Source organism: Periophthalmus magnuspinnatus, chromosome 8 (assembly GCF_009829125.3).
Source record: "Periophthalmus magnuspinnatus isolate fPerMag1 chromosome 8, fPerMag1.2.pri, whole genome shotgun sequence".
Lineage (NCBI taxonomy): Eukaryota > Metazoa > Chordata > Actinopteri > Gobiiformes > Gobiidae > Periophthalmus > Periophthalmus magnuspinnatus.
Window position 1 is genome coordinate 11,111,286 of NC_047133.1, and position 72,089 is coordinate 11,183,374.

Genomic DNA, 72,089 nt, shown 5'->3' on the forward strand with positions numbered 1-72,089 from the left:
ATGATGTCAAAGCCTCTCACAGTGGGCTGTGATTGGCTGAGAGGAGGGGTCAGGCAGCTCCGTTTCTTTTACATTAGAGCAGATTAACAGGCCGAGGTCATATGCAGGGGATTATACATTATGTTATAATGTATAGATGAAACCAGACCTTTACATAAACTAAATAAAAAGACACATATGCTTTTTTTTTTCTCATGGTCTGACAGGAAATCAGACTAAACTTTTCCCGTTTTAGGTCAGTTAGGATTACCAGAATTATTTCTATTTGCTAAAAGCCAGAATAATGGAGAATAATGGAGTAAAGGATTTAAAAATCTATATATATTTTCATTTCTTTCTTGGCATTTCTTGGCAGGAATTTTGGCCCATTTGTCCTGACAGAACTAGTAACTGAGCCAAGTTTGTAGGCCGCCTTGCTCACACATGCCTTTTCAAATCTGCCCATACATTTTCAATAGGACTGAGATCAGGGGTTTATGATGGTCACTCCAAAACACTGACTTTGTTATCCTTAAGCCACTTTGTAACCATTTTAGCAGTATGCTTTGGATTATTGTCCATTTGGAAGACCCATCTGCACCCAAGCTTTAACTTCCTGGCTGATGTTGCTTCAGTATTTCCACATAATATTCTACTCTCATGATGCCATCTATTTTGTGAAGTGCACCAGTCCCTCCTGCAGCAGAACAACCCCTCAACATAATGCTGCCACCCCCGTATTTCACAGTTGGGATGGTGTTCTGAGGCTTTCAAGCTTCCCACTTTTTCTTCCAAATGTAACAATGGTCATTATGGCCAAACAGATCAATTTTAGTTTCGTCCACAGGACATGTCTGCAAAAATTAAGGTCTTTGGCTCTGTGTGCATTTGCAAACTGTAATCTGACTTTTTTTATGTTTCTTTTGGAGTAATGGCTTCCTCCCGGCAGAGAGGCCTTTCAGCCTGTGTCAGTACAGTGCTCGTTCACTGTGGATAATGACACACTCTTACCAGCTTCAGCCAGCATTTTTACATGGTCTTTTGCTTTTGTTCTTATGCACATTTTGAACCAAAGCTCATTCATCTCTGGGACACAGAACCCATCTCCTTCCTGAGCGATATGATGGATGGACATTCCCATGGTGTTTATACTTGTGTATAATTGTTTTAACAGATGAACATGGCACCTTCAGGCATCTGGAAATTGAACCCAAGCATGAACCAGACTTGTGCAAGTTCATAAATCTCTTCCTTATCATCAGAAGACATGACATCATCTTCTGGGTTTTCACACATTTTTTCAATGTATATTAATCTTACTGTATGTAAACTTCAGACTGAAGAAATTAATACAAAATTGTAAAAAAAATCCTTCTCTCAATAACTTTGGTAATTGATCTAAAACAGAACAAATACATTTTGTCTGGTTTTATGTCAGACAATAAGAAAAAACAAAGTGTATGTGTCTTTTCATAAAGTCGATGTAAACTTCTGGTTTCAGCTGTATAGGAAATAAAACCTCAGTAAGTGAGGAGGTTGTAGGTTAGACTCCTGATCTGAGTGGAGTGTGCATGTCCTCCTGTGTTACTGTCTTACTGAGTGGTTGTCCTGTCTCCTCCTCTCAGTAAGGAGGTTGTGAATTCTCCTTGTGTTGCTAAATGCTGCCCTCTGCTGGTTATAAGAGTAAACAATCTTATTCAAAAGTCCTGTCACAACACATTATTCAAAAATTAATTTATTAAATAACAGGTGTTTGGTCCAATTTGATTAACAGCTACTGTTTATAGCCTCTTTTGAAACGCTTCAGTCTCTATTTTGCAGGAGTGGAACAACTACTTGAGTTTGTTAACTGGTGGAATCAGGTCTGAATTAACATTTTCCTACAGACATATAAGTCAAAAGGAGCACTGTGTAACATTTCTGGTTGATTTCTGCTAATTTAACAATCTCCATGGAGACTGGGAAAGCAGGTCCAAGTTACAGGTCAGATCTGTGGGGAGATGCAAATCAACTCTGACACACCGTTTTTGTTTAGTTTTTTTTTTTTTTTTTTTTTTTTTTAATTTTATGGTATTTGCATTTGTAATAAAACACCTGTAATTGTTTAAATGCAAGATAGGTCAGTTTAATACCATACTGTGGGACATTACAGGGAGTACATAGCATCATAATACTGAGTTAAGATACTAAATTACATATTGCATCTTACATTCATCAATCCAGATAGTAGTATTTAGTATTTGTAATTCAAAACCAAAACAAAATACAATAATGTACTTTTAAAGGGACACTGCAGCAGATAGTTGTTAGCTCTTGATCCGTGCTTGGTGCAGACAGATGGCTAGCTCGCCCAATAATCCCACTCACAATCAAGATTAGGACTCTCTCATCTCCCCGATTACACGCTACCCTGTCCCTCTCTCTCTCTCCACTGCTGCGATATTCTGTCCTGGATCATATAATCTGACCACAAATCTGTAGGCGATGCTCCACAGGCTGGATTATGTCAGGTTAGTATAGGGGGGAACATAGATCACAGTGGGACACGTTAGGAAAGAGGGGACAATAGAAGGAGAGAGGTGGAGAAAGATAGAGAGATAGAGGATTAGAGTATTTTTACCGCAGAGTCTCACAGGAGCAGACTGGACTGAGGAGATTGAAGAGGACGGTGGTGAAGGAGCCGAGCCAACGGTATAAGGTTAGGCTTCAGTTTATTATTTGTATTTATTGTTTAATTCTTGTTTACTTCATTTACTTTTGATCACTGCACACTGAGTACTTCACACTAAAGGGATAAGAGCCAGTATTCATGTACAGTAGGTTGTGTCTGATCATTATTAGGTTGGTTATTTCTTATATCCTTAAGATAAATTCACAACTGCTGAAATATTTTTATTCTATGGTATGGTATTAATGACTAAATCAAGTTTATTATCCAACTATTTATCCCCACAGAGTATAAATCTGGCCAAAATATAATTCCCTAGAACTGTCTGAGGTCCAAGTCTGTCACAGTAATTACTATATGGCCATATTGTTCAGTATATGCTAAATGAACACTACTTTTCCAGGATCAACGTTTATGGCATGTGACTTTTCTTCACACTAGTGGGGAAATTAGTTTTTAATTTTATGTAGTATTAGGCCTATGCAGTGTTGGGTGAAGTACTGAATTTTGTTGCTTAAGTATAAAGTACAGATAACAGAGTAAAAAAGAAAAAGAAAGTACAAAAGAAGTATTACATGAAAAAAATTAACTTTAAGTAAAAGTATTTAAGCACTCGTTTAAAAATGTATTTTAAGAGTAAAAAGTAACGGTATTTCATACAAATGTTGTTAATTTGTTAAAGTGTTAAATGTAGTGATATATACGGATTTTAGAAAACAGTTGCAATACAAATCAATTTCTTCATTTTCCTGACGAATTTTGTGTATTTATTTTTGTTCGCTCAAAGCCGAAGCTTGAACTCAGTAAACTTTAGTCAGGATGTTTCCACGAACATGGTAAAAATAACCTTCAAATCACATGAAAAGTACTTTTTACTTTTAAGTCCACTTCAAAGATGAAGTGAAGTAGAAAGTACAGATACCTGCTCTCAAATGTAGTGAAGTAAAAAGTATCCACTGTAAAATGTACATCAGTAAAGTACAAATGCCAAAAAATTCTACTAGTTTAATACTTTACTACTTGTACTTCATCACCTATGTGACATTTGAGCTGTAGATGGTCCAATAATGAACTTACATGACACATTGTAGATACTAGAACTAACTACTACCGGTATTTATATATCACTGGCCACACAATGTTTAATATGAATCACGCTTTAAGGTTACAATTAAAGTGGTATAAATTCATTTCAGAATGATTGTTTATCATATTTTCAGAATCAATATGTTGAACTTCAAAATTAGTTTTCATGACAGGCCTAGTTTGACCAAATAAGAATGTTTTGCGTTGGTTTTTGAAGGCATCAGAGTGTAGGTTCTGTTGAACACATTGAAATATTCCTGGTTTAATAAGCTCAAGCCATCTTTTTAACTAATTAAATACAGAATCAAGAGTTAAGATTTCTTTCCGGTTTAGTGAGTGGGAACCAGTTTTTTTCACAAAAGTGGGTCAAACTGATGAGTCTCTGTGGGACAGGGCTCTGGGTCTGAAGTTCTCCTTATGCTTTAGTGGTTTCCTCCATCCTCACCAGCAGCAGGCCTTTAGAACTTTAAAAATGGAAGGGTGGATCAAATGCTGAAATCAGATACTACAAGTAAATCTGCTCTGTAAATGCCTCTTAAAGCTTGAATGCCTGATTTTCAAACCTTGAAAACAGAAGGTTGCTATTTGAGTCTATAGAACTTGTTGGTAGCTTTCACAAACCCTTCAGCACATCACTATTATTCACATCCATTATTTTTTGTCACCAGCGCAGCTTTAGATCAGCTTTGTCAGGCACAAAAGCACAGCCAATCTGAACTCAACCCCTAGCCTCATATAGTAACTCACTGGCTCGTTCTTTTAAGTTTACAATAAATGAGATGTTGTATGATTAGAAACACAGTGTAGGACAATTGGAAACACACAAAATGGACTCTTGTGAGCTTTTAGTCCTATTAAAATGCTGTTATCTCCTCAAAAACATACCAAGATTTGTGTTTTGTTTCATTCACACATGTTTATCACACAAACCCTACATATTTCAGATGGGTTATTCTCTCAAATGGAAAACACGCTGTTCCACCTTGTGATGTCATGTGGCAATACAGGTCATGTGGTAATGTTTTCAAACTCCATACACCTTCAATAGAATCATTTGGATGATTTCAGCCCTGAAAAGTATCACTTAATGACATCACAAGGTGGAACAGAGCATTTTGAGCTTTGGAGATGTAGACAGACTTATAATAGGGGGTTATTCAAACATGTGTGAATGAACCAAAACACAACTCCAGGTATGTTTTTGATGAAGTAACAACTTTACCATGGCTTAAAGCTCACAATAACCCATTTTGTGACCATATCGTGACCTTTCCCTTCTTCTCTCCCTCCCAGTGTTTGGCCCTCGCGGCGCTGGTCTCGGGGCGGCCGCGTTGCCTCCCTGCAGCATGGGCTTTCTGGAGAACTACCAGGAGATCGACCCAGTCACTCTGAACCTGTGCATCCTCATCGCCAGCTACGTCATCCTCCTCCTCGTCTTCCTCATCTCCTGCATCATGTACGACTGCAGAGGGAAGGACCCGACCAAAGAGTACGCCCCCGAACCCGCCCCCACGCAGTCCCCCATACGCCTGGTTGTCATGCAGAGCTCGCCAGCGCCCGTCGCCCGCTGGGACGCCGCCAACATGATCACCACCTACCACGACCACACGGACTTTAGGGAGAAGAAGTCGACCATGGTCTGAACTCTGAACTTTACTGTAAATATGAAGCTATGTTTGATGGGACACTGTGACCAAGATGCACATACAAAACTGGTTATTTGCATGTTTTGCTATTCTGAAAATGTAGGAGAATCACAAGTTTACGACAATCAGATTTCAGGGAGAACAAGTCCACCATGATGTGAACTTTACGGTAAACATGGAGCTAGGTTTTATGGGACACTGCAACCAAGATCCACATACAAAACTGGTTACTTGCATATTCTGGTATTTTGAAAATGATAACAACAATCAGAATTTCTAGAAGATGTCCACCATGGTCTGAACTCTGAACTTTACTGTAAATACAAAGCTATGTTTTATGGGAAGCTGTGACCAAGATCCACATACGAAACTGGTTACTTTAATATTGTAAAAATGTAGGAGAATCACAAGTTTAAGACAATCAGAACTTTACGGTAAACATGAAGCCAGGTTTTATGGGACACTGCGACCAAGATAAACAGACAAATCTGGTTACTTGCATGTTTTGATATTCTGAAAATGTAGGAGAATCACAAGTTTACGACATTCACATTTCAGGGAGAACAAATCCACCATGATGTGAACGTTACAGTAAATACCAAGCTATTTTTTATGGGATGCTGTGACCAAGATAAACAGACAAAACTGGTTACTTGCATATTCTGATATTTTGAAAATGAGAATGATGAGTTTACAACATTTAGATTTCAGGAAGAACATGTCCACCATGGTCTGAATTCTGAACTTTACTGTAAATCCAAAGATATGTTTTATGGGACACTGCAACCAAGATCCGCATGCAAAACTGGTTACTTTAATATTTTGAAAATGTAGGGGACTCACAAGTTTTTATGCAACCGAGGCACACATACAAAACTGGTTACTTGCATATTCTGATATTTTGAAAAGGTAGGAGAATCTTGAGTTTACGACAATCAGATTTCAGGGAGAACAAGTCCAAAGTGGTCTGAACTTTGACCTTCACTGTGAACATGAAGCCACAAGTTATGCTACAATCACAACTCTGAACCCCAAGAGGTTTACTGTAAATATGAAACAATGCCAACGGGACAGTGCAAACAAGATATTAATAGAAGATATTTTTGTACTTGAAGAATGAATAGGAACTTTACCATTCTTCTTTTCCACAAAAACATAAGGCACAAACCAGAGCAGTTCATCTTGTTTTATCTATTCATTAATTATAAGGTCGACAGTAGCTCAGTTATATGTATGGTTCAGTGTTTGTCCGCTGATTTAAAGGTTGGCAGTTCGATTCCTGCTCTCAACATAAAAAAAATATCATTGATAGAGCTGTCAGAGCCACTGATCCACAGGTTGGAGGTGTGATTTCAGCTCGACACAGATGAATGACCCTTTGGTGTATGAATGTGTGTGAATGGGTGAGTTGTTCCTTGATGTAAAGCACTTTGAAGGTGGGAAAGCACTATATAAAAATGTGACCGGTTGCCATCTTCATAGTTGCACAATTTGACCACGAGGTTTCATAAACATACAGGTCAAGATAAATATGTCCACTGTGGAGTAAACAAAAGCCATTTGAATTTTAATGTTTTCTTTTTCTCCTTTTTGTAAATATAAGACTATTTTTCTACTGTTATGAGTTGAGCTCCATAAAGACTTCCCCATCATTTTGAAACCTGCATAATAGGTGAACATTGAAGTCCATAATCATGTAAACTAAAAATACTTCCTTTTTTTTTTTTTTTGTGTAAATAAAGGACAAATTTTCTACTTTTTCTGGTGTGATTTTTGTGTTTTTTCAATGCCTTTACTGCTCCTGGAATTATGAGACATTTGGATCTGTACAGTACTAGACTGGGACAGTAAGTGGTTTATTATCAAAATGAAGTGATGGAAGCTAACAAAGTAAAAGTTGTAAATTACTGTACTTAAGTATAAATTGACGTCTGACATCTGTTCTTTACTTTTTAAGTGAATACTTTTTACTTTACTACATTTGAGAGAGTATCTGTATTTTCTGCTCCACTACATTTTTTAACTGGACTGAAAACTAAAAGTATTTCTATTATTGTCTGAGTCCTTCTGAAAAGGTTGAGGGATTATTTTTAACAAGTTCATAGTTTGAGCAAACAAAAATACACAAATATTTCAGCACAAATCTTTATCAAAACATTTGAAATCTGCACAAAAATACTTTTACTTTTTACTCTTTAAGTACATTTTGGAACGGGCACTTTAATACTTTTACTTAAGTAGGCCAGATTTGTTAATGATACTTTTTACTTTACTACCTAGTATTTTTTTTTTTTTTTTTTTGCTCCCGTATGTGTACTTTTACCTAAGTAACATAACTGAGTACTTCTTTCACCACTGTCAAAAAGAAATTTATGTGAACTTAGATTGCAGTAAGTATATTTTATTTATACATTGTTACTTTGCAGTGACACCGCGCTGGGGGTGTTCTACATGTATCCCTAATGTGGAATGTTTAGGAGTTACCATGGCGATTCAGTGAACTTATGTGAGCAAACACTGTAAATACTGTCAAAAAAATGTCAAGAAACTCAAGGAACTCAAGAAAAAAAATTAAAAATGGATTTAAACAACACATTTTCAGTAGACTGTGATCGATACGAGCATTCATGGTCCTGCTTAAGAGTCTGATTTTCAACAAAACGGATGAATGTGAGTAACTGAAAAAACTATTGACTGTAATTTTACGTGTGAGAGACTTGTTTAATGGCACAAAGCAGCTCACATGTTGTAGTTCCAGCTAAGCCAGTTCTTTATGGTCAGATTGTGTTCAAATAAAGCACAGATTAAAGTCTAATAAAGCCTCAGACAGAGCAGTGCCTACATTAGCATCACACACCCGGGGGAATGTTGATGACATCAGCTGCAAAGTTACTCTTACCCCCCTGAATCTGAATCAGAAAACCTCTTCAAACACCACGAATCACTTAATCAAACTCATTACATGCATACTTAGGCAAGGTGGGGAAGTGTTTTGCCCAAGAACACAATATCAGTATACTACATCCAGTGTATTTGTTGTCTATTTTTTTTATTTTTATTTTTTACAAATCTCGTTCTCCACTAACGTCACTGTGTTTCATGTTTTGGTGTTGTCAGATTTCTGTTGTCATTTGGTTGATGTCCAGAGATTACTGCTCAACATTTGGACCTGTTATGTAACAACAAAACTACATCATCAGTGAGCTCACACGCGTTCCACTATTTCTGCGGCAGAGTGGTTATCCCGTCTCCTCCCATCAGTACGACGGCTGCGGGTTCGATGTCATTCTCCAGAGATGTTGCAAATCAATCGTTGTACATTCCTAAAACTTCTGCTAACCTTATAAACCAAACACTCTATCAGCGAATGCTCTGTAACAATGAGCGTTAGGTTTAGCTTCAGTGTTAGCCACAATAAGATAAACACACAAAAAACCATAGCTGATATCAGCAGGTTTAGTTTATATCAGTGGTTATTGTTGATTTAAACTGATAACACAGTTTTATCTGAGCGCAGCCATGGTCTTACTGAGTGGGGTTGGTGTATTTACCCTATATATATTTTTTATTTTACTGTTTTTTTTCACAAATTGGTGCAAATAGGGTATATAGTTTTGCACTTTAACGTTCCCAATTGACTCTTGTGAGCTTTTAGCCCTGTTATAATGCTGTTATCTCCTCAAAAAACATACCTGGAGTTGTGTTTTGTTTTGTTTCATTCACACATGTTTGAGTAACCCGGCCGTTTACTGCTCAAGCACCACTCTCGGGTCGAACTAGTGACAGTGTAGAAACGACTTTATGTAAATATTGCAATTTAAAATGGGCAAATTATAACATTGGCTAATGATCCATTGGTGTTGTAGATTGTAACTATATAGCATGCTCAAGCACAATATGTGTTCATTAAAAGTAAAAAATGTAAAAGCCTTTTCGTCTTGTTGGCTCAGAGGCAGGGACAGGTGCAGACAGGTGCAGAATCTAAACAGCGTCAACTCCTCCCGTCTCCTGCCTGTGTGTATATAGTGTAAACTGCATCATACGTAATCCTCCAGTTCTGAGAAATGTACGGTAATTCAAATCCTCTCCATTCATAAAAACAGGACAGTGTAGGACAGGAGGCAGCTATAAAGAGGTCAGAGTGCATTATGTAACAGGTACAACTAACATAGTGGGAACAGTGCCTTCTATCATCTGACCTTTTATTTTATCTACAGAGTGGAGCAGTCTCTGGAGATGAGCTGAAAATCACTCACTGTTGTCCACTTAAATATACATTAAATCATATCTTGGAACTTTTATAAAAGCTCCATGACCTGATTTCTCCACATTTTCAATCTAGGATAAACAAACTAATACAACATTGTGTTCCTTACTTATGCCCCAACCTTTATTACATCCCAAGAAAAACTCTGGACAGTTCAGAAAAAAAAAAAAGTTTTTTTTTTCCCCCCTCTAGCTCTGCTCCTCTGACTCTGCTCCTCTGGCTCTGCTCCTCTGGCTTTGCTCCTCTGGCTCTGCTCCTGTCTACTCCTGTGGCTCTGCTCCTCTGGCTCTGCTCCTCTGACTTTGCTTCTCTGGCTCAGATCCTCCAGCTCTTCTCCACTGACTCTGCTCCTCTAGCTCTTCTCCTCTGGTTCTGCTCCTCTGGCCCTGCTCCTCTGGCTCTACTCCACTGGCTCTGCTCACCTGGCTTTGCTCCTCTTTACTCCTCTCTTGCACTGCTCCTCTGACTCTGCTCCTCTTTACTCCTGTCTGGCACTGCTCCTCTGGCTCTGCTCCTCTAGCTCTGCTCCTGTCTGCACCTCTGGCTCTGCTCCTCTTTACTCCTGTCTGGCACTGCTCCTCTGGCTCTGCTCCTCTAGCTCTGCTCCTGTCTGCACCTCTGGCTCTGCTCCTCTTTACTCCTGTCTGGCACTGCTCCTCTGGCTTTGCTCCTCTTTACTCCTGTCTGGCACTGCTCCTCTGGCTTTGCTCCTCTTTACTCCTCTCTTGCACTGCTCCTCTGGCTTTGCTCCTCTTCCCTCCTGTCTGCTCCTGTCCCAAACCTGGCGGGTGCATCCATGTTCTGTGCTGTAGGACACTGAGAGATTAGACTTTAATCAGGTCGATGAAGAGGTTTAGAAAGGTCAAAGGGCAGTCACAAGGAAGGATCAGATCACACTCGAAAATGTCAGGAAGAAGAGATAGAAGAAGGAACCTATTTACAACCAACAACCAGAAATGAATTTTTAAAAACTGTATGAATACACCAGTAATCATTTTGACAGATGCGAAAAACACGGAGAAGAAGGAGCAGTTATAGGAGGAATAGCAACAAGTAAGGGCATGGTTGAGGTGTGGTGCTGCTCCCAAAATTAATTAAACTTGACTTAATTTGAGTGATTTAGCAATTTTTGTGATGTATGTGAATGGCAAGGATCAAATACGGACTTTTATCGACATTGCATAAACTAACCTAAAAACTATTGTAATATCGATGATGAAAAATAATAAAAAAAAATAAAAATGCCAGTACACATATGTATACAAGGGGAAGTGGTCATAGTGACATTTGAGAAGAGTAAAGGTGCAATATGTAATTTTTCTGGTAGAGGGTCCACTACCTACTTGTCTCTGAATGTGTTTGCTGTGAATATGACATTAAACTTTAAACTTTCTTTATTGTGTTTATTCAATTGCAGGTGTTTTTACTGTTAAAGACAAACAGTAATGCATTCTTACAGCAAGCAGGGTCTCCTCTCCACAGATATGACTCATGACTTGGCCGAGCGGTGTCACATGCTTGTTTCATTTGAATTGAATAAATGAAACAAGCATGTCAATATTGCAGGTAAATCTTGGCAGAGCCGCCAAGTTACATAGTGGACCTTTAAAATTCAGAAAAAGTAATCGACTTATAATATAAAACACCTCATCTGTCAAATTACCTTTGGACCCACTGTCTGACTCCAGTCCTGGGTCTAGTCCTGGGTTAGTCCTAAATCTAGTCCTGGGCTAGTTGTGAGTCTAGTTCCAAGTCTACTCCCTGGCTAGTCCTGAGTCTAGTCCTGGGTTAGTTCTGAGTTTAGTTCTCTGTCTAATCCTTGGTTAGTCCTGGACCTAGTCCTGAGTCTAGTCCTGTGTCTAGTTCTGGTTCTAGTCTTAGGTTAGTCCTAGGTTAGTCCTGGGTCTCGTCCGGGGTTAGTCCTGAGTTAGTCCTGAATCTAGTCCTGCATTAGTCCTGAGTTAGTCCTGAATTTAGGCCTGAGTTAGGCCTGGGTTCAGTCCTGGGTTTAGTCCTGGGTTTAGTCCTGGACCTAGTATAGTTCTGAGTGTAGTCCTTGGTTAGTCCTGGTTCTAGTCCCGAGTTAGTATTGAGTCTAGTTCTGAGTCCTTGTTTAGTCTGCCCTCTGTCTGCCCCCTGCCCCTTTGTCCTGCCATTGCATAAAGAGTTACGTAAAAAGATCTGTTGAGTGAAACTGGAGATTCTCTTTGTGAACTTGGTCCTTAAACACAACACAGACTACACCTGAGATGCCAAAGTGCAAGTTCAGACCTGAGTCCAGACCAAGGTCAGACTGGGATCAGTTTCAGACCAACTCCAGACCAGAATCAGTGACGGGAACTGACTCAAACGGGCAGACTGGAAACATTGTTTGCCTGTTTCCATGATGATTAGAACAAACTGCTTCACTACTCACTGCATCAGCAAAGGGCACTCTGTCCTCTGCAAACAACAGTGCATTTTATGTGCTCAGAAAATAATAATAATAATAATAATAATAATAATAATAATAATAATAATAATAATAATAATAATAATAATAATAATAATAATACTGCATATTATTATTATTATTCTTATTATTATTATTATTATTATTATTATTATTATTATTATTAGTAGTAGTAGTAGTAGTAGTAGTAGTAGTAGTAGTGGTGGTAGTAGTAGTATTTTATTATTAGTATTTTTTTATTTTTTTTATTGTGCATCCAAAAACTACAAAGGAAATCATCTGAATACCTAAAAGAAATAGGACTTAAAAACTTAAAAACTCATAAAACTTATAATATGGTTCAATCTGGTTCTTGCTGAACTGGTAAAAATCTTCAAAAACATGTTAAATTGCTGCACTGGCCATTTAGAGTGGACTTTGCATGTTCTTACTGCAGTATCAAAATAGGATTTCCTCAGTTTTCACAATAAGCCTTTGTGTATTATATAAGGCTACATGTATTATAGGATAATCCTGTGCATGACTCCTGATCTGAACAAGGCCTGATGCAGTCATTTCTAACCTAGGGGTCAGAACCCAAATAGAACCCAAAGGGACCTAGAATTGGACCCTTTTCCTATTAATCTATGTTAGACGGGCCATGTGAAGCTTCTTGCCCAGGGCCCCGAAATTTCTGTTGACGGTCCTGATCATTGCTGTAATATCTTTATTAAACAGAAAATAATATTTTTTCTTACAAAACTGTAGGAAGGGTAGGAAAATAATACTGGGGCTGTTACCACGCACAAAGTAGGGGCCACTAGGGTTCTGATGGACAATAACAAAATCCCATTTCTTTTTAAGCCAATATAACCTACAATTAAACATATCCCTTGTAAACTGACAAAAAGTGCATATATTTACACATATATTTTCGATTATTTTAACATTATGCTGACACAATAGTACTAAACTATGGACTATTAAAATATAATATTATTCAAGTTTGTTTGTGTGATTATAGTAACTAGGTAAAATGGTTGAAAATGTTGGAAAATTAACAAAAATCAAAAATCATACCCTTTAGTATCTTTGATCATGTCACTTTCACGTACTTCTCTAAACCCCGCCTTCCTTGTCTCTGATTGGTCCGTGTGCCGGTTTTCAGGCCGCTGATTGGCCGCTTTCAGTGTCACTCTCCTTAGTGTCACCTCCGGGCAATTGGGCGGAGGAGTCTCTGGAGATGAGCCGAAAATCACTCACTATTGTCGGCTCGGAGGTAGCGGCAGCCTGGGGTCGTAAACACCGCTGCGCTCGCTTCTTTTTTCGGCGTGTCCTGACCGCCTCTGCTTCTTTATGGACATTTTGAATTGAAACGTGTGGGAATGAGCAGTTTTTGTCACATAATGATCCTGAGAAAACGACTAAAAGGGCGAGATTGTGGTGGGAGGCTGCGATGCTAAGTCGAAGCTAACGCTAGCCTTTCTTTTTTTGCTTTTGGGACATTTTGTTGTGCATTCCGCATATTTTTAACCAGATTCTTTTGCTGGTTTGCAGATTTTTTGAGGTTTTGTTTTGAAAAGCTTAAAAATGAAGCGAGTTAACAGCTTCAATAGGTGGGTATCAATGCAATGAATGCCAATACATAATTTATGCTGCTGTTGTAACGTGTAATATCGTGATTGTAATTGAATAAGATAACAGTGGCACGTACTGTATTGATGACAGACGCTTTACCCTGTCTCTCACTGGCTTCCTGTTACAATAGACGTATCAGTTGTCTCTTTTGAAAGCTGCTTTTGGTTTCATCTCTGCAGATAATGACACTAAGAGATGATGCAAACCACAAAATGATGTTTACAAGAAATAGAGCAATCAATAGTGTGGTGATATCACATTTGTGTTAACGGGGAGATTGTTTGTTGCAGATATGTTTTTTGGTGACTTGATAAGACAGGAAGTGTGTAGTAGTTTTTTTCTGTACAGATCCTAAAATGAAAATATGCTGTGGCTTAAATATGCATGAGGCCAATTATTATTATCGCTTATTATATGTCTGGCTTTGTTCTGGTTCTATATGGTCTCATTATTTGGCTTTATTTTATTGTTTTATTTTGGATAGTGATAATAAATAATAATCCCTTTTGTTGATACTTTGCAGCTGATGCCATCAACATTCCTTGAGGATGTGATGCTATCTGTAGGCACTGCTCTGTCTGAAGCTTCTTAGACGTTAACCTCAGTTTTATTTTAACACAATCTAACCAGAAAGGGCTGGTTTAGTTGGAACTACAACTGGTGAGCTGTTTTGTGCTGTTAAACAAGTGTCTTGCACATTAAATTACAGTCACAAGCTAGCTAGCATTAGCAAACCGTTCTTCAGTTAGTCACTCTCACCATTTTTGTTGAAAATCAAACACCTAAATACGACTGTGAACGTTTTTCTTGAGTTTTCAGACAATCATAAAACTTCTATCACTATGTTTGCTAATCTCTGCGGTAACTGGTGAACATTCCACCATAGAGATACAATTTAAAGCGTAATTTGGAGGTGTTCTACATGTATTATTTACCCACACCCATACTTTATAGTGGTGAGCTACTAGTCACAACTGAAACTGCCAGTCTGCGCCATCCGCCTCTCCCACCACGACCAACATGAAGTGTCTTGCAGAAGTTGGTCCAAAGGTTGGTGGAAAAGGGTAGTAATCACTGAGCTGCTGTCTGGTCATAATAAAACTTAATTATCATAGTTGTATTAACAGGTTTTCACATGCAGCATGTTGTTTGCTGAAATTGGTGTGTGTTTTGTGATTTGTCTCTGTACGATCTAAAGTAGAGAACTGGCCAGTGGTGTTCAGTCGTACTATTTGATTTATTAACAACTGTCTTTATACATTTGTTCAAGTATTTGTTGAAATCTAAGTTAACTCTATGATGAAGAGAAGTACACAGTGTTTTACTGAATGGTCTTGGAAATAAACGTATCAAAATAAGATCAAGATGAGACCATAAAAGCTGATAAGGAAATTATGTTCTTGTTTGGCCAATAGCTTTCGCTACGTTTACATTTCATTTTCCATATTGTTCACTAATATTTGATTAAAAGGTGCAGTATGTAACTAATCTGGTAGCGGGTACACCGCCTGGTTGTCTCAGTGGTGACGTTTTGATGGGATGTTTCACAGTATGGGATCCATTTAACATTTATTTCCTTGCCTGTTTTCATTGTTCATAAATACCCTTAAAAACCTTGTAACTTCAGCTGGTGGCACTTTCTGCTTGTCTATATAGACAAAACAATAAGTTCTCCATGGAGAGAAGCTGGTGATGTACCCTCCACCTGAAAAGCAGTACACCTTTAATATGAACTGCAGCTAATTCAAAATCACATGTATTTCAGAACTTGTTTGTGATCATCTAAATCATAGGGTTAGAGCGTTGTATACATAGACCAACATGGACATTTAGTTTACTAGTGAGGAAGTTGTATAGTAGGGCTGTAGTCCGTTAGTCCCTTAATCGATTAATCGGTCGATGCTGTCTTTGTCAACCAAAATTTGTATTAGTCGAGTAATTATTTTATTTAGATGGTAAGGACTCATACGGGACAACAGCAGAAAGGAGAAGTTAGTGAGTGAATTAGCTTTAGATGCTTCTGATGTTAGGCAAATTAAACTCAGGACTCACACATTTAATCTACATTGTTTCCTAGTATTTTTTTTCTGCATGAATAGTTAGTTTTGCATGAACTCTCGTTCAGGTGTAGATTTGTTTAGGTCAGATACATAGAAATGTGTAAAGGTTTTAAGAACTTTTGCCACACCCTCTTTGAATCGACTTAACGGTCAGCAGGACATGTCTCTAGTCGACATAGAACGTCTTACTACAGCCCTAACAAATTGATTAGATAGATAAATATACTTAATTAATCCTGCAGAAAATTCAGTTTAATCTCACATCCCTAAACCCAAACACTAAACCTATCTCTATTGTTATTTTTGGCTTTGATCCAACATAAGCTCAAACAGTAGTAGGCCTGATTCCACTGAGGTATGGCGGCTCTGATGTGATTAAATGCACTTGTACTGACACGTGTTTTTTTTTGTATTGACTTGTGTTCTACTGTTGCAGGTTCATGAACAGAAGAGCGTCTGCCAACTGCCGCTACCAACCCACATGCTACGAGCATGCCGCTAACTGCTATACGCACGCTGTAAGTGGAGACAGGAGTACTGTCATGATCAGATCTGTTTAGCTAACTGTTGATTAAGTGATTACTTGATTATTATTATTTTTTTTTTACTTAAGATGTCAAGTACAAACTAAATATTTAGAGTTGTGGACTTTTGTATTTGTTTTCAGTCTGCAGCAACTCTTTCATATTTTAGATGTGTTTTGGTCTTTTACAGAATAAAATGGTTATTACTCACTATTGACACTCATATAATGTTTCCATTAATAAACTTCTAAAGGTTGTGCTGTCATTTGCATAACCTCTATATGTCCACTGCTCTGTACTTTGTTCTCCAATTAAATTTGCTTAGTTGGTGATACAAATAGGATTCGGCAGAGTTGTGTAGGCAAATAAAAAAGTTTCATTGTACAAAAAAACAAGCCGTTGCTGGCTAGTGTGATCTGCAGGGGCCAACAGCTACACGGTACTTTGTTGTGATGACGTTTTAAAAAACAGTGCATTTTTGTCAGAAGGAGAACCTTGGGGTTAAACATGTGAATGAAACAAAAACACAACTCCAGGTATGTTTGAGATGAGGAAACAATATTATAACATAGAGCATAAAATAATAGGCCCCTTAAAGACTGTGGGGCTACTGTAGTCTGCTCTATTTAATGAAAACTTCATCTCAACTAAATTTTGATGCATAGCTCAGTCCTATATACAAGTCTGTATTTTGTGTGTGCTGTAGTTGCTGATCGTGCCGGCCTTCGTGGGCATGGCTCTGCTCCATCGCCTCTCGGACACGTCCTGGGAGAGGATCACGGCTGTGGTCTATGGTCTGGGCCTCTGCGCGCTCTTCGTTGTCTCCACCGTGTTTCACATCATCACCTGGAAGAAGAGCCACATGAGGTAGGATCATACACCGCTCAACAAGGCACATTTGTTTATAATAATAATAATAATAATAATAATAAATTGGTTTTATATAGCGCTTTTCACAATAACCCGAAGACACTTCACAATAGTTTAGCACAAAACAAGGACAGGACAGACAAAACAAGTTTCAAGGTTTGAGCTGTTTTTTGAAGGTGTTTAGTGAGTCTAAGTTTCTGATGTGGAGGAGGAGAGAGTTCCAGAGCTTTGAAGCAACGATAGCGACTGCTCGGTCCCCCATGGTCTGGTGCTTTGGTTTGACTGTGGGAGTGAGGAGGTTTGAGTCATCTAATTGGACGTAACTTTATAAAGTAAATCAAAAACTTGCATATACTGTAATAGGGCATTTAAACACTTAAATATTTAGACAGCCTGGAACCAGCATGTACCTTTTAAATTGAGTTTTACTAATTATCAAATTATCAAATTATACACTAATTCTTCTCCATCTATTTAGAGCTTAGTCAGACCTGCGGAAAAAATGACTCCTCACGTTTCCCTCACATTGATTTTTGATTAAATTCTGTTTTTGTTTTTTTCAAAAACAAACTCAAGATGGCTCTTAGTATTGATTTAATAAATCTCTGCCCTTTAAAGTAAAAATAATCACATTTCTTCCCCCACAGTCTTCTGCTGCTCCAAACCACATCTGTTTACTGACAGAGTTGGCTGTAGACCTCTCCATTCAAAAAGCTCAACCATATCATTGAGCCTTAGACATGACTGGATCTCGATCTTTCTCTATCTCAATTAATTGCACAGTTCTGCACAAACCCATTGTTTTCTCCAGTCATAGTAATTTGTAAAGTTGTAACAGGAAGGGCATCTGGCATAAAAAGGTGGGCATCTAGATTGTTGGCTTGGCTGTATAACATTTTCTGATACATACGGGAATGGAAACAAGCATAACTTCTATCCAGACTGGTCTTTAATTTCACAGAAGCTAAATGGTTAGCTTTGATGCTAAAGAAGTGAAACTTGGATCCGGTTTGTCACTTGTACTTCTGTCTGTCTTGTGTTTATAGCGAGAGAAAGTGTCTGTCTTTTATCAGCGTCTGTGGAAGTTTATCTTTCTAGAAATGACCGACATTGTATGTAAACTTTTAGCCAAAAAATAGACTGAAGTAAAAGCATGTTTTTATATTTTTGTGTGTTTATTGCACTGAAAAACATAGAAAAAACATTGCATTTCCACAAACCAATGGCAGTATGGAGTTTGGTATTAAACTTATCTCCAAGGATAATGTTCCAAAGAATGGTTTTAACTATTTTTTTCCCATGGAATCACACAGGTAATGTGCCTGCTCCAGAAAGTGACTTTGTTTTGAGCTTTGTTCATGAATAGCAGAACTTAACTTGAGGTTTATCCCACAAGGTTGAGAAAAAATGGAGAACCCAAAACTGAAAGTAGAACATTTAAATTAGAGATCGACTGGTATGTTGTTTTCATAGGCAGCTGTTTAGAATCCAGAGCAACCCATAATCTATAAACCCTATTGATATTTTTGGGTAGATAAATAGAGCCAATTTCGATTATTTTCCCCAAATAATGTATTAAAATGTACTACAAAGTCACCCATGGCTCTTATTTCAGTACAGACTGGGTAGGAGGACAGTGTAGTCAGATTCTAAGCAGTGTATAAAATATCAGTATGAATACGGTTATTTGGTTCTATGTTTATGTGCTGGTGTATGTAAGTGTGTTGTTTGTGTTGCAGGTCGATGGAGCAGTGCTTCCACATGTGTGACAGGGTGGTCATCTACTTCTTCATCGCTGCCTCCTACACGCCCTGGTCAGACCCTGTGTCTAATCTCAGTATTTTTGTAGTATTACTTAGTATTACTTACTTAATCTGCCTTCTTTTACATATAAATACTTTGTTTCCTAGTACTTTTATCTGGACAAATAACTTATTTGTATGAATTTGTATGATCAGATACATAGAGATGCGTAATAGTTTTGAAAGGTTTTGCCACACCTCCTTTTTAGTTGACTAATTGATCAGCAGGGCACATACTATTCTGACTCCTTTGTTTGTGTCCCAGGTTGAACTTGAGGGAGCTCGGGCCTCTGGCAGCTCACATGCGCTGGTTCATTTGGCTCATGGCAGCTGCAGGGACCATCTACGTCTTTAACTACCACGAAAAGTAAGTTTACAGGGCCCATATTATGATGTTTTCTGTTTTTCTTATCAAAAACATACCCAGAGTTGTGTTTTGTTTCATTCAAACATGTTTAACACACAAATCCTGCATATTTACGAGTTCTTCTCTCAAACTGAAAACATTCTGTTCCACCTTGTGATGTCATGTGGTAATACAGGAAGTGCTCCACTGTGTTTTTAAACTCCATAGCCCTTCAGTAGAATCATAGCAAAAATATTGTGCTAGAATTTGCTAAGCTACCAGTGAAATTTGTAAGAATACATGTTTTTACAAGGATTTTTTTAGCAATAAAAACACCTGAATTTGCTTTAATGTTAGATAAGATTAATGCCATACTGTGGAACATCCCAGGCAAAGCAATAACTGTGAAGTCGAGTAGGTGGCAGACCCTCTACTAAGAAAGTTTCATATTTTCCTTTTTAAAGCCAAAAAAAACAACAACAAAAAACAAAAAGCTTGTTATTTCACTTTTTCAAACGCCCAAATTTATGTCATTTTTGTTTATCTTTATTACTTTCTAAATGAACAGACATCTGATCAGTATTTTCATCTCTTCTCTGTTTTTAGGTACAAACTGGTGGAGCTGGCCTTCTATCTCACCATGGGCTTCTTCCCTGCTTCAGTCGTCACCTCAATGGTAACAATTCTAACTATGCTGTTTTTACATTTGAATAGGCTTTGCATCGTCTGCTCTCTTTTCTTTATCCTCTCACTCTCTTTCCTCGTCTCTCTCTTTTTTACTCTCTCTCCTCTCCCTCCCTCCTATATCTATATCTGTCTTTCACTCTTACTCTCGCTCTTTCTCAACACTAAAATGAGGAAGTCAAAAGCAGAACAGGAAACCATTATTTACTGAAAAAAGTGAGAGGAGGGCGAGTGAGACATATGATTATTATAAACTAAACTGCAATGACATCCAGTAACTTATTTTGCTGCTGCAGCCTGTATGCAGTACAATAATGCCAATACTGATTTTAAAATCAAGGGTATGTTACACAAGTGTATGTTAAGTCATAGTTCACAAAATAGCTTTTCACTTTTGTTATAATAAATACTACTACTACTACTACTAAATACTAATACTAATAATTGTAAAATCCCAAATGTATTTATCTGGGATATAGAATAATTTGTTGCATAATTGTGTGAACATACAGCCATGTTTTTTCTATTTTTTACTGATGAGTCTGCTAAAAAACAAAACAACAAATCTAACAAATCTTAGAAAAAAAAAAAAAAATCAGTGCCAGATATTGGTCTCTCACACTTAAAATTACAGTCACGAGCTGGTTAGCATTAGCCAACATTTTTTCAAACATTTTTTCAGTTAGTCACTCTCACCTTTTTTTGTTGAAAATCAAACTCCTGAACAGCACCATGAATGTTTGTGTTGATCACAGGCTCCTGAAAATGTGCTGTTTAAATTTTTTTTTGTATTTTTTTTATTTTTCAGTTTTTAATTTTTCAGACTCTTTTTGGCCGTGTTTACTAATGTGTGCATTGTATCCATGGTAACTGCTGAACATAATCCTAGAGATACATGTAGAACACCCCCAACGTAGTGTCACTGCAAAGTATCTGTAATATGTTTATTATTATGTGTATTATGTGTATTAATATGTTTTACTAATCAGTTAGTTTCACCTCTCAAAACACACACATTTAAGAACAGTGTTTACTTTTAAATATTAGACTTGAATTACATATGTACGTACTGTATTGTGGCTCTGAATCACAACGTGGGTCATTTCTGAGCAGCAGATTTAGTGGAAAATGAATTAAACTAGTATTATTACGCACACATCTGGCTCTAGATTCAAATGCCAGCTAACCCTCTGGTGTTTCTGTAGTTTTGATTCTTGTATGAAGTAATTCCATCTGAATAATCCTGAAACACAGATTGTAAACAGCTGTTATCGGTGTCCTCTGATTGTATTGAACTTTGGATGATAAACACTCGTCATCGCAGCCAAGTTCAAAGTTTAGGAAATAGTTTTATGGCTTATCAAAGTTTAATGTTTACTGTATGCTGTACCACAACAAAATTATTAGGGCTGGGCAATGTAACAATAAAAAAACAAAACTTTTTTTTCCTCATATTGATCAATTGAATTAGATTTTTGTTATTCATGTTAAAAGGCCCATATTACAGTATTTTGTGATCTATTTGATAATATTGTGTTTTGTTTTGTACCCTCTGTTCCACCTTGGGATGTTATGTGGTAATACAGGAAGTGCTCATTGACTGATCGACTACAGCTCCAAACGTCTCAAGTCTAACCACATTTTCCCTCATTGTCTCCTCAGAGTAACACGGACGGTCTACATGAGCTGGCATGTGGAGGTTTGATTTACGTTCTGGGCGTTTTCTTCTTTAAAAGCGACGGTATTATCCCCTTCGCCCACGCCATCTGGCACGTGTTTGTGGCTCTGGCCGCTGCCGTTCACTACTACGCCATTTGGAAATACCTTTATAAGAGTCCCGGGTCAGACTCCCTGCTCGAAACGTGACCCCAACTGTGATGATCTTAAAGGTGCACTGTGCAACTTTTTTGAGCAAGGAGAGTGCCAGCTTGTCTCTGTGGAGATACTATTGCGTTGCTTGGAATGTTACACAGTACGGTATTATACTTCTATCTGTCTGTCTATCTATAAGTGACAGTAGCTCAGTCAGTAGAGTGTTTGTCCACCGATCCGGAGGTTGATGGTTCGACGTAAACATCATTGGTAGAACGTTCAGATCCACTCATCCACAGGTTAGTGATGCGATTGCAGCTCCCATACATGAATACTGCTGTTGTGTCCTTGGGCAAGACACTTAACCCTCCCCCCAGTGTCTGTGTACACTGGTGTATGAGTGTGTGTGAGTGGGTGAATGGTTCCTTGATCTAAAGTGCGTTTAGAGCTTTGAAGCCCTATGTAAAAATGTGACTATTTACCATTTTTAATCAATACATTCAAATACAGGCATTAATTACTGCATCTTCTTACTGTGAGTGGGGTGGCCTCTGCACTGATCTGAGCTGTAACTTGGCCTAGCTCTCCCCTTCTCGTCCCCATGTAAATAGATACATTTAATACCATACTGTGGAACATTCCAGGCAAAGCAATAACCTTGCAATGGTGGACCCTCCTTTACACAGTGCATCTTTAAAGTGCATATAACAGGTTAGACTACTCATTTCAGTAAAACATACTTAAGGTTTCATATTTCAACAGTTTACTCAAAGTACTGCCTAGTTTTATAATTTAGGTAAATTCCATAACTGTTACCTAGCAACTATAATGTTGACAAGGGCTAAAATTGGTTTCAATTACACAATAATTATGATTTCAGTAATAGAAATAAATAACAAAATGACATTTATTTTGTTAAGTGAAGGTTAAACTTTCAGGAGAAATGCCTTCTTTGTGCCTCTGCAATTTCGATGGAATTGATGACAAAGGTTGAGTTTTGGGGTTTTTTTTCCCCCCCCTCTAACGTTTTTTTCCACAAACGGACACTTAACTGATGTAAAACTATAATAAATATTTACCACAGGTACGATTCCACCAAACCCAGGAATAACAGAAACATGAAAACCTGTCATATGCACTTTAAGTATAAAACAAAACAGGAAACAAGCACATGGCTCCTACACAATAAAAGCATTCAGAAAGATAAAATCTAGCTTGCAAAATAAACCATGGCGATAAAAATTACAAACTAAGAAAAAATAAATAGCCATATTGCTTATCCATTTAAGCTAATAACAATATTGGAGAATTTCTCAATATAAAATGATAATAATAAATCCCTCAAAATGTCTAATCATGTAATGTAATATAAATGAGGACTGCCAGCTCTGATTAAGTTAACTCTGAGTAACATTTTGGCATAAATGTTATCAGTAGCCGAGACCATAAAATGATGTGGAAGACAGCGATATTTATTTCATCATTGAACATTTAATTTTATCGTGAGCATTTGTGAAGTTAAATATTAAATAATATTTAAATTTTGTGCCAAATCAGTAAAAAAGCCAAAAGTCTGAAGATTTGAAAATTGTAGGAACTTTAAACTGCCTGAAGCTGCCAATATTCACAACATCAAAGTGTTTACAGTCCAACAGAAGCAAATTTATGTCAGAATTTGAAATGTAAAGTGTCAGTGTGACTAGACTTAAGTAAAAGTATGTTTGTTTTTTTGTTTTGTTTTTTTGTTGTTGTTTTTTTGTTTTTAGTTTTTTTCACTTTTTTGCACTAAGAAAAAAAGCAGCTTATTTCCAGGCAAATGCTGCTTCTTTGGCTCTAATCTTCCACACTATGGCATTGAACTTCTCTATCGCCATGGAGATTGTTCTGAAGTATGATTTTAATTTTCTAGTTCCATGGACGCATGCAGGAGATGTGCCCCTTCTAGAAAATTACATACCTTTACATACCTTTAAGGAAAGTATTCTACTAGTATTTGAGCTGTAAAATAACCATCTCTTAATTTTTACAATTTTGGTGTGCTCCAGTTCAGGGAGAACAAAACGTGAAATTTCAGTATTTGAAAAGGTTCAAATTCAAACTTTGGACATGAATTTGCTTCTGTTTTTTTGTACATTGACAAAGTATGGAGCCCCTAAAATCCCTTAAATATAATAGTACCTTGAACCCTTTGGGGGCTCTGTACCAAAGAGCAGTGTTTTACACAAAAATATTTTCTATAAACAAAATCAGATTGTATTAACCTCAGCATTCTCACATACATTCCACTCAATTTGTAAAACTGTTTTGCCAAATTGCGTATTAGCCTTTATATGATCATCAGATACACTTGGTACTGGGAAACCCATTAAAAGCTAAAACTTGTTTTTGGTTGCTCAAAAAAACAACAACTTGGCATTAGTGTTAAAAGTACTTTCCTGCTCACTACTGTTCACACGGCAAACGCTAAAATCTAGCCAAATTAAAATGACTTGAATTAAAAACGTTTTTTCTTGATTTGTGTAAATTTCACTTAAAATGATCTACCAATGTAGCCAGACTTTTGTACTTAAAGCAAAATCAGCTTTTCAGAACTTTTAACCATGTCTTGGTTGTCTCCTCTCAACATTTACTAACCAATGTCGTATTTGGAGTGATTTCTGCATGTTTGAGCTATCGTGAATCACGTATTTTGCAACTTCTGCTTTCACGTCACCGGTACGCGCTCACTGCTCCGTACTTGCTTTGCTCTCCAGTTTCATTTTCTTATTCCGTAATACATGTAGGATTCAGTAGCACCATACAGCCATTTTGGTACAAATAAAAAAAAATCTGCTGCTCGTTAATGTGATGTACAACTAACCATGAAAGGTGCTTATAACGTTTTCTGTGACGTCTGCTTCCATTGTGTAGTTTTCTAATGCAGAGGTCAGTGTACTTGTTTCTTTAATTATTAAGTTTAGATCAATTATATATTATTTAGATTAATATTGCGATTTAAAATGTCCAAATTTTAACATAATAATTCTCGGGTGCTTGGAGATTCTAAATATATAGCAGACAAAAATACAAAATGGTCTTCTTCCAAATAAGAAAAAAAAAATCCTGTTATACTTTTTCAGATAAGAAAAACAATGAGGCTTTTCACTTAAAAAAAGAAACAAAACTGTAGCTTGAATTAAGAATTAAGAAAAAAACACATTGGTGGATCATTTTACTTTCATGTTGAATCTACTCAGAGTAAACTATTGTTAATTTAAGTCATATTTAACTTGCCTAGATATTAGTGCAGTGTATTCAAGAGAGTAAATAAACTTGAAAATTAGGTAATTAAGTTATTTCAGATTAATACTGTAATTATGTGCGCATTTTGTATCTGTGCAAATTTGATTCTCATTCATTTGATCAGTATGAGGCGTCTTCAGACCTTGTATATTTGTCCATGGTTAGCACTCAAACAGTTCAGAAAAAAGCCACAGATTGTCCTCCAGAAAAATGACGTAATGTACCTTTAATAGAGTACAAAATAATTCAAATAAACACATACATAAAATAAAAAAATATATAAATATACAAAATATTCATTGATAAAACTGCATTAGAGAAAAGGCCAGCATAGCCTTCTGTTCTAATCCAGGTTTAGTTCTGGTTTAGTCCTGGTTTAGTTCTGGGTTCTACTTGAGTGTAGTCCCTATTTTGATGTTGGAGTACAAAATAAGTCAAAAAATTGATAAATAAACGTTTTGATGTATGTAAGTTGATTAAAATCAGTAAATATAAGGCAAAATGGTGATCTGTAAAATGATGTGACAGAAAATTCTAGCCTCTTGTTTCTGTCCTGGTCTAGTCCAGATTTAGTTCTGAGTTTGGTCTTAGTTTAGTCTCACTTTTGATATGAACGCAGCCTTTGTTCTTAATTATAAATAATGTGAAATTTCTCTTTTTGCTGGACTGTAAATACAAGGTCTGGAGATTCCCTGCCTGAAACTGTGTTGATTCTCTGTATTCTTGCGCCCTCTACTGGTGTGAATGCTCATCGTATTCGTCGGAGAAGCCGGAGTCTTGATTTAAACTTGAGCCAAACATTTCTGTGACTGTGGCGTTTTTATGGTATTTTACTGTGAAAAGACGTGAGCGATTCTGCATGACTTTTGTACAATGTGATCAGGGCTTGATATTAACTACAGCCACATTTGGGCAGTTACGAACACATTTATTTTACCAACAGAGACCAGGTACAAATGGATTTATACATAAAGCCTTGACTTACTTGAGAAGCTGTACTTAAAATGAAGAAAAATATTCATTCAATGTGTAAAAACTAGTGTTGATTCAACCCTACCACTGACATATCATATTGCCAAAGCGCTTTGAGTGCCTTGAAGGTGAAAAAGCACTATGTACAAACAAATTTAACCATTTACCATTGTGTCTTTGGGCAAGGCACCTCTCCCTATGAATGTGGCGTTTGTTTTGGTGGTTGAGGAGCTGTGGCTATAGATTGAAACTAGCTTGTATCACCATTAACAAGAGCAAACGAACAATAGAATGTACAGAAAATCTAAATCTTAACTCCGCTCCAAACCTCCATTAAAAAGACCCAACCCGATCATTGACGATTAGAAACGACTGAATTATATCTCGATTAACTCTTGAACTTGCCAAAAATCGGCCACTCGAGTTAATGTCAAGCCTGTGGGATCCTGTGTCCTCTGCTCTTCTCTGTCCAGGATGTGTGGGGAAAAACGACTGAATGAAACTATTTCGCTCTCGTTTTGGTAAAAACATTGACTATGTCCGGAGGCCGCGTTTTTTCAAAATGGTGGCTCCTCCTTCTGAACTCTAGAACCACTGTGTTTTGTAATGTTTGTATATTGTGTATTCTATGACTATGTTCTTAATGTTGTTGATCCTGGCCTTTGCAGGAAACTGAAACTGCTTTTGTCCATTGGCTGTTTATGGTGCTGCTGATTTAAGAATCCTCCAGTGACTTTCTAATGTGACAATAAACGATACTATTCCCAATTATATCTCTTCAATTTTCAGAGTGTGATTATCCTGTCTCCTCCTATCAATAAGGACAATAATATGGTAAAGTTCTCTGCGATCTTGGTAAATATTATTAATGATTTAAATTACAAAAACACCATTAAATGCATTGAAAAATATTAATTCAAAATATATTTAGTCCTGTACTACATGCTCGTAAATTCAGAAATCAACAGGTGTGCTCCAAGATAATTTAAGTACCGTGCAATGGCGCCATCTAGTGCCACCTTTACATTTTACAACAATACACTGTTAACCTTTACTTTGAATGCCCCCAGTGTCTGGAGTGATTATACATTAAATGGTTTAAATGTCACAAATTTCACTCACTCACTTTTCCCACTGTAACTACACAGGTGGCACAGTGGTTGAGTGGCTAAGCACTAAACAAGAAGGTTTCGGGTTTGATCCTTGTCGCCTGGGAGTTTGCATGTTTCTCCTTGTGTCTGTTTGGATTTCAGGTACTGCAGCTTACCCCATCAACCCAAAACACGCACAAATACTCTAGCTAAGGTAGTCCAATACTAGGAAAAGCGCTGCGGTGCTCCTGATGAGGTGCCCCAGCAGCTGAAAGATGGGTCAAATGCAGAGGACAGATTTCCTTAATGTTCATTTATAATCACACCTGCACCTATTTTTAATGTTTTAAATTGACCTATGCAGTTATTTGTTTTGTTTATACTGAAAAAAAGAGTCTAATACTGTCACTAGACTCTAAAGATACAACAATTAAATTTAAAAAGCTGTAAATTGACATTAGTTTCTTGCACCACTCCTTCAGATGAGTTCATTTTTCCATGATTGTTATTTAACATGTTTGCTGCATCCACCACTTAGCAAAAAATGTACACGATTTAACACTTTTTAGAATAAATTAAAACTTTTTAGAATAAATTAAAACGTTGGAACACCAAAACACAGAAAAGATTTTTTATTTTATTTATAGACACTACAAATTACAGAGAAAGAGGGCTTTACAGCACAAAGCAATGCCTGCATCCATCCATGAGATTCTCCATAAGAGCTCAATGTACAAGGTTCTATGCATTTCCAACAGTCCGCTGGTGTTGCCATGAATACAATGGTTACAAGTCTGGTGCAATGTAAGGAATAAGGAATGAGAAGTAGTTACTAGCTTGCAGTTGATCCAAATATACTGATGTTAGAATGAGTTCAGGATACTTGTGTATTTTGAGCAGGTTTAACAAGATTTATTAAGTTGATTGGACTATTTTGTTATTTTTTTTTTTTACTTAGTTTAACTTAATTTTCGTGTTTTTTGTTTTTTTTTTCTAGTTTTCTGGATATTATCTGCCAGTGGAGTTACAACTTGCAAGTCAGCTTAACCTTACTGGCAAAATGTGGGTAAAAAAAGCCTACATGTTGAAACCAGTCTTCAATTAGACCTACAAATAATAATATGTAGACAGAACAACTCAAAATAATCGATTTCGACTCACGCTAGTTCATGCAAAACATGTTAAAATCAGCTAATATCTTCAACTAGACCTACAAACTTATAAAATCAAGTCAAAACAACTCAAAATAATTAAGTAGTTCAAAATTCATTCATGAAATCTTACATTTTTTTGCTGTAACATCTCGTTTTGATGCATTTGAAACCCTGTGTAGCCTATAAGCGTGAATGGGTGAAGACGTTAACATTGCTGAGAGACTGGGGAACAGTCAGTGTATCCAAGGCACTGAACAATATGTATAGGGTTAACCTTTTTCGGTGAGGTAGAAATTACTTGACGGTGGTGAGGTAATTTTGGGATGGTTTAGTCATTGGCTTTTTCCTATGTTCATAATAATCATATATATATATAGCTATAGTCTATAAAGAAACATTTATAGTTCAAAAACCCACACAGTGTTCCATCTTTCTAGACTTTTTTTGTTCACACGACGTTCGCGCAAAGACGACAACAACGCTGGACAAGAAAAAAACAAAAAACAAAACACTACGTACACGCAAACTTTGGATCGGAAAGATTCAAACTATGGCTAGACCAGTTTAAAGTGAACACAAATGTATGGATGTCTAAAAGGGACAAAAATCTTGCACCAATTTAAAGTCGTTAATATATGCCTTTTATTTTTAGATATTGTAATATTGTTTCGCAGTGGTAAAAATAACACCATAGAAGCATCAAGTAATTTAAACAAACTTAATTTCTGACCTTGAGTAACGTGCAGTTTTCCAGGAATTCAGAAACCGTAAGTCAATATTGTGGATTTTTGGTCCACTGGAAAACGCATTTAAATGCTGTAAACATCATCAATTGTCAATAGTTTTAAATATAGATCATAGCTGTTCCTTGTGACTTCCATATATTTGTCCAAAATGCCTAAAAATCTGGCCTCATCCAAGTTCGAATCATTAGCTAAAGCCTTGCCATGACTAGCGTTGCACTACGACACTTAAACAAGGACTTGACACCAGTTAGCCATTCAGAAACTATAACTCAAAAAACTACAATTCAAAATGGCTTCCCAGTGTCCATCACTCAGGTTTAGGGACAAACTACAGCTGCGAACCGCTCACACACAAAATCCCTGTCCTTCATAGTAACGTTAGCCCGAATAAAAACGTGTTAGCAAGCCACGTTAAAGCTGTGTACAAAGAAGCTTGCTGTGATGGTGATTTTTGTACGGAAATCTTAAGTCGCCATTTTCAAAAGATTTTTAGCTGTAATATAGCACGCATAATCGTTGGTACATTTTTTGATGTTATGTGACCACCGTAGATACAAAATGAACAACAATCTCTTAAGTTCTGCTAAAATTAGCTTCGTATGGCAACCTCAAAGGAACAAAACTCAGAATTCATTGTATAAATATCTCAGTGATAAGATAATTAGCATTTATTTTAGCATTAGCAAGTTTCTTTTTTTTTTGGCAGCTTAGGGTTTCCGTACAACAGGTACATTCTTACCCTCTTCCTTTACCCATTTGCCGGATTAAAGTTTACGCTATTGTGCGTGAGGGTGGTCGTATGAGTACATGTTTTAATGCCCCAGAAAGTTTATTTTTGTGTAAAACTAAGCTAAGTATATAGACAGAATACTAAAATACCTCTATATGTACTGCTATAGTATTTTCTATTATATTTTTTCTGTTCTGATCTGTTGTGCCTTTAAAATACATAAATGTGTAGGAAAAATACTGTACAGAAAGACGATTTATATAAACATATTTTTGTAACCAATATAATTCTCTATATTGTGAATTTTGGTCTAGTTGAGATAGGGTTAACCACAGTATCGGACAACACCATCCAACTCTTAACATTTTTGTCACATCTTTTACATTCATACAGCCATCTGAGAGAGACAAGGCGACGAAAACAACGCTAAAAACGCAGAGACTTACAGTTTCTAAAAAATAAAACTGCCGATTCATAGGCTAATAATTAGAGTAATCATAACCATGCTAACTGTGAGCAGAACATAAACAAAAATATTATCAACAACTTTTTGCCAAAGAATAGCATTTATGGAGATTTTAAAGGGACGGTGGCAGTTTTGAGCGGGTTCTTTTGAATAGCTAAAGGCTGCATCTTGTGTTAGCTTAGCCGTGCGAGTTGATGCCGTTTGCATTACAAAATAAACCGTTGTCCAGACAAAAAAAACAATATACTTTAAAACTGTGTATGTGGTAACGTTAGCGATTAGCAGTGTCGCTGATAGCATATTTTGCTAGTCCAATTATTGCGCAAAAAACATTAAATAGAAAAACTGTCACATTATTGTAAAGCTAGAAGAAAAAACAGACAGAAAATACCAAAAATCGGATTTCGGAAACCAATTCAAAACTTTCCAAACCGTCCCTTTAAGTCTGAAACAAGGAAGAAGCTAAACATGGACAGTAGTAATATCAATACTAACAATTATATCAACAGAATATATATTTATATATATAAAAAAACAACAATCTTCCATCTGAGAAATAAAAGGTAGATAAATACGATGCAGAGGAACTATTTTTTTCTTTTTGAGCGTGAAAACATTGCACCGGTTCAGATTGTGAGACACGCATTAGTGCAGAATTAACAAGACGACAGACAGTGGGAGGAACACTGCAACAAAGATCGAAATGAGTTAAAATGACTTGAGTTTTTTAAATAATTCTGACTAGTTTTGAATAATGTGTTTTTTAAGTGTATATTAATTGACTTTAAGTATTTTTGATTTGATGTGACATTCGCAATTGTCCGTATCAAGGCGACGTAATCTGCCGACAAGAACTGAGACTTTTTTCCCACAGTTCCACCACTTAAAATATCTTACACCAGTCAGAAATATCAACTTTTAACTACGCAAAAGTACTTCAGAATTCAGAATTCAAGTCATTTCAACTGTTGCAGTGAGGTTGTAAGTGTGAAATTGTGTGAGTAAAGAAGAATTTTTGGATTATTGCTCAGTGTTGAGGCTGAGTACCCCGAACGCTGGTTTTTCAGATTGCACATGTCAAAATTAAGCTCTTTGTATAAATATTTTTGGGGTTGTTGAAAGAAAGAAGTCGAGTAAAGGAGAAGCAAGTGAGTGAAGGGGGTTATGGTTCAATTTTTACAGTGTACAATGAATGATGTTTTACATAGACATGGTGAATCGTGAAAGAAACAAGCACTTTATATTATCAAAACAGCATCAAAAAGTGCTTCGTAATCAAGATTAATGGTTTAGATAGAAAACACTGACAAAAGCATATATTTACAGCTATTGTAGTCCACGTACTTGCTCCTCCTTTAACGACAGGACCGTGTAGTTTAGAAACATGTTAATACAGAGACAGAGACAGCCAGAGGGAGTAGGTCCAAACATCACGTAGAAAATGGTACACACCGTAAAAACGTATCTCTGAATTTGTTAAAATGACTTGAATTTCAACAATTTGAGTAGTTTTGACTAGTTTTTTTTGGTTCGGTCGGTTTCTTTATTACTAATTCTCAGCGCAACAGCAGAGTTTTTTTTAAATTTCAAAGCAATTTCTGCCAACGAGATAAGATTTTTAAAGTGAATTTCAAGTGGAATTGTGTTAAAACAAGAAATATAGACCAATGAACGCTGTCAAAACTACTAAACTACTCAAGAATTCAAGTGGTTTTAACTCAGTAATAGTTTTTACGGTGCATTTCGTGTATCTGACAGTGCAAAGAGATAGAGAAAGAGGAGGAGGGTTAAGCAGTGATGTGATTGGCTGGTGCATGAGAGGGTTGGCTCATCGGGACTCCTCACAGTACAATAGTGGGAAGTATGCATGTGTAAATATATATATACCATCTATGCATATACTTAGAACAATGTGTACAGAAAAAAACAAGGGTCAAAGCTTATGGTAAAGTCAAAAATGACACTAAAAATACCAGATTTATAACAAGGGAGCGGGTTTTTACACTGCAAAATACGTAATGTCTACATGAGCTTGAATTCGTATTGAGTAGTTTTAATTGTAGTTAGTCTAACATAGTTTTTGGAGTAAAGGCACCTATATATATATATATCTACAGAAGGAAGGGGATTGGATCAACAAACGTGTCAAGTTACTCTTTTCAAATCACGTCTTTGGTGTTGAATAATGGCACCACTTGCTGAAGCTGTTGTGAAAAAATGATTCCACTTTTGTTTATACTGACAGACAAGAAGATGAACTTTGTGTCAGTTTTTGTTTCATGTGGATCGGCCCAATAATTACAGAGATATTAACCATAAACCAGTTCTCCAACTCTGTAATCTGACAGTTAAACGGCAAATTCCACCATAGAGTTCTAACCCGTCCTCCAGCTCAGTATAAACTAAACTAAACTAAAACTACTCAAATCAACTTCTAAATTCAAGTCATATTAACACATGTAGTCATTCTTTTACAGTGTAGGGGTTGATTTATGTCAGGGTTAGGCAGTGCCACCAAAAAGAAGCACATTGTCCTTCAAAAAACATGGGGGAGCAATGGTGGTATTTGGGACTGACAGGGGCGGACAGGGGCGGACAGGTGAGGGTAAGTATGGCTTCACAGGGGGCCGTGCCGAGCTTCGTATTTGGCCACAACGTTTTTGCAGCGGCCGAGCTCTTTGCGCAGATCGGCGACCTCCACGCGCAGGGCGGCGTTCTCCTTCTCGAGGAATGCGGCGCGGATGGCGATCTGGTTTTCTTTGAGGCGGCGAGCGTCTCGGGAGCGTTTGGCGGCCACGTTGTTCTTTCTGCGACGGGCCCAGTACTTATCGTCCTGAGAAGGGTAGTGAGAGAGAGAGGGGCAGGTATTAGTGGTGCTAATAATACTTTTTCTTAAAAGCTTTTCAGTATCCTAACCAATCACTCACTGCTCACTGGGACCAGGCGATATGTTAAAACAATTCATCTCTTTATAATTGCCATTTAAAACAAAAAAAATTATCACGCTTTCTTCTTAAGTGTGAACTCTGATTCAAACCACATGCTTTTATCAACAGAGGACTGGCTCTTTCCATAAAAAAAGACCCATTCTCAAAATATTAACTGTAACAAAAAAAATTAATAAATAAAAATGGATACATAAATTAAAAATGTAATTTAAAAAGGATATTAAAACATAATAATAATAATAATAATAATAATAATAATAATAATAATAATAATAATAATAATAATAATAATAATAATAATTCCCCTTATTGTGTTAAAATATTAACCTTGATCATGAAAAAGTGCGGTAACCATATTTGTCATAAACATAAAGTGCTTTTTTTAAAATAAGTAAAAAAAACAGACAGATTTAACTTCGTTGTTTGCTATGGATCAGACCTGGACGACTGAGGGTCTACACAGACAATAATAATAATAATACCTAAATAATGACATAATAAAATGAATAAATCCTATGTCATGGCTCAGTACCTTGAGGTCCTCGGGGATGAAGACTTTGCGGGCTTTCTTGATCATTGGCTGTGGTTTCAGTTCTTCTGCGGTGAACTTGCGCTTGCGTGGGTCAAACATCTCCTGTCCGGGCACGCTGGACAGAGCCAGGTCGGCCGGGTCCGGCTCGTAGGTGATGGGCACCTGAATGGACTCCGGGTCGATGGGGCTGGGGGTGTCCCGAGCAGAGGGCAGTGCTGTGGGGAGAGGAGGATGAACCAGTGAACCAGTGAACCATTGTACATTCCACTGATGAAACTACTGCACATTGCATCAGGTTTGTGAAGCTGTAGTGTATTGTTTTGTCATGATTTTGTATATAGACTTGTGGGCTGAACATTTCACAAAATCTTACAGCTAACCATAAGGAGGGTTCAAACATGGCCTGGGAGAGATCACTAGATTACTCAAACATGCATGGATAACATCTAAATCTCCTGCTGTACTTATGCTTAAAGATGCCCCTGTGTAACATTTCTGGTAGACGGTCAGTTTCCATGGAGATCTGATTGTCTTACCTGTAATGTTGTGCAATATTTTTTCAGTACAGCACTAAGCTTTTCTATCTCCATCAAAACACGCGGGCCACATTACGGGTCAGATCTGTGGAAAGTGAGCGCCCTCACAGCACGTATTTTTTTTTGCAATTAAAACACATGCTATCAACTAAATGCGAGCTAGATAATTTTACGTATTACCAACAGATGTCATTTTGAGAGCTGAATAAGCAAGATTAGTCAAACATAAATCAAAAACATATCACCGGGTTTGTTTTTGTTGAGTGAAGAGCATTACAGTATTGCTAAATAATGCAATTTTGAAGCATAAAGAGCCATAACAATTGTACAAAATATTTTCTGAGGTGGAACTCGTTGAGAATCACTACAGGCTTGACTGAAAGCCTTTGGTTCCCTGTGGAGAGGTCCCAGTGGGGGTCCTCTGTGACATTATGTGACGACAATGACAGACAATACTTTAATACGACGAGAAAAGGTCAAACCCATTATAGCCATAAAACCAGCGGCGGTTTTACTCAAAAATCACATGTTTCTTTCAAAGGTAACAACCATTTTTTTAGGTCAAAGATGTCACACAGAGACCTGCAACTGTGACCTGACCCTCTCGTTAGCATGCTCTTCTACTCTTCTTCATCCTCTGCTACATCCGGCATCTCCATCTCTCGTCAGCATCTTCTTTTTCATCTGACGCTCTCCTCTGCATCCTCTTCTTCTTCTGACCCTCTCCTCAGCTTGCTCTTCTTCAACTGACCTTCTCCTCTGTATCGTCTTCTTCATCTGACCCTTGCCTCTGCATCCTCTTCTTCATCTGACCCTCTCATCTGCATCCTCTTCTTCATCTGACCCTCTCATCTGCATCCTCTTCTTCATCTGACTCTCTCCTCAGCATCCTGTTCTTCCACTGACCCTTTCCTCTTCATCCTCTGCTCCATCTGACCGTCTCCTAGTCTAGTCTAATGTTAAATCCATTTCCTATTCTTCACTCTGACCACCAGAAGGCGCTGTAGGACCACGTTTAGCCCCTGGACCCTCCTCTCTCTGTGCCCCTCCTCTGTTCCTCTCTCTGGACAAACTTGTGATGTTTTCTAGTCAGCTGATTTCAAAGACAAAAGATACTATCACAAAGTCAGCTGCCTGCCCTCAAGACACTGAGAACTATTTAACTATATCTTTGAAGAAGGACAGGAAATTTGGGATTTTTTTTTTTTTTTTTTTTGCAGTTTTTCTAACAAATATTATATTATATTAGAGATTAGATTTGCCTTTTATTTTTAGTCTCAAATTCACATTTTTAGCCCATTTAGCATTAACATTTGAGAGAAGACTATGAATCTGACCAAACTACAGCCAGTACAAATACAGCTACTACTATAACTTATAAAACAGATACTACAGGTACTACTACTGGTACTACTACTATTGCTACTACTACAGGTACTACTATAATACCTCTGTTACTGCAAGATCTGCACTTTACACATTTTTTACATAATTTTGAACAACTATTTACTTTTTCCACTCTGAGAATCTGCTCCAGGACAAGAATGTTCCCTCAAGAAACAAACAGGAAGTCAACGTCCTGCCTCGTCCTGCACACACTCCAGATACTCCCAACTCGTCTGCCACTACGGCAAAGTGGCTGAGTCAAGAAACTTGGAACAAGAAGGTTCCAAGTTCAACCTCCCGGGCCTGACCCTGTGTCTGTGTGGGTTTCCTCTGGGCACTCTCGTTTCCCTCATCAAGTCAAAACAAGCATCATAGGTCAAATCCTCCATAAATAGAGGATTAAAGTAGCTCTGAACAAGATTAGCTCAAGATTTGGAGATGGGCCCCACTGCTCCTGACAGGTTTGACCCACAGAGATTGAAGGATGGGTCAAATGCAGAGGACAAATTTCCCTACAGGGACAATAAAGTGCTGCTGCTTACTGCTACTACTACTGCTTACTACTACTACTTGCATTCTTTTGCAGATATCTTGTTCCTTCTGGAGTACCAGGATTTGAAATATAGGCTCAAATAATCTGATCCTTTCATAAAATCCGTTTAAAACCTGGATTAAGAAATAACACCCTTCTCTGTGCTTTTCGGTAATTGTCCATCTTTAAACCTTTTTCCATGTATTATGTGAGCAGCACTTAATAACTCCTGTGGAAAAGGAGTTATTAAAAAATTAACCACAATTAAACTGAAATCATAGTTTGAATTTAATTGGAAAAAACAAATAAAAAAAACTGTAATTATTTAGTTTATGTAAAGAGCCAAGCGTTCCTGTGTCTCCATGGGGATTTATGCTAAAAGCTGCAAAGTTTATAAGCAGTATATAGTTTTTCGCAACTTTCAGAGACCAGAGCAGAGATTTGCCATCACGGTAATACTAACAACAACCAGCATGCTAACACACACTTCCTGAACACTTCGGGTACAGGACTTTTAATATAACTAAATGCAGTTAATTATATCGCAGTAATTTTGTTTTCACAGTATCTTTTTTCATGCTGTCCTAAATTTGATGAATCAGAAACATCTTTGAGATACTAATTTGTGTCATTTTCACCAATCTTCATATGTCTTAGTTGTTGTGACACTGCAGGGGACAGCGCTGATCTCTCCGTGCCCTTTCACCTAGGACTTTTAGTATCGGAGTTCACTGGTGCAAAATGGCCGCCACGTACTGTAAGCCTCTTAAAAGTCTAAACTGGACCGACCCAGAGCAGAAAATATCTCCAGGACACTTCAGGAGACAGTTAAATTTACGTCACCTTTGTTGAACATTCAAAAGATACATATATTTTACTTTGAATTATTAATCGCTATGGCAACGGTCCTAACTTTTTGTCATTCTGAAACCCATGCATAGGACTATATCAGTGTATCTTATGAGAAAGATCTGCTCTCCATGGACATGTAATTACTTTGCCTGGAATGTTCCACAGTATGTACCAGCATCACCTGCTTATCTCCATGGAGACAAGCAGGTGATGCCACCAAGCCAAGTTACAGGTCAGATCTGTGGAGATGCGTGTCAGCTGACAGTAAAAATTATGGGGTTTCAGTGTATTTCATTATGACCAATGGAAACAATAATTTAATAAAACATGTATCTCAGGCTGTGGCCTAGTTTAGTCCTGGTTTAGTCCTAGTTTAGTCCTGGTTTAGTCCTAGTTTAGTCGTGGTTTAGCCTAAGTTTAGTCGTGGTTTAGCCTAAGTTTAGTCCTTGTTTAGCCCTAGTTTAGTCCTTGTTTAGCCCTAGTTTAGTCCTGGTTTAGCCCTAGTTTAGTCCTGGTTTAGCCCTAGTTTAGTCCTGGTTTAGTCCTGGTTTAGTCCTAGTTTAGTCCTGGTTTAGCCCTAGTTTAGCCCTAGTTTAGTCCTGGTTTAGTCCTGGTTTAGTCCTGGTTTAGTCCTGGTTTAGTCCTGGTTTAGTCCTGGTTTAGCCCTGGTTTAGTCCTGGTTTAGCCCTAGTTTAGCCCTGGTTTAGCCCTAGTTTAGCCCTAGTTTAGTCCTAGTTTAGCCCTGGTTTAGCCCTAGTTTAGCCCTAGTTTAGCCCTAGTTTAGTCCTAGTTTAGCCCTAGTTTAGCCCTAGTTTAGCCCTGGTTTAGTCCTAGTTTAGTCCTAGTTTAGTCCTAGTTTAGCCCTAGTTTAGCCCTAGTTTAGCCCTAGTTTAGTCCTAGTTTAGCCCTAGTTTAGCCCTAGTTTAGCCCTAGTTTAGCCCTAGTTTAGTCCTAGTTTAGCCCTGGTTTAGCCCTGGTTTAGCCCTGGTTTAGCCCTAGTTTAGCCCTAGTTTAGTCCTGGTTTAGCCCTAGTTTAGTCCTGGTTTAGCCCTAGTTTAGCCCTGGTTTAGCCCTAGTTTAGACCTGGTTTAGTCCTAGTTTAGTCCTGATTTATCCCTCGCCTTATATTGACTTACTAAGGTACTTGTTAACCTGCTGGTATAACGTGACCCTAAAACTGTTGCAATTCATTGTAAGCCGGTTTTCTCATGCACTTTGAGCCTATCCCGTGTTTGAGCTGAAGATAACACTGGTCACTATCTGCCTCCATAAAACCTACACTGGACTTTGAGTTTAACAGAAATAACTTCACTGTGTTGACACAACGATCCGGGAAAAAATATCCGATTACAATTTTTATAACATTGCGAGTGATAAGATTTATGCTATTTATGTTTTAATAAGATGATTCTGTTCAAATTTAACATTTTAAACACTGACAATCTAATACAAGAATCACATTTCAATTGTGTTGTGTTTCCACTCAAAGCTCTTAACGTCAAAGAACCACTGACCCATTCAACCTTGGGATCAGTGGACAAATGCTCTACCAACTAAGCTACTGTTGCCCTGTCCTATTGTCTCGTGTTGTATTTTATTTTATTTTAATTCAAACGAAACTATAAAATGCACAAAATACTCTTAAAAAAATATATGACTCACAAAAAATATTTATAAATATGTCTCTAACAGTCAAATAGACAAATTGCTGGGTTTCAGACGACATTGGAACATTTCATAGGCCAATAATATTTAATACAGATGGGTGCAGCTAAAATTAATGACTTAATTAAAATTCATAAACAGTGAGTTCTTGGGTCTAATGAGGAATAATGATCAGGTTCAACATTTGTGCATTTACCTTTTGTATATTTCATGCCAAGTACAACGTAAACATTAGGGAAACTCATCTATCGCCCCCTTCTGGGAGTATCACATCATCACACTTTACAATCAGAAAACCGCCTAAAGTGACTAATCGATACGTGATCATGATTATCCGGACTGTACACAGACTGATAACGCCACGTGAAGTTATATCTCAAACGCAGAGCTCTACAAACATGTTCTGAAGTGTCCCTCTGTGTCAGATGCCCTCCCTGTGTCTCCATGAGGTCTTATTCTGCGTAAAAGCTGCTAACCCTGTAGTTTAGACCTGAAATACATGGGATTCTTGTATTGGCTTATCAGCTTCAAGTCTCCTCTCAAACGTTAAAGCTTCTGCGGGTGTTTACAATGTGAACTCTGAACCGAATCCTGATTTTTAAACATAAATGGCAATCCCAAAATCGTGCAGTCCTAGAAAACGTCCAATGCCCCGTGCTCCCGTTTACTCCAGTCTTCTCCTGTTTACTCCTGTTTACTCCTGTCTCCTCCTGTCTGCTCCTCTAGTCCAAGTCCTCTGTCCCCATGAGACCCCCCCATAAGCCCCCCATAACCCCATAGTTGAGTGCATTCTGAACATAGTGTCCTGGGGTCATCTCTCGCTCCACAAACTACACTGTAAAAACATGTCAAACCAACACAGGCTTGAATGACCTCGACTGAGAATCTTAATTATCTTGTTTTGACATATTTATTTATTTATAGTTTCATTTTAGTTCTAGTTTTAACCTGCTTAGACAGATTTCAAAGTTATCTACAAATGCGATTGGCCTACCTAAAAAAACAACAACAACACTGAAATACATATATATAAAAAACAAGCAGCTCAAAATAACTTTACTGTGTGCTGTCCGCATCTAATTATAAAGCGCTTTATAGTCCGATAATCAGGAAGTGTGCATTAGCAGGCTAGTTGTTGTTAGCTGTCACTGCAAAACTCTCTAAAACTTGGGAAAAGAGCTTATAAACTCATTGTTGTGAATAATTTGGATGCTCTGAATGCTGAAGTTAAGTGAGGAATTTGGACCACTGTAAACCTTTTAAAATGAACAGTATTTTCATTGTGTATTATTATTCGCAGTATTCCATTTCCTGATCTATTTCTCTGTAACTACATCAGTCTTTCCTTTCTGTCTGCGCATGAGGCTGCGAGTTTCTATGGAGCAGCAGGACTTGAGTACAGCAGCTGAAGGGGGCGGAGCCGGGGCTGCTCTGAGCGCGCTCAGTAGACGCTGGTTTGCGCAGACATAGAACAACACTGAGATCACATGACACGAGCACGCCAAAGTCCACGTGAGGGAGAGAGAAGGGACAAACTGTGTACAGGAGAAAGAGAGGAGAAAGGGAGGGAGAGATGGAGGGAGAGAGGAGGGGCAAACTGTGCAGGGGAAATAGAGGAGAGAAGAAGGGAGGGAGAGAGGGATGGATGGACAGAGGGAGTAGGGACAAACTGTGTACAGGGGGAATACAAGAGGGGGAAAAGAGACACGGAGAGGAAGAAGGGAAGGGACAAACTACGTACACGGGACGAGAGATGAGAGGAGAGAGAAAGGATAAAATATATAAAAAGGAAGAGAGGAGGGAGGGAGGAGAGGATGGAGGGAAAGAGGGAGAGACAAACTGTGCTGGAGTTGTAGGCTAGAGGGGCAAAGAGAGCAGCAGACACTACTAAACGTGAAGTACAACAACATATCGTAAACTGTACTGTATGTAAAACAGAGATCGACCAATACGTTTATCTCTCACGGCTGATACCGATCCAGACTGGCCGATACGTAGAGCCGATTTGAGTACTTTTACACGATATGATCTCATCTGAATTCAGTACAAACTCATTCACAACCTACAAATTGGATAAAAGTGCTCATGGGATGCATTTCTCTGCATATTTAGACAGCTGGTTGGGCCAAACAAAATATCGGCCTGTACTGGGGGTTTAAGGTCGATAGCCGATACGCAAAAAAGTGCAAAAATCAAGCCGATATATCAGCCAACCGATATATCAGGTCTATTTTTAATTTTAAAACAGCCTTATTCCATTATGTCTAATCAGCAGATGCTTCATTACAATTTACTACCAATGCAACTGCTTTTCCAATTCAAATCAAACCCTGGAACTTGTGGAATTTCCGTATCTATTTCGATTCATTCACAGGTTTTTATGTCCAAAAATACCTTGAATAACATGCTTTTTTTTACTGTGAGAAGGTTCGCCTCTCCACAGATCTGGCCTGTAACTCTGCCTGGTGACGTCGCCTGCTTGTTTCCATGGCGATAGATACGTTTAATGCTATATTTGTTCAGGTGAATTCAGACGGAAACACAAGAAACCGGTTTGACTAAAGGTTATGGATGTTTACCGAAAAAACAATCTATATGTCTATGTGTCAGATGCCCTCCCAGCTTCCTGTATCCCTCTCAAGATTCCCACCCATTCTGTTGCTATATCCCTGTGTGCCAGATGTGCTCCCGTCCTCTTATATCCCTGTGTGTCGGAATAAAACATAATATTACTTCTGGTTTGCCTGCAGCTCCATGTGACACAGGGTCTAATCACATCCATGAAAAGAGTGTCTGACGTTGGGCTTTTGTGTGAGAACAGCCCTGGTTCATGTTCAGGACTGGATGTATCCACTCAAACACACGTCTCCGCTCTGCACATGTGGACTCATTGAGCGCACTGTTCCCAGCGTCACGTGCACTGTCGCGCTTCACATGCACTCTCGCGCTTCACGTGCACTCTCGCGCTTACAGCCTTTAGACTTAGAACCAAAAAGGGAATTTTTTTTTGCAAGATCAGAAAATTTTCTTTTTAACAATTTGGGAAAAAATATATATTCGTATTTGCAATTTTTCGAAGAGCAGATTTTGCAATATGTATGTTTTAAAATCCATCTTCAGTTTCAAAACATGTCCTGGAGAGTTCACATTTGATAGCAGCTCAGATTTCAGTCTCCAAAGAGATTCTATGCAGCAACCCTTTGTGATAGACTTAAAGCTGCACTGTGGAACTTTTTCTGCAGTCTAATCGTCTCCCTCGAGATGTTTTCCCTTTGCCTCAATGTTCCACAGTATGGCATTAAACGTATTTAACTTGCCAGGTATTTTTATTATTTTTATTTATTTGCTCAAAAAATACCTTGAAAAATGCGAATTCTTACAGTGAGCAGTGTCGCCTCTCCATAGACTTGACATGTAACTTGTTCCTGTTGGTGTCACCGCTTGTCTCCATGGAGATAGATACGTTTAATGCCATGCTGCGGAACTGTGGGCTACAACTTCATGTATTTCTTTCATTCGAGTGGTTGCCCTAAACAAAATATCGAACGAAAGTTGGATTAAGGTCAGTTTCCTAAAATACTAATTCCTCTGTGTCTATTACTGAAAACAACAGGCCCCCCATTTGAAATTCACTGTTTTTGAAAGAAATATCCAAACGTATGATCCAAATGTTGAACACTATTATTTATCCGGCTCCACAAACTTGTCATAATAATATCATGGCTTGAAGAAGACGTTTTGTGCTCGTTTCTGCTCTATAGTTATAATTCCTGACACTTGTGGATCATTATGTTGTAATTTGGCGCTGCAGAATCATGTGTATCATTGATTAAGAAAATAACGAAAGAAGTAAATACAGAGCAGTGGGCGTACGCTGATCGTGGGGAAAATGAGAGTTGATCTGCAATATTGCGTCTTGAGAATAAGCGGTTAAAGATTGCTCCAACATACAACGAACAAATCACTCCAAGAAGAACTTCAAGAGCGTAAACGAGATGGGGAAACAACTATAACATGATTAAAAACTCTGAAAAGTCGATTTTGCATAATAGGTCTGCTTTAAAGTCCTTTCATCTGACAATGGTTGCATCTTTGGGGTTGAATAACGGCACCACTTTCTTAAGCTACTGTGGAAAAAAACGATTTCGCTTTTGTCCATTTACACCGACAGAGAAGACGCTAAACTAATGTAGCTTGGCCCGGCGATTACAGAGATATTAACCATAAACCGGGTCGACAAATCTGCGATCTGGCAGTTAAACCGCAAATTCCACCTGAGTATTCTGCCTGTTCTGTGTTGCAATACACTGACATGCTCTGAAAGCCACTGCAGTTCACTGACTCCAGTACAAAGACACATGTCAGAGGGGCTTTATCTCAAACACTCGAGGAACTTGCTTCACCCTACGCTCCTGTCACCGTCACTCATCACTTTTACATTGTTTTGGGTTAAAGGTCTAAGCCGATTTCTTTTTTTAGCTTTAATAATAATAATAAAATAGTTTCCCCTTCCTCTAACAGCAGCGAGATCCTTCATTCACTTTCATTTACTTTGTCCAATAGTTTCTTTAATAATCACTGGTTAAAGGAACTGTCTGAAGCCTGCAGCGTTCATTGCTCTTATCTTTGTTCATTTTGTTCCGAATAACTGTAAAAACATCTTGTCTCCGCTCTTGTCTCTCTCACGCCACGTTCACTGCTTCGTGACCTTTGCCCTTTATCTCTGCTGTTGGCTAACTCTTTCCACAAACACAGAAAATGCGGAAAAAAAAATAAAGCCAGCAGCGCGGTTAGCTTCACCTGGAGTTTGACCCTTGACACCACTGCACTGCCTCGTCACAAATCTACAACGATTCGCTTGAGAATTAAAGCATCAGTATGTAACTTTCTGGAGGTTGACGTACTGTGGAAGGTTGTAGGCAAAAGAACTTCCCGTGGAAACAAGCAGGAAAAGACCAAAATAAGAGTCTGGTTACTGGAGAAGCAAGCCCGCTCACAGTAAGAACGCATGTTTTTATATGTTTTTCAGTGCAATAAAAACAACAAAAATTAAATTACATGCCTTCGTTTTACTTGTATTTTATTCGTGACTAAAAAGTTTCGTACTATAGCTTTAATATTTTAGAGGAAACTGAAGTCTGAACTGATAAACTACTGGAAAAATCCCATGCATTAAAAAGGTTCGATGAGAATACACTTTCTGCCCGTCTCTATGGATGTGTTATTGCTTTGCCGGGAATGTTCCCCCATATGGCATTAATCTCCTCTCCTCTTAAAAGAAGCACGACCTAACTAAGCTAATAATTGTAACTACTCGAGATAATCAAGTATAATTCAATCCGTTTAACCCCATGGAGAGAGTAGTTTTTGCAGTGTTTGCTCTGCCCTGTACTCAGACCACCTCCTTTAAGCGTTTAATTACTCAAGGGGGTGATTGGATTGAAAAGCACGACCCTCCAAAGTGCACTTAAAGCAGTGGGAGGTGAAGAGGGAGCAGGTGAGGCATTCAGGGACCTGCGTCAGATTGGGTTTAACATCTGAAAGTGTGGGATTTTTCTCTATCTAATGTTTGTGTGGACAGTTTACAAGGTAACAATGTCATCCATGCACGATAGAGTAATATAGCGATCTCTCCCGGGGCTTATTCAAACCTTTCTTACAGTTAGTTACAGGCTTGTTTCATAAATATACAAAAATATGATACAAAACTGTAATGTGACTTTACACCTGGGGACGGGAGCAAAGGGACAGGGGATTCAAGAGCGTCAAAAACAAAACTGAAACTTTAATAATTTGAATATGTTGTTTTTGGCGACTATAGCATTTTCAAAAAAGATAAAAAAAAAAAAAAAAAGGAATAAAATATCGGTGCCAAATATCAACAAAATTTTCAATATCGGACCAATACCAAATTTGATATCTCTGAAAACGAATAAACCATTCATTTTAAAAAGGTAACATGGTGGTGTAAATATGTTTTGTGTTAGCAGTTAATACACCGTAGAAGTAAAAGACACTAGAACCGCCACAGTGTTCAGCGTGAGTGTAAACCGATTAAATATGTTAATCAGGTGTATTAACACAAAACACCAGAGGCTGACCCTTTATGACTTATTATATACATGTTTTCTATACTTTGATGTGTTTGTTTCATGTTTTCTGCACTTTCATGACGATTTATAAGGATTCATCTTATAAATCGCCTGCAACCTGCTGTCTCCCGGGGTCGTCTATATAAGTGTGTACGTGTGTGTTTATCTGGGGGAAAGAAAGACGCAACCTGAGCTGAACCTGACTCTCCCTTCTCCCGCCAGAGACCTGCTCTTTTTCAGACATGTTGTTCTTCCTTTCCAGCGTTTTCCAGTTCATGTAAACGCAGAGACTTTTATTTTGAAATCCGTACTTTTATGTTGATACTCCACACCAATCCGTGAAACCAGAAGTGTGAAAAATAAGCGAGAGAGATGAGAACGCATGTTGAAAAAGAGGAAATAAAAACAGACTCAAATAGCTAAAAATCACACTTAGAAGCAACGTCTGCATGTTTACATTTGTACTTTTAATTTGGGTCATTTCATTGGTTTATAAATGACTCAAAAACAAACCCGTTAAGTTAAAAAGATATCATTATTATAGTAGTTAGCCACGTATCCTTGTGTATTATGCTTATGATTAGAGAGGATCAATATTTGGCTTGTGATAAACGCATTTATTGTTTTCAAGTTAAAATAAGCCGGCCTTTATTATCAGTACTGGAATGTGATATTATTGATTGTACCTTCAATTTGCATTTATAAGATGAGCATTAAAGTTTAGCTCGCTCTCACGCTGGAACTGTTAACATCTCAGTGAGGACAGTACACAAGTATTTGAGCTTTCTGCTTCTTATCTTAGAGGTTAAGCCTAAATTAGACACTTCTATTCCCTCGTTCGATACATATAATATAATAATAATAATAATAATAATATGAAGGTAGTCTGCCTGTATGGTTCAATATTATGGCCTATATTTGAAGCAACTTTTGTGGATTTGAGCTTTGAAAACACTTTTCAGTTTGTCGTCATATATTATTAGTAGCATTAGTATTTTTCTTATGATAAAAACACTATTACGTTGAGTTGTTATTATCACTATTTGTACTAGACGTGATTCAAATTTCAAAATGCACAATTTTTATTAAAATATAGGGCAAATATCTGTATATAGTTATAGTTAAAACTCAAAGGTTGTATAGGCAACATGTAACATTGTTTAGTTTTGGGCCTATCTTGAGTCTAATAGCGCTTTTCCTTTTATCGCAGGCTCTCGAAATTTACGTTGCGCAGGCCTCTTGCTGATTATGTACACATCTGCTGTAATAAATATTCATAGACTGATGTTATATTAATGTTCTCATAATAATCACATAAATAGTCACTGTTAACATCTGTGTGTCGCTCATTTTAGGTGCAGTAAGCTTTAAAACAGCTTTATTCTCTATGACAGTGGTTTCCAAAGTTTGAAATCAACCTTACATGAGATAATTCAATGTAATTCATTACTTTATATGATATTTGTATTCATTTTTATTGTTTAACATGTACATCTATGGAAAAAAACATGTAAATTATTATTTTGGACCCTGTGTGATCTTCCCATTGACAGAATATAACTGATTGTATTATTATTATTATTATTATTATTCATTTTTTTTACAAATAGGTAACAGTGGATGTGGCCTGTTTGGGAATTTTACAGGAAGTTCATGGATCTGAGGGGGAATAAATGCGTTTTCTGTGGAGTGAGCGATGTTTCTAGCCAAATAGTATTCACATTAGCATTACTTATTGATTACTTTGTTGTTTTAAGTAGGTTATGAAAAAAAAAAACATAATTCAGAGTTCGTAAAGAACACGGCGGCGGTTCTAGTGTTGAATGAAAACAGTAGGGAGTATTATAGCGGTTCTTACCTGGCGGGGGGCTGTGGATGCAGGTCTGACCGCCCATGTGCACTGAGGTGGTTGCGCGGCTGCTCAGGTCGACCACAGAGGGGGTGTGCGGGGTGAGGGGGGTGTGCGGGGTGAGGGGCGTGTGCGGTGGCGGCGGCGGTGGCGGGGCCTGTGACTGTGGCGCGGCAGCGTTGGACTCGCTGCGGTCCGTGTTCGCCGGAATGCCATTCTCGGACAGGAACTCCTCCAGGTCCATGTACTCCAGCTGGAAGTTGTCCCCGTCATAGGGAAGAGTCTTGTCCCAGAGGGTGGGGCCCAGGAAGGCAGACTGAGGGTGACTGGCCACGCTGCTCTCATCCTCCAACTTCTTCTCCTTCTCTTTGTCCTTCCCAAAACCTGGAACAGACAGGAACATACACTCAGTTATCAATGAAACTGTCAGTTAACTATCGAGTCCAGTGGTTTATATTTTATTTTACATTACTTTTTATTATTATTATTATTGTTATTGCTATTATGATTAATTAACTTTTTATTTATGATGTCTTATTATTATTATTATTATTATTATTAATTTATTTATTTTTTAATGTATTTTTTAAAAAAAAAAATTATTTTACCACTATATGTTGATAACCACAACATGAGGGCTATAAAGATGCATTCACACTTGCACCACCTTAACACTGGGACTAAACCCAGAACTGAACCTGGACTAAACCAGGACTAAAGCCAGAACTACACCAGGACTAAACCAGGACTAAACCAGGACTAAACCAGGACTAAACCTGAACTACACCACGGCTAAACCGGGACTAAACCAGGACTAAACCAGGACTAAACCAGGACTAAACCAGGACTAAACCAGGACTAAACCAGGACTAAACCCAGAACTAAACCAGGACTAAACCCAGAACTAAACCTGAACTACACCAGGGCTAAACTAGGATTAAACCAGGACTAAATCAAGACTAAATCAGGACTAAACCCAGAACTAAACCCAGAACTAAACATGAACTACACCAGGGCTAAACCAGGACTAAACCAGGACGATAACAGGACTAAACCAAGTCTACATGAGAATAAACCTTAGTTCAATAAGCAGTATGTAGTTCCTTTTGTGCTGTGTAATTCCTCTACTATCACTCTGTTATCCGAATGAGCTGCAGCCCTAAAACACATTTCCTACGATGCTTTGCTCCTGGAGGCGGGACTTTGGCTGTGGGTTTGTTTACATCCTGAAGGCGTTTCTATGAATGAGCTCAGAGCTGTGTAAAAGTGTCTGGGGAATAGAACCGACAACTTGTGTCTGGCAGCTGCCCCAGCATCTCCAAATGCCACAAGCTAATTATAGAAGGGATTAAGTTGAAATTGAAGACATAAATCAGCTCACAAAGGAAATTTTCAAAGTATAGTGCGATGGAAAGTCTATGGACTAAGGAACCAGGACTTAACCAGGACTAAACCAGGATTAAAATAAGTCTAAAACATGATCTAAGCAGGTCTGTTTTGAACATGGAAGAAACCAGGACTCGACTTGCTTGGATTGGAGTTTTAGAACTAAACTCAGACTAAACCAGGTCTAAACCAGGTCTGTTCTAAACAAGAACTAAATCAGAACTTAAGAAGGACTAAACAAGGTCTAAACCTAGATTCAGTCAGGACTAAACTATTTCAAAAACAGATCTAAACCAAGGACTAGACTAGAACTGCAGCAAGACTATACCAGGTCTAAAGGACTGAACCAAGACCACTAAGCCTCGTCAAAACCAAATATTAAACAAAACTAAACTCATTTGAATGCACAGTGTTCCATGGAAAAAAAAAAAAACATACAGGAGAAACCAGGGCTAAATCAGGACTAAACCAGGTACAGTCTAAACAAGCACTAAATCACAGTTTAATCAAGACTAAACTGGGACTAAAAACAGGCCTTAAGTAGTCTAAAGGAAACTAATTAAACTTGACTGAATCAAGACATCAAAAAACAGGTCTAAACAGAGACTAAATCAGGTCTAAACAAGGATTTAACCATATCTAACTCTAAAAAAGGACTAAACTAAGACTAAAACCATCTTTATTGTATCAAAAATGGTAGAAAAGCAGGACTAAACTGAGACTAAACCAGGTCCAAGTGAGGATTTCACCAGATCTAACCCTAAACAAGGACTAAACTAAGACTAAAACCATCTTTATTGTATCAAAAATGGTGCAAAAGCAGGTCTAAACCAGGTCTTTCTAAACAAACAGCACATCACAACTAGCAGGACTAAAACCAGGTCCAAACTAGGACTAAACCATGTCTAAACAAGGATTTTACTACATCTATCCCATGATTAAACCAGTCTAAAGTTTTAGTCTAAACTCAGAGCGCAAGTGTGTTCCATAGAAGAAGTTAACCACAATTAAACCAAGACAATTATTATACAACTTACAATATCAAAACCAGGTCTAAACCAGGTCTAAAGCAGGACTAAACTGGGACTAAATAAGGGCTTAACAAGATCTAACACATTCCAAAACCACAAGTGAATACCTCCCCTAGCGCACAACATAGAAACTAACTGATAAATAAACTGCATTTGCGCGTAGCCTCATATCTACTGCACAGTCTCATATGTTCCTATACATTGGTTTTTAGGTCAGCGGTGATGCTTTCGGTGACGTCGGGACGTTTCAACACTGTAAATATATCGACAAATATAGGTCACATGACACATTCAGTGCACAATCATGTCCCTGGTGAATGCATGGTTTTCTGTATGCACAATTACACACTGCAAAAAGTCAAAATATTAACTTAAATTGACTTCATTTTTCATGTTTAATGTGAGAAGTTTTGACTTGTTACAGTTTTTTTTTTTCTATATTTAATTACAATACCACTTATTAAGTCATTATAACTGATAAATATTACTTGTTGAATCACAAATATAATAATATATCTGGTAGTTGAAGCCTGATTTTTGATTTATTTAGTCATTTTGAGTATACAGGACTATTCTGAATGCTTTTTCACATAACATGCATTTTTTTCTGGTATAGTAAGTTACAGATGAGACCACCCTGATAACTCAACCTAACAACTTCAACTGTCACCACAACTAAACAAATATTTTAAAATGCACCTGTTCAATACAACACCCCATTACATCTGAATAACACCGCAAAATTAATGTTCACAAAGCCAAAATCCACATCAAGCAAACAAAATACAGTGCAGCAGAAACATCCCATTTACACCTAAAGGAACTGTCCTCTAAATGACAGACTTTAAACCATGAAGCAGATTTTTTAGATATTAAAAAAAAAGTACACTTCGGATGCAAGTCATTTTTAACTAATAAACAGACCCAATGATTAGCCAAAGTGGGTTGCGGTATTTCTTGCCATAACAACAAATGGATTATACATTCTTCTTCTTATTATTAGAAACATTTTATTGTTTTATTTATGTATTTGTATTTATGTATTTAAGTGAAAAAGCAGCCTTACTTATTTTATTTTTTTATTATTTATGTATTTATTATTATTATTATTATTATTATTATTATTAATTAATTTATTTATTTATTTATTTATTTTTACCAAACAAGTTATTTACCATTTGGAACTTTTACTATAAAGGCTATAATTTAAAGCTCGTAATCTGATTTGGTTTGTCTTTTTTAATTTTATTTCATTATTTCATTTCATTCTTTCTTTTTCCTGAATGGGCCACCTGTAAGAATCAGACTGTCAAAACAACTCAAGCGAGAAATGGCGCCGTCTATTGGAAGGAAACAGTACGACAGCAGTTTCTAACATTTAAATTGAACACGCATCAACAGTCCCAGCCAAACACAATGCAAAACGTGCAACAAACACGTTTTAGGGGGAAAAAAATTATTTTTGGAGAAGCCAAGAAAATCAAACAATCTGGAGTCACCTGACAATTATTGTGTCTGATCCAGAACTAATGAGATTATGACAAAACTCTACAAATGAATATGATTGACGTGCTCATGTTTGACTCGGACTGAAGTTTTAAAGAGGAAAACGTTTTTTGTCAATGTTTTTTCTTGAATTTGTGGTAGAAAATAGCATGGAGAGCGCGCGCGATTTAGGTGCGTATCAGCCGCGTGTCAGAAGCGACACGCGCGCAGCCTGGACGTTGAACTTACCGTCATCATGGTGGAAGGGGAGCTTCAGTGGGTTTTCCAGGAGAGATTTGAGCACGCCGTGGGTTGGCGGCAGAAACGCGGGGTTTAGAGGAAGAGGTCTGGCCATTTTCTCCATAAGTCTCCAAGGACAACTGGCGAAGAAAGATCGCAAAAGGATACTGGAGACGAACTAAAAATGCAACAAAACAATTCCTCCGCGCAGTAAAAATCTACAAATGTGTCCGCGATCCCGTGTAGCGTCGCCGGCCCCGATGCAGGAGGTGCAGACGGTGCTCCTGGATGGTTTGACAGGCTGGTTCGCTATGAGAGGGACGGGAGTGAGGGGAGCTTTGGAGCGAAGAGAGGCGAGGAGAGGGGAGGGCCAGGCGAGCGGAGGAGGAGCGCACAAGGAACGGAGAGGAAAACTAGAGGGATTGTTGCCATAGTAACTTAAATATTATAGTAACCATAGTCCATTCTGTCATGTTTTACTGTAATATTAGGCCTATACTCAAGAAATCAAGATAATCCATGAGTTTCAGTTCATATGCCACATTTTGGAGACTTTTTTCCTCATTCAAAACAATTCAACAATGTTAATTGTTAATCGTTAATAGCAATGATTCTAATTTTTTCTCATTCTGGACTTATGGGTATACTTGCTAAAGCATGAATTTCTGCTTATTGTTTTTGGTTATATTTTTTATATTTTACTTATTTTATTTTTTATTTATTTATTTATTTTAAAACAACATAATATTTTGTTTTAAATGGTTAATCACTATGGAAACCGTCACTTCATGCATTTCAGCTTCCTGTTAAACATTACACATTTACATTTTGAGGAATTTTAACCCATTCAAAAGATATAGTAGCTAATATTTAGTTTTAAATTGTTAATCACTATGGCAACAGGTCTAAATTTTCATTATTCTGGGCCCATGGACACTAACTAGTTAATGGGTCTACGCTTCCTGTTATATGAAACATGTTGAGGATGTTTTCCACATCCAAAAGATATAATATTTAGTTTTAAATTGTTAATCACTATGGCAACGGTTCTGACTATTCATTATTGTGGACCAGGGGATGCTAACTAATTAGTGGGTCTAAGCTTCCTGTTATATACAAGACGTTGAGGACTTTTTCACATTCAAAAGATATAATGTTTTGTTTTAAATTGTTAATCACTATGGCAACAGCCTAAACTATTCTTCATTCTGAAACCCATGGATCGGGAATTGGACTTTTTTTTTTTTTTATGTTTCCTGGTAGATACTTGTACTTTTTTAATTTGACATGACAATTTCTCAATGCAACTCATGGTCCTTCTTTTTTACATTATTTTGTCCCAGACTTCTCCTGTTCTTACAGTCACAAAATGGCCGCCACAGTTGCCTCTGCAGAGACAGACTCCAGGCCTCTCTACTTTTATTATTACACCTATTAAACGCACAACTCGGTCCATGTGCAGAGACGGGTGCTGCTGACGTCAAAGGGAGGGGAAGGCGGGGTTTGGGACAGAATGATGCGTTTAGGGGGCGTTAGAACAACAGCACAAGGCTCAGGGAATGCGTGTGCACTTCAGGGACGGTGGGAGAAAAGAAAACAGTGCAGGAAAAAATGCGTTTCTATGTGGTGACAAGGGATAGTTTGTATGGTAGAGTTTCTATTGGTGTATATTGTTTAAACCAAATGGGGCTGGTGAAAACATTGCAGTGTTCGAGAAGTGTCTGGATGATAAATCAGGTTAAACTATTTTGGATTCCCAGTACTTTTGGATTTGATTGATGACTTGAATGCATAGCTTGTTTAAACTTAGGCAGCAGCTATTTTTAGGAACTGACTTATTGATTAATTTGTTCAACTCAAATCAATGTGTTTTGTGTTTTCTATAGTGGTAACGAGCTGCAGACAGAGGACACATACAACGTTTTCTCATTCTCAGTATATGAACAGACCTCATGTGAAAGCTCAGAACCTCCAGAATTCACTCCCTGAGCTACAGAGGCTGCACTAGCACTGATTCATGCTTGGCTGCAGGTGCCGGGGTCTAGATAATAACAAGAGCCTCGCAGGTAACTCCTGTGAGGCTCATTATGCTTTCTGATTGGATAAACGTCTTGAGAACCAAAATACCAAATTATAACATGAACCAACTTGCCCCTTATGTCAGTGATGGGCAACAAATCAGCATTAGGCCTACAATTGACATCAGTAAAAGCTATATTTGATGTGATTGATTTGATTGTCTGGAGACACAGTTAGGTCATGTTTATGGAATTTAAAGTAAAAATTGTACATACAGTTGCATTAAATGTAGTCAGGCAAGAAAAATAATGAAAATTTGTGTAGTAAAAGTACAGTTACAGGGATAAATTTGTACTGCTGTCACGACTTTTTTCTCAGCAAAAACATACCCAGAGTTGTGTTTTGCTTCATTCCCGCATGTTTAACACACAAATCCTGAATATTTAGGTCGTGTTCTTCTCTCAAACAGAAAACACTCTGTTCCGCCTTGTCTTGTCATTAAATGGTAATGCAGGAAGAATATTTTGGATCATTTCATGCAGTGAATTACAACTTAGAATGTAATTTTCCCCCAGTTAAGAAAAAAATATTCTCCTTTATAGTAACATGAGTACTAGATTTAGCTATGTTTGAATATAGAATGACTTATTTGTATTATTCACTCTTTATAAACCGCATCACCCACATTCCCTGGAAAGAAAATGGTGTATGCGTGAGTGTTGGTGGTGGTCAGAGGAGCTCTGGCTACGATACTAACTTACCTCCAGTGAGTGTGGTGTGAATGAATAATGCAATACGCTTTGGGTGCCCCTGGACGCCTCCCTAGGGAGATGTTCCGGGCATGTCCCACCAGGAGGAGGTTCTGTATGTCTCTCAGCTGGCCTGGGAACACTTCGGGGTCCCACCGGAGTAGCTGGAGGACATGTTGGGGTGAGGGAAGTCTGGGAGTCCCTGCTTAGACTCCTGCCCCCATGACCCGGCCCCAGATAAGCGGAAGAAATTGGAAGGATGGATTAGGTGTCTTGAAAGGTGCTATATAAATCCAATGGTCAATCAATTATTTTTGAGAAAGAGAAATGCACAATTACTTAAACGTGAATGAAACAAAACACAACTCCAGGTTTGTTTGTGATGAGGAAACAACATTAGAACATAAGATGCTTTTATTTCATTGAAAAACTCCATTCTTGTCCTGTGAATGTGCTTCCATCTCCATAAACCTGACTCATATTTGGCCTGTAAGAGGGTAAATGTTGTTCCTTTGACTTTAATCTTCCAGAATATGGTATTAAACATATCTATCTTCATGGAGAATGTTCCAGCATATGGTTTTAACTTCTCATTTCAGTGGAATCATGCAGGTGATGTGCCGTCTCCCAGAAGCTACATACTGTACTTTTAAATGTGTGAAAATATGCATTCCATTTTTCTCCTGATTATGAAACTCAGGTTGGTATTTCTAAGTTATAAAAATGTTCCTCTTCACCTGAGTCTGAACTCGAGACAAAATGTTCCAAAAAAAATTGGCCCTTTGGCAAGTCACACCCTTAAATCACCGCAAATTAGATTTAAACGAGTTTTTAAAAACTTGTCAGAACCGTAAAAGGTAACACTCCCTCCAGGTTATTTTGAATGAGGAGCATGCAGGTGCAGACAGAGGAGCAGACAGAGGAGCAGACAGAGGAGCAGACAGGAGAAGGGTCGGAGGAGCAGAGCCGGAGGAGCGCAGCCAAAAGAGCAGAGCCAGAAGGGCAGAGTCAGAGGAGCAGAGCTAGAGGAGCAGAGCTGGAGGAGCAGAGCCAGAGGAGCAGAGCCAGAGGAGCAGAGCCAGAGGAGCAGAGCCAGAGGAGCAGAGCCAGAGGAGCAGGGAAAGAGGAGCAGACAGGAGCAGAGCCAGAGTAACTTGGCTTTGTTGGTCCAATCCCACCTCTGATCTGTCCATATTATCTTTGTGTTCTTGGGCAATGGGCAAAAGCCTTTACCCTCCCTCTGTTTACTCTAGTACATAAATGTGAGAGCCAATACAAATCAGTGACTGGAAATATGCCCAGATCTACAATCTAGTGCACTGACATGAATGTTATAAACTGCACCGTTCCTACAAAATAAACACATCATAATAACTGCTGGTGTTGTTGGTTTAGTCATTATTCAGGTTAAGGTTTTGACATCACGTTTAATCAACTGAAAGGATCTGTACCCAGTTGTTTCCATGTATCTGATCAAACTTTGTCTCACCCCAGTACAGATATATATGACATAAGCAGCTCTTGAAGTGAAAATCTGTCAAAAAGTAAGTGGTGCGTGATGTCTGCGCCTAATTATACAGTGTTTCATTGTCTGGGAATCAGGAAGTGGATTGTTAGCATGTTAGTATTGGTAACACCTATTCAACTTGTGGTCCTGGGGTCAGATCTAATTCAGCACAACTTCCAAATATTCACATGTTTTCTCTGGTTTACTGGTTTGGTTTAGTCCTGGTTTAATTCTTGTTTAGTCCTGGTTTAATTCTGGATTAGTCCTGCTTCAGTTGGTACTATCTCTTGTCATATTTTAATACTTTTTCAGGATCAGATTGGTAATTTGAGTATTTTGGTAAAGGCTTTTGCATTTTATGTTCCAAAAAATGTAGCAGTTGTTGTTATATCATCATTAGCAGTGGTGGAAGTACTTAATTTTGTTACTTAAGTACAAATAGAGGCAAAATAAATGCTCAAGTAAAAGTATCACATGAAAAAAACTACGTAAGTAAAAGTAAAAGTACCTGTTTAAATTGTACTTTAAGAGTAAAACATAAATGTATTTTGTGCAGATAAAATATTGATAAATAATTAAGTACTTAATTTACTTAAGTACAGACACAGGGGCAAAACAAATACTCAAGTAAAAGTATCACATGAAAAAATCTACGTAAGTAAATTAAAACTACCTGTTTAAAAATGTACTTTAAGAGTAAAAAGTCAAAGTATTTCTTGACTTTTCTTGACTTTAAGAGTAAAACATAAATGTATTTTGTGCAGATAAAATATTGATAAATAATTAAGTACTTAATTTACTTAAGTACAGACACAGGGGCAAAACAAATACTCAAGTAAAAGTATCACATGAAAAAATCTACGTAAGTAAATTAAAACTACCTGTTTAAAAATGTACTTTAAGAGTAAAAAGTCAAAGTATTTCTTGACTTTTCTTGATAAAATATTAATAAATACTTAAGTACTTAATTTTGTTACTTAAGTAAGTTATTTAAGTACAGATACATGGGCAAAACAAATGCTCAAGTAAAAGTATCACATGAAAAAATCTACGTAAGTAAAAGTGCCTGTTTAAAATTGTACTTGTAAGAGTACAAAGTAAAAGTAAAAAGTAAAAGTATTTTGTGCAGATAAAATATTAATCAATACTCAAGTACTTAATTTTGTAACTAGAGTAAGTTACATAAGTACAGATAGAGGGGCAAAACAAATGCTCAAGTAAAAGTATCACATGAAAAAATCTACGTAAGTAAAAGTAAAAGTGCCTATTAAATGTACTTTAAGAGTAAAAAGTCAAAGTATTTCATGCAGATAAACTATTAATTCTCTTTTAATGTTAATTTTATGATGATTATTTGTGATTATTTATGTTTTGATTTGTGTGATTTTAATGTCTTTCTTATTCTGTAAAGCACTTTGAATTACCTTGTGTACGAATTGTGCTATACAAATAAACTTGCCTTGCCTTAATAAATACTAATAATGTGTAGTGATTTTGATAAAGTTTTGTGATGAATTTTGTTCATTACAAACTGGTTTCCGAGCTGTTTCTATTTTCATATTTGTTAATAAAATACTATGAACGTTTTAAAAATAAAGCCTCAACCTTTTCAGCAGGCCTCAAACAATAACTTAAAAAAAAAAAACTTTTACTTTTCAGTCCTGTTCAAAAACGTAGTGGAGTAGAAAGTACAGATACCTGCTCTCAAATGTACTGAAGTAAAAGTAAAAAGTATCCACTGTTAAATGTACTTAAGTAAAGTACAAGCCTTTACTACTTTTACTTTGCTACATTCCACTACTGAACATTATGAACAGATATTATGAGGAAGTACACACTGAAAGCTGTGAATACCACATACTACACCCCATATATGAGGCTTAACTAGTTTGTCAAATACTGGAGAGAATGACGTCAAAGAGGCGTGGATTTGTTACTCTGGTGAATGTAGAGTTTGTTTACAGTTTCTTTGGCCAGTCAGCTGATTCATGCAACTACAATGAAATATACCAATTAAAATGTACTGTACGTGACTCACTGCGTCTTGAAAATGAAAAACAGAACTAGCTGAGTTTAAACAGTTTCCAGTGGTCCAAAGTTATTCCTCGCTTCTCTTATGCATTCAGAGCATCCTAATCTTTGCTATCGAGGTAATACTGACAACAACTAGAATGCTAATCCTGCGCAAAACTTTATTGGTGGTGTGTTGGGTACTTTGTCAGATAGGAAAAGCTGCACAGTGCTGCTTCGTTGAATAGGTTTGGATTTCTCGGTATCGTTATTGTAAAATGTATGCAACTCTTTATGTTTTTGCAGCAATATAACAACCGAACAGTGAGAGAGATCAAACAAGCAAGCAAAGTTTATTTATATAGCGTCTTTCACAGACAGGGAAGTCACAAAGCGCTTCGCAACAAGAAGTTAAAACGCATAAAAATATCACACAAATACAGCGGTCAATGCAACAATATGGAGGTCAAAGCTACAGCACCTTAAAATGCTCGACGAAATAAGAGAGTTTTCAGCCAAATAAGAGAGTTTTTCAATGGACTCCGGTGAACACAAGGAGAGCGGAAGATTGTTCAAGAATTTGGGAGCAAAAGTCTGAAAGGATCAACCTCCTCTGGTCTGAAAACGAGTCCGAGGAACCATCAGCAGGTTCTTTTGAGGTCCAGAAACCTCAAAGAGCGACAGCACCTTAAAACATTTGACCAAATAGAGCCACAGATGGTGCATTTTACTTTTTTTTTTTTACATAAAGCCGGCATCTTAAATGAGGCTTGAAACATTCACTTTTGGTCTGTATCATGGTACAATTTTTGTTAATGTTAAAATTACTTAATTTTGCTGTAAAAACATAACACATAAATACAAGAGCAACAATATGGTGGTCAAAGCTACAGCACCTTAAAGCGCTCGACCAAATAAGAGAGTTTTTAACCAGACTCCAGTGAACACAAGGAGAGAGGAAGATCTGTGAGCAAAAGTCTGGAATAATCAACATCCTCTGGTCTGAAAACGAGTGTGAGGAACCATCAGTAGGTTCTTTTGAGGTCCAGAAACCTCAAAGAGCGACAGGTGGCACAGGGTTGGATCAGATCGCTGAAGTAGGAAGGATCATGCAAGGCTCTGAAAGTCAACACCAAAATTTTTAATTGTATCCGGCAGCAAATGAAGAGGTTTGGGAATAGGAGTAATGTGAACGCTTCTATTGGTGCGAGTTAAGTTTCGCTGGAGTTTTGGACCAGCTACGGATGAGCTAAGAAAACAAACTATTACAATAATCTAAACGTGAGGACACAAAGGCAAGTACTATAAGCTCCAGATAGTTCCGTGACATCATTTTCCTGAGCTTGGAAATTTTCCTCAGAGAGCTCAGAAGTCTAACCCATAACCTCGTCACTGAAAGGCATGACTCAAGCTTGTATGGGGCACATTCACAGCTGCGTTTGACCCACCCAGCTCCACTCAGCGGTGGAGTAAAAGTAGGTCAAGTGCACATCGTGTCGCGTCATCATGTCCCTCCTGCTCTGGCAGCTCCCTCCTGAAAAACAGAGGGCGTATGTGTATGTTACAGTGACCTATGCACTGAAGGGATTATTGCTGACAAAGATATAGAACTTTATTTGTATAGCACTTTTCAAAGCAATGTTACAAAGCATTTCACAGAATAAAAGTGAAACCGATACAGTATTAAAACAAGTGACAAAAAAATTTACATAAAAACAAAAAACAAGATAGGTACATCGTATACTTTGCATCGTATACACACACGCAATGTCTACACTATAGAGCAGGAGTGTCAAACTTTTTTTGCTAAAGGCCACATTTTGAAACATATTTGAAGTGGTGCATTTTACACAGATGGTGAAGTTTACATAGTTTACATAAAGCTGGCAATGGTAAAATTATTTAACTTTGCTGTAAAAATGACTGGCTATGATCAGACTTTATATATAACTGGACATAGCTAACCTGCTAGCTGCTGCGTTCCAAATAGGAAGTGAGCACGGGCACGCTTCTGGCTCCATCGACTCTGGCTCCAATTCACTTTACATTGGAAAACTGTCATTCCTCTTTCCGTAACTGCTGCTGTCAGGCTCGTCATTGTGGTCTTAAAATGTTTGAATTGACCCGCTCGTCATGATGCTGGTATTTATTTCACAATTGTGTCTCTAAATCAAGATATGATCACAGTTATTTTATCAATTAAAGGGACAATACCTTCAACAGCCTCGGTCCAGATTGGCTCTTCTTCTTCCCAACATGTAACTCAACTCCAGATTTACCTCTATAACCGCTAGCCTCGATGAGCTTCATTTGACTAGAATCAAATGCTATGGTGACGTTACACTCTCTTAGTCCACTTCTTTATACACTCCATGATCTACACCTGTATATTGTATTATTGAGAAAATTTCCAGAGTATAGAACTGGGTCCTTAGCTTGGATTTAAAGGTGCCCACAGTGTTTGCCGACTTAATCTCCTCTGGGGGACAGTTACAAAGTTTAGGAGCTCTCACTAGTTTCCATCAGCTTATTTTTACTGCACATTTTTAAGATTTGCATAAATAAAGGGAGGTAGAAATGCCAAATATCACATTTAGAGCCCTTAATTCACATAAAGGTTTATTTGCTAGCTACAGGTGGATTGTGATTTATGGAAACGCATTTACTGAGAACGCCCTGCTCCATCTCAGAAGGGGGTCTGAACTGTGGAACGGATATAAACTCGATATAAAAAGGCTCGAGACAGCGAAGAGCTTTCAAAATGATTAATACAATTTTTAAATCTATTCTAAAATGAACAGGCAGCCAGTGAAGAGATACTAAAAGAGGCGTCATATGCTCATGTCTCCTGGTATTCATTAAAATTCCAGCAGCAGTGTTTAAAATGAGCTGAAGATGATTTTGTGACTTGTGACTGATATAATGCACTGCAGTAGTGGATGTGTGAAGAGACAAGAGCATGAATGACCCAGTCCAAATACAAACTCAGGATCGTTAAGTCTTAATCTGCTATATATAGTTTAAAAATTCAAAATTCTGCAGCACGGATTGTTACCAGGACTCCCACCATTCACTACATCACCCCCATCTCCAACAACTTCATCAGCTTCCCAGTAGTAGCAGTAGCAGTAGTAGTAGTAGTATAACATTTTGCTGTGTTTAAGTAAAGAAAATACTGCAACAATTGGATAATGTACTTAAATCCACAGTAAATAAGACTAAAGCATGTTGTTTTGTTCATTTTGGTTGAAAACATATGTACTTATTTTCACAAACCTGACTCTTATTTGACCTGGACGATGACTCCCGCTTGTTTCCATGGAAATATTGTTCCTTTGGCTGTCTTTTACAGGATGCACAGAAAATGATCTTGATGGAGAATGTTCCTAAGTATTGGTTTAGCTTTCTTTTTCCACCTCTAGACAGTAACTTGACCTGATGGTGTTACCTGCTCGTCGCCATGGAGAGCTAGCTATGTTTAATGCCATACTGACAGGAGGCCCAGCTGTCCCAGGGTAGACGGACAGAGGAAAGGCTGCCAATTTGGCCATAGCTAATCACTCGCTCACTCACACCATATTCATACTAAAAAAGATGGGTAAAGTGTCTTGCCCAAGGACACACCAACACTGGATGGAGATAGGATTAAACAGCTGACCTTTGGATTATTATAGGGGCCACATCTTAAGACAGGATGTTTGTCACAGGGAGAGCATGCAAACTCCACTTGTAATATCATTTTTACTCTTCTGTTCATTTCCGTGGCTCGGTGCGGCTGACGTAGGACCCAGCGTGCGCCGTTTGTCCGAATCATCTGAAAAATAGGACAAAATCACAAAGCAGAAAAATGAAACGTCAAAACTACAGTTCAAATCTCTCCTCTGGTCCAACAACAGAATATAACAAAGACAATGGATGAAAATTAAACCAGAAGCCTAGACGTAGACACTGGTGGAGGTGAAAATGAGGAGGTGGAGAGGCTGAGGAGGGTGCTGGTTCTGCTGCTGCGAGGTCAATAAATCTGCAATCTGACAGTTAAACAGCAAATGGGTTGTGTCCACGTTCTATAATTTGAGGATGTTATATTATGAGATGATGATCAAGGGTCTATGAGATTTAATGCTTATAGAAATAAAAATGCACAAATGTTGAACCTTACCATTATTTGTTTTAGATTGTCAGCACAAACTTGACATTTTGATATAATTTTTTTAAGTCCTTTCAACCGACGACTATAACATCTTTAGGGTTGAAGCTATAGTGATCAAAATAATGTAACTTTTGTTTATTTGCATTGACAGAGAAGATGTTCAGTCTTAGTCCAGTCATAGGTCTAGTCTAGTCTTGGTCCAGTCTTGGTCTAGTTTTGGTCCAGTCTTGGTCTAGTCTTGGTCCAGTCCTGGTCTAGTCTTGGTACAGTCCTGGTCCAGTCCTAGTTCAGTCCTAGTCCAGCCATAGTCCAGTCCTAGTTCAGTCCTAGTCCAGCCATTGTCCAGTTCTGGTCCAGTCTTGGTCTAGTCTTGCTCCAGTCCTGGTCTAGTCTTGGTACAGTACTGGTCCAGTCCTAGTTCAGTCTTGGTCCAGTCATAGTCCTGTTCTGGTCCAGTCTTGGTCCAGTCCTTGTCCAGTCCAGGTCCAGTCCTGGTTCAGTCTGGGTACAGTCCCGGTTCAGTCCCAGTCCAGTCATAGTCCTAGACCTGGTCCAGTCTTGGTCTATTTTTGGTACAGTCCTGGTCCAGTCTCGGTCTATTCTTGGTACAGTCCTGGTCTAGTCCTAGTCCAGTCCTGGTCCTGTCTTGGTCTAGCCTTGGTACAGTCCTGGTCTCATTTTGGTACAGTCCTGGTCTAGTCTCGGTCCAGTCATAGTCCAGTCCTGGTCCAGTCTTGGTCTAGTCTTGGTACAGTCTTGGTCTAGTCTTGGTACATTCCTGGTCTAGTCTCGGTCCAGTCATAGTCCAGTCTTGGTCCAGTCTTGGTCTAGTCTTGGTCCAGTTTTGGTCTAGTCTTGGTCCAGTCTTGGTCTAGTCTTGGTCCAGTCCTGGTCTAGTCTTGCTCCAGTCCTGGTCCAGTTCTGCTCCAGTCCTGGTCCAGTCCTAGTTCAGTCCTAGTCCAGTCATAGTCCAGTTCTGGTCCATTCTTGGTCTAGTCTTGATCCAGTCTTGGTACAGTCCTGGTCTAGTCTTGCTACAGTCCTGGTTCAGTCCTACTCCAGTCCTTGTCAAGTCCTGGTCTAGTCCTGGTTCAGTCCGGGCACAGTCCTGGTTCAGTCCTAGTCCAGTCATAGTCCAGACCTGTTCCAGTCTTGGTCTATTTTTGGTACAGTCCTGGTCCAGTCTTGGTCTATTCTTGGTACAGTCCTGGTCTAGTCCTAGTCCAGTCCTGGTCCAGTCTTGGTCTAGTCTTGGTACAGTCCTGGTCTAGTCCTAGTCCAGTCCTGGTCTAGCCTTGGTACAGTCCTGGTCTAGTCTTGGTACATTCCTGGTCTATTCTCGGTCCAGTCATAGTCCAGTCCTGGTCCAGTCTTGGTCTAGTCTTGGTACAGTCCTGGTCTAGTCCTGGTCCAGTTCTGCTATAATCGTCTGGTCTAATCTAATCTTTAGTTTATTTGTAGTGAAAGAAAAGACATTGAACTTTGTGCCAGGTTTTGTTTCATGTGGATAGAGTAATTACAGAGATATTAACCATAAACTAGGTCAACAAATCTGCAATCGGACAATGAAACAGCACATTCCACCTGAGTATTCTGACCTGTGCTCCAGTGTCGTGAAGTCATGTACACACAACCTATTAACCTCAGATAATATGTATAATTTTTTTTTTTACCTCCACTTATAGACTTTATAAGTGAAAACTAAATTTCCTAAGTACTAAAAATATCCCAAACATCATAAAATCCCAGTTTTGTCCCCGAAGGAAGCATGTAATTCATTTTTTCCGACCGCACAGATGTTACACTGGGGTATTATTTTGATTCATGATCAGCTGATTCTCAAAACAGCAGCGTTCTGTCTGAACTTACGTCATTTTTATCCACTCCTCCTGGTAAACTCACTCAAGTTACTTCTTAACTGGTTTATCATTCCCAGGGTATAGCATGTTTTTTCCTCTAGTCCAGTCCTGGTCCAGTCCTGGTCCAGTCCTGGTCCAGTCCTGGTCCAGTCCTGGTCCAGTCCTGGTCCAGTCCTGGTCCAGTCCTGGTCCAGTCCTGGTCAAGTCCTGGTCCAACGGTCTGGTCTAATGGTCTTTAGTTTATTTATACTGACAGAGAAGACATCAAACTTTGTGCCAGTTTTTGTTTCATGTGGATAGGCCCAGTAATTTGAGATATTAACCATAAACCAGGTCAAAAAATCTGTCCACCAAAGTATTCTGACCTTTCCTCCAGTGTTGTGATGTCATGTGCACACAACCTATTAATCTCAGATAATATATATAATTTTATTTTTAAACTCCACTTGCAGAGCTTATAGGTGAAAATGAAAGTACAAAAATCCCTAACATAAAATAATATATATTTTGCATGTAATCTATTCTTTCGACTGCACAGATGTTATACTGGAGTTTGAGTTTGATTTGTGATCGGCTGATTCTCAAAACGCTCTCAATTTATGTAATTTTAATCCACTCCTGGTAAAAGTTACTCAGGTTACTTCCTCTAAAATTTGTTTATCGTTGCAAGGGCAAAGAGTCTTTTTTTTAAACATTACCTCTATCCTCATGCACTCTGGAATCTGAAAACCACCAATAAACTCCTGGTCCAGCCCACAGTGCTGGGCCTCAGTCATGATCTTAATCTCTGGTCTGGTCCGGGTCCAGGTCCAGTCCTGCCCTCATTTATAAAGCTTGCTTACGCACTAGGCTTTGCGCCTAGTGCGTAAGCAAGCTTTCCCCCACGCGGGATTTATAAAACTCCTACTAGGTCCAGCACTTTGCTTATCCCTGTGTCAGCTGGGACCTTGACGTGCTCACTCGTGGACAGGTGCAGAAGTGAAGAGAGTTTGAGGAAGTGGTTGATCAAGGAAATCATCAGTAAATACAAAGAAGGAGGGATAAAGAAACTGTTTAGACATGACTCTGCAAATGTATTTTGCAGCCTTTCCATTACGACTAACCTGTCAGCCATCTCACACTGATATGAGCCAGTGCCGAGGAAACCCAGAGTACTTAGGATTTGGTCTGGACCGAGATGGTGTGTTACACGCTTCAATTCCAGACCCAATCCTGTGCACAGCTCCAAAAGAGCGAAGAACAAAATCTGAAACGACTTATGAGCCATTCATTGTGTGTGCCAATAAATCGCTGTTGAAGACTCTCTCCGGAGACCACGATCCACCGCGTGTTCCTCTAGCAGTGCCAGGAGTGCCATGGTGCCAACAGTCCCTGCGGTACTTATGCTGTCACAGTAAATGCACTGCTCAAGGGCACCTTGGATCCTGTGAGATCCAAGGTGTGGGCTCCCCAAAACTCACTTATTGATTTCTACTGTACTCAATGTGTATTGACATTCTTACACTTCATTTCATGCATAGTTGATTTAAGTTAATGATTGTGGAAAATAGACACTATGAGGTCCATCGTAGGCTACGCGTTAACAATTTCCCTATGCAAGCAGAGAGACTACGAGAAAATAGAAAGATCATTTCAAATTAGAACATTTTTAGAAATGTTTTGGGGATCAAATGTACAATCTTTGGAGTACTAGGAAGTGCAACAAAAAAAAAAAAGAGCAACATTTAATAGCAAACAAAGGCAAAAGCTAATAAAAAAAAAAAAAAAAAACTGTGATTAATTTGATTATAAAGAGTAAACTAATGAAAATGTGAGGGACATGTTGGTGGAGGTGCATTCTGGTGGAGGTCTGCAGCCAGACTCTCTTAAAGCCTAGAGTTTGTGTGGAGATGAGTAAAGTTCTCACATAAAGTTTCTTTTATTTTAATGAATCACAGTATTGGCACAAAAAAATACTTATGCAGTGTTTGGGCCTCATTTTGTGCATAAGTGAACTTTATAAATTAGGCTCCGGTCTAGTCCTGGTCTATTGGTGGCAGAGTTACATAAGAGCGGCACTGTGAGGCTCAGGGTCAGAACAGATTATTACGGCACATTTCCTCATCCCTCGTCCGTCTGTCGCCCACGGAGACAAAACTGCACTGCAAAAACATAATATGGGACAATATCTTGCATTCGGTCTGTAGCTGGTTTCTTTCCTGGAGCTTACACTTACTTCTCCATTTTGTGTAAACTTTAAAATGTTCATCAGGATGTCATTTCACTAAAATAATAATAATGAAAGCTCCAAAAGGAATGAGATACGTCTGAAACTGAGGTGTGTCTGACAGGTAAGATAAGAAGCTGTTTTAATACACACCCTAATCATGTCAGATTCAAAATGATTTACTACTCCATACATGTTATTATTACTGACAATTAAGTGAGTAAATTGAAAGTTATTCTGCATCAATTGTAGAAATACGCACACAAGAAATCCACAAATATTTCCCCTATTTATTTCTATTAGTGACAAGTTTGCCTGGGATCCATAAAACACGCTTCTCCTTTACTTTGTGAAGATGTGAGCCTGGTCACTGATGAATCTCATTGAATTCAGATGGGTGTGATTGACATGTAGATGAGCCAATCAGGAACATGCATGGCCTGTCCGTATCAAAACAAACATGGCAGCTTATGAGTAAAAAAGAATGGACAAAAGTAATTCTGCAGCATCAATGAGTTCAACTTAATTTAATTTGAGGTGAGAGAAATTTTGTTTCATATGTGTTACTGAAAAAAAACAAAACCTGATTGCATGGACAAACAAGAGGCGATGGAGGGAATGGAGACCAGAGTGATATCCATCCATCAGATATCACTCAGGCAAGTGACAGAGTCCATTCTCTTATATTTATCCAACCACACTACAACATCCGCCGCTTAACTAGAGACATTTGACCTGCCCTTTTCTCAGCCTAACACTGCAGGGATTTAGGATTAAGGAAAGGCATCTGACACACAAAACCACAGTGTATTTGTGTTTCCATTATTTGATTCTAAAGACCAGTTTCATTATTTCCCCTTCATTTCCAGTCACAGATGTGGCACCTCCGCCTCTGCACTTCCTGGTTATGATGACTCTGGCAGCCATATTGGAGTGTCACGAATTTGGCAGAGTGGTGAACACGGGGATCATTGTAACAGATGCGTGACTCACATTAGGTCGTGCGTCCTGTCACTATGCTGTTTTTTGCTTATAGATCAGTCTTTACCTCATGTAGACCAGATAGGCACACTCTGAAAGATTGAAAATGAATTAAACGTAGATGTTTTATGCCGTACTGAGGAATATTATCGCCAAAGGAACAATACTTCCATGGAAACAAGCAAAATAAGGGCCCAGGCCAAATAAGAATCAGTGTGAAAAAATAAAAAATACATCTTTCTTTTCTTCTAAAAAATTACATACCATGCATTAAAAATATTACAGTGATTGTGACCGTCATGGACCAGTGGTCTAGTGTCTGATCTAGTCTCTGGTCTAGACCCTTGGCTAGTCTCTCTGGTTTCTGGTCTGACCTGGTCTCTAGTTTCTGGTGTGGTTCTAGTCTCTTTTTTGGTAAAGCCTCTGGTCTGGTTTCTGCTCTAGTTTCTGGTCAGGTATTTGGTTTGGTCTATGGTTAGGTCTCTGGTCTAGTCACTGGTCAGATCTCTGGTCTAGTCTCTGGTCAGGTCTCTGGTCAGGTCTCTGGTCCTGTCTCTGGTCTTTATTCTCTGGTCTCGGGTCTGGTATTTGGTCTAGGTTTTGTTCTGATCTCTAGTCTAGTCTCTGGTCAGGTCTCTGGTCTAGCCTCTGATTTGCTCTCGGGTCTTGGGTCTCTGGTCTTGAGCCTCTGGTCTTGGGTCTGGTTTTTGGTCTGTTTTTTGGTCTGATCCCTGGTCTAGTCTCTGGTCTGTGGTTTGGTCTGGTGACTGGTGTCTGGTTTTGTTGGTTGGGTGCCATGGTTACCAGGTGATCTTCTCTAATCCTTTGTTAACAACCTCTTCAGTTTAAAGCATGTCCCGTTGCCATGGCACCTCAGCCTCACGAACCTCTCCATTCACTCGTCACAAATCCATCCCATAATAGTGTCTCTTCTCCAACAAATTGGAGTTTCATAGAATTTTCAATCAGTTAAACTGCAATCATTGAAGTATTATTTCATCTTTGTTGAAAGAACAAGTGCTATTGATGACAAATCGGCTATAAGAGGAGGGAAAGGGAGGTATTTTTAAAGAGGGGTATTACAGAAAATCGATTTGTGGAGTTTTCTTTCGTGTTATAACGTTGAAGAGGGAGTGACTTAGCACAGAGAGCACTCAGAGCGCCATAAACAAAAGTGAAATGTACTTTGGCAAATAATGTATAGCAATTTCAAAACAATAAAAGGTATTGGTAAGGTATGTTATGTGAAACTAATATTTTAGTTAGATAGGTAGATACTCAATTCTTCAAACATTCATTAAAATTAAATAAATAAACCGCTCTTAAAAATCATTTCACTTTTCTGAGGCTTTCGCTGGGATATTGACGGTGATATTTTGGTGTGTGAGTGGGCTTGCTCTGGAATAGTATCATTGTTCATTTGTGTTTTAGCGGCTGTACACCCACCTGCTCCTCTCCAGCACAGAGCACCAGAGGAGGGGGCCGGTGGAGCGTCCTTTGCCCACGCACGGCTCCTCTCCTCCGGGTGCCGAGGGCCGAGCGCGGGGCCCACACATGGAAGAACCACAACACAAAGATTTATATTTAAACTCATGATTCCTGATGCTGCTTTTCAGGTGTTATGTAACAGGAGGAGAATCAATCCAAAATATATATACATCGGTGTCACTTGCCAATAGCATTTTCTCGTTTTAATGAAATGTTCTCCAAAATGATCAAACGGGAACATTGTTGAAGATGTAGAAAGTACTAAATTATATTTAACATTCAAATACTACTCAGCGCCACTTTTCTTTTACATCTAAAACCATTCCATGCACCCCCTGACAAGTTTATAATAGGTAGCATGCTAACTGCACACTTCCTGATTCTCCAGTACTTTATTCAGATGGCCGTGGTTGACAGGTGGATTGATTAGCCAGTCAGGAACACACAGTCTGTCTGTCAAAACAAATATGGCTTAAGAGGTTAAAAAAAGAAAGGAAAAAATATGACAGGGAACTGAAAAACATTGCACGTATTTATTGCTTAAAAATACCCAGAGAACATGGATTCTTACTGTAAGCGGGGTCGCCTCTCCACAAATCTCACCTATAGCTTGACCTTTTGTTATTATTATAGCCTCCCTTCCCCCCACATACATCTAATAAAAGCACTGGGCTATAGTTAGACCTGACGTATATCCCTCCTTGTGTTTGTGAATGCAGTGTTCACGTGCTGTTCCACCTTCATGGACACTTGATCTGATATTTCCTGAGGTACACAAACACAGCACCGGTCCTGGCTCGTCACGTGTCCCTATGTCCCTGCTGATAAGAGCAGAGCCACAGGAGCAGAGCCAGTGGAGTAAAGGCAAAGGAGCAGAGCTAGAGGAGCAGAGCCAGAGGAGCAGAGCCAGAGGAGTAGAGCTAGAGGAGCAGAGCCAGAGGAGCAAAGACAAAGGAGCAGAGCCAGAGGAGCAGAACTAGAGGAGCAGAGCCAGAGGAGAAGAGCTAGAGGAGTAGAGGCAGAGGAGCAGAGCCAGAGGAGCAGAGCCAGAGGAGCAGAGCCAGAGGAGCAAAGCCAGAGGAGCAGATCCAGAGGAGCAGAGGCAAAGGAGCAGAGCCTGAGGAGTAGAGCCAGAGGAGCAGAGCCAGAGGAGTAGAGCTAGAGGAGCAGAGCCAGAGGAGCAAAGACAAAGGAGAAGAGGGAGAGGAGCAAAGCCAGGGGAGCAAAGCCGGAGGAGCAGAGCCAGAGGAGTAGGAGGAGTAGAGGCAGAGGAACAGACAGCACAGTCAGAAACGTAGAACCAGACAAGCAGAGCCACAGGATCAAAGCTAGAAGAGCAGAGCCAGAGGAGCAGAGCCAGAGGAGCAGACATGGTAGACAGGTGCAAACAGGAGAAGAGCCAGAGGAGCAGAGGCAGAGGAGCAAAGACAGAGGAGCAGATCGCAGCAACAGAGCCAGAGGAGTAGAGTTAGAAAAGTAGAACCAGATGAGCAGACATTGCAGACAGGTGCAAACAGAAGAAGAGCCAGAGGAGCAGACAGGAGCAGACAGAGGGATTAGGATGGGTCTGCTCTGTTCCTAAGCACCAGGGACAGAGGGAGGGAGAGTGATATTTTGGGAAAAACGTGGTGCTTTGGCAGAGGTCACATGCAGGAGAGTCCACACACACGTTTCGGTTTGACTGCCTGTGTCTTTTTCCTTTTTTTGCAGGTTTGTCGAGGTGTAAACAAAAACAGCAGGAAGCTACACCAGTCAGGATGTAGTGTGAAAAACTAGGGCTGCAACAATCTTTGACTAATCGTGACTAGGAATCTATAAAAAAAAATCCCTGTGAGTGTGTTTTCATAATCGTTGTGCAGACTATAGACTCTAAACACACATGAAGGCCTTTTATATCACACACAGTGGCATTATTGTAAATATTGGCATTTTTTTTTGATATTTTCTTTGTCTCTTGTCTCTGGTGGTCGTGGTTTGGTTATGGGTTAGTCTTATATTTACTTCTGTCGAGGGCTCTTGGACCATTATTGGATATATTGGTTATACAAAATATGCTTTAGAATTTGTTTAGTCCTGGTTTAGTCCTGGTTTAGTCCTGGTTTAGTTCTTGTTCAGCCTTGGCATAGTCCTGGTTTAGTCCAGATTTAGCCCTGGTTTACACCTAGTTTAGTCATTTAGTCCTGGTTTGGCCCTGGTTTAGTCCTGGTTTAGCGCTCATTTAGTCATTTAGTCTTGGTTTAGTCCTGGTTTAGTCCAAGTTTAGTCCTTTAGTCCTGGTTTAGTCCTCATTTAGTCTTGGTTTAGTCCTGGTTTAGTCCTTTAGTCCTGGTTTAGTTCTTTAGTCCTGGTTTAGTTGGGGTTTGGTCTTGGTTTGGCCCTGGTTTACTCCTAGTTTAGTAATTTAGTTGTGGTTTAGTAATTTAGTCCTGGTTTAGTCCTAATTTAGTCCTGGTTTAGTTCTGGTTTAGTCCTAGTTTAGTCCTTTAATCCCGGTTTGGCCCTAGTTTAGTTCTTAGTCCTGTTTTAGTCCTGATTTAGTCCTCTGGATGTTGGAGTTCTGCAGATTGGCCTGGCTTTAAAACGTGTTAGTAAAGTTCAACTACCAAAAATAGCCCTTGTCTGACTAGTTTCTAAAGATTTCCTAATCACAAATATTTGCGTGCAACAGTTGATAACACACCTTATCTTTTTTCTCGATCGCTCCAATTTTTTTTTTTTTCTTTAAAAGCACCTCTACCTATTTGAGCAATGCTTGTCTTTCCCCAGTCCAGATAAACTGTACAAGCAGCTCTCGAGGTCAAAATAAGTCTGCTGTGTGCTGTCTGCATCTAATGATCACTATGTTTTTTACAGTTTAAGAATCAGGAAGTGCACGTTAGCATACTAGCTGTTTACGGTGACAACAAACCTCCACTCTGGTCTCCGAGAGTTGTAAAAAAAAACGAATACTCTTGTCACGGTGAATAACAAGGATGGTCTGAATGCACAAGGTAAGTGAGGAATAACTTCGGGCCCGTGCAAACCGTTTAAATTGAATTAGTTTTGTTTTTTCATGTTTTTAAGATGGTGAAAATCAGGTGCCGCACCTTTAAATCTGCCTGACGTGTCTGTTCTGGTGCAGTGAGGTGAGAGGATGTGATGATGCCAGTGCACATTGAAATGTGTGAAGAAGTGTTTTTTGGCAGAAAGTTAATGTCATCTCAGGTAAAAGGAAACAGGCCTTGGATTTTGCTTGAAACTGGTTTAGTTGTTGCTTAGTCAAGGTTTAGTCCTGATTCAGTCCTGGTTTAGCCCAGTTGTAGACCTGGTTTAGTCCTGGTTTAGTCCTGGTTTAGTCCTGGTTTAGTCCTGGTTTAGTCCTGGTTTAGTCCTGGTTTAGTCCTGGTTTAGCTTCATTGTCAATTAATATGTTATGTTGTTTAATCAGTTAATTCAGCTGAGGATTTAGCTAAAGCTGTTGATCCTTGGATTTTGCTTAGTCCTGTTTCAGTCCTGTTTCAGTCCTGGTTTAGTCCTGGGTTAGTCCTGGTTTAGTCCTGGTGTAGACCTGTTTTAGTCCTGTTTTAGTCTTGGTTTGGATCTATTTTAGCTTAATGTATTATATTATTTAATCAGTTAATTCACCTGAGAACTTGGCTAGGACTATAGATCTTGGGATTTTTGCTACGCTTAAGTCCATATCAAGTTCTGGTTAAGCATATTGCATCATTTACATTAATTATAAATCAAAAATGCACTTTTGTAACACCACTTTCTGATTTTTATCTATAAAAATGTCTGTAAAGTGACAATTTTCATACAGAACAGATTTTGAATAATGTCGACCTCTCAGAGTGAATATTTTCTTTTTATTTGTGAAAAATGGCAATGTAAATGACCTAGTTTAGTTATTTAGTCCTGGTTTAGTCCTGGTTTAGTCCTGGTTTAGTCCTGGTTTAGTCCTGGTTTAGTCCTGGCTTAGTCCTGTTCATGTTGGATTCCTGCACACTGGCCTGGCATTAAAATGTAATACTAAAATTGACATTGTACAACTTTACTTATATGACCCAGTGTGTGCTTTTTATTGCACTTAAGTACAGAGCAGTGGGTGGAGATAGGGGGTAGGTGAAAACAGATTTTTTTAAGCAAGTCCTAAATACAAGACAACTTATAGAACAATACAGTAAGTTGTTATTTCTTTATATAACACGGCCAAAAAACTCAAAAATAAAGTTGTCATGTTTACATCATGAAAAGATTTTCAAAACCAGAACATTCAAATAGAAGTAGTTCATTTTAAACAGTTTGCAGTGGTCCAAAGTTATTCCTCACTTACCTTATGCATTCAGAACA

General features: G+C 38.4%; 3 protein-coding genes across 3 annotated transcripts; 2 read left to right on the plus strand and 1 right to left on the minus strand.

The window, feature by feature from the left end:
* The first annotated feature begins 2,571 nt into the window (after positions 1-2,571).
* Positions 2,572-5,376, plus strand: si:ch73-256g18.2 (small integral membrane protein 36). Its single transcript, XM_033970927.2, has 2 exons — positions 2,572-2,677; positions 5,027-5,376. Exon 2 carries the CDS (start codon positions 5,080-5,082, stop codon positions 5,374-5,376), a length of 297 nt encoding a protein of 98 aa, XP_033826818.1. The 5' UTR covers positions 2,572-2,677; positions 5,027-5,079.
* Positions 5,377-13,316: 7,940 nt separating this feature from the next.
* mmd (monocyte to macrophage differentiation-associated) lies at positions 13,317-26,835 on the plus strand. Its single transcript, XM_033970435.2, has 7 exons — positions 13,317-13,693; positions 16,212-16,293; positions 17,006-17,166; positions 18,909-18,983; positions 19,237-19,338; positions 19,924-19,993; positions 21,664-26,835. Exons 1-7 carry the CDS (start codon positions 13,668-13,670, stop codon positions 21,865-21,867), a joined length of 720 nt encoding a protein of 239 aa, XP_033826326.1. The 5' UTR covers positions 13,317-13,667; the 3' UTR covers positions 21,868-26,835.
* A 2,160-nt stretch (positions 26,836-28,995) lies between these two features.
* On the minus strand, positions 28,996-51,112 carry hlfa (HLF transcription factor, PAR bZIP family member a). The gene is made up of 4 exons (XM_033970434.2): positions 50,798-51,112; positions 46,656-47,030; positions 33,735-33,949; positions 28,996-33,087 (listed from the first exon to the last, which is right to left on the minus strand). The coding sequence occupies exons 1-4, from the start codon at positions 50,910-50,912 to the stop codon at positions 32,872-32,874; spliced, it is 921 nt and encodes a 306-aa protein (XP_033826325.1). The 5' UTR covers positions 50,913-51,112; the 3' UTR covers positions 28,996-32,871.
* Positions 51,113-72,089: the final 20,977 nt, after the last annotated feature.

Coding starts and splice junctions, on each gene's coding strand:
- hlfa (XM_033970434.2), bottom strand. CDS start 50,912: ATGGAGAAAATGGCCAGACCTCTTCCTCTAAACCCCGCGTTTCTGCCG. Junction 33,950..46,655: donor CATCCACAGCCCCCCGCCAG/GTAAGAACCGCT, acceptor CTCTCCCCACAG/CACTGCCCTCTGCTCGGGAC. Junction 33,088..33,734: donor TCATCCCCGAGGACCTCAAG/GTACTGAGCCAT, acceptor TACCCTTCTCAG/GACGATAAGTACTGGGCCCG.
- mmd (XM_033970435.2), top strand. CDS start 13,668: ATGAAGCGAGTTAACAGCTTCAATAG. Junction 13,694..16,211: donor CGAGTTAACAGCTTCAATAG/GTGGGTATCAAT, acceptor CTACTGTTGCAG/GTTCATGAACAGAAGAGCGT. Junction 19,339..19,923: donor GTCTTTAACTACCACGAAAA/GTAAGTTTACAG, acceptor CTCTGTTTTTAG/GTACAAACTGGTGGAGCTGG.
- si:ch73-256g18.2 (XM_033970927.2), top strand. CDS start 5,080: ATGGGCTTTCTGGAGAACTACCAGGAGATCGACCCAGTCACTCTGAAC.